At 48.8% G+C, this 70,315-nt stretch overlaps 3 protein-coding genes across 6 annotated transcripts in view; all 3 read left to right on the top strand.

Annotated features, from left to right (window-relative positions):
- The first annotated feature begins 25,503 nt into the window (after positions 1–25,503).
- LOC127052603 (uncharacterized) lies at positions 25,504–41,087 on the top strand. Of its 2 annotated transcripts, XM_050956464.1 has the most exons (7): positions 25,780–26,035; positions 29,368–29,534; positions 33,117–33,236; positions 34,675–34,731; positions 35,945–36,097; positions 37,895–38,014; positions 38,459–41,087. In XM_050956464.1, exons 2-7 carry the CDS (start codon positions 29,379–29,381, stop codon positions 38,465–38,467), a joined length of 615 nt encoding a protein of 204 aa, XP_050812421.1. In that variant the 5' UTR covers positions 25,780–26,035; positions 29,368–29,378; the 3' UTR covers positions 38,468–41,087. The 2 variants fall into 2 exon arrangements, with proteins under 2 accessions (XP_050812422.1, XP_050812421.1); XM_050956465.1 differs by lacking the exon at positions 34,675–34,731 and having other exon boundaries at positions 25,504–26,035.
- A 2,240-nt stretch (positions 41,088–43,327) lies between these two features.
- On the top strand, positions 43,328–55,963 carry CCDC86 (coiled-coil domain containing 86). Of its 3 annotated transcripts, XM_050956525.1 has the most exons (5): positions 43,328–43,414; positions 43,951–44,080; positions 47,947–48,021; positions 48,948–49,083; positions 55,743–55,963. In XM_050956525.1, exons 2-4 carry the CDS (start codon positions 43,961–43,963, stop codon positions 49,065–49,067), a joined length of 315 nt encoding a protein of 104 aa, XP_050812482.1. In that variant the 5' UTR covers positions 43,328–43,414; positions 43,951–43,960; the 3' UTR covers positions 49,068–49,083; positions 55,743–55,963. The 3 variants fall into 3 exon arrangements, with proteins under 3 accessions (XP_050812482.1, XP_050812481.1, XP_050812483.1); XM_050956524.1 differs by lacking the exon at positions 55,743–55,963 and having other exon boundaries at positions 48,948–49,117; XM_050956526.1 differs by lacking the exons at positions 43,328–43,414; positions 55,743–55,963 and adding an exon at positions 43,421–43,577 and having other exon boundaries at positions 48,948–49,117.
- A 13,150-nt stretch (positions 55,964–69,113) lies between these two features.
- BAAT (bile acid-CoA:amino acid N-acyltransferase) overlaps positions 69,114–70,315 on the top strand; it is an 8,233-nt gene continuing 7,031 nt past the window's right edge. The window contains exon 1 of the mRNA XM_050956307.1: positions 69,114–69,608. The gene's annotated coding sequence lies outside the window, so the exon portion shown is untranslated. The remainder of the gene's footprint in view (positions 69,609–70,315) is intronic.

Consider the following 70,315-nt stretch of genomic DNA (forward strand, 5'->3'; position numbering starts at 1 on the left):
CCTGCATCACCGCTCAGGAAGCTGTCGCTGCAAGAAACACCTGCCCCCACCTTAGAAAAGCTAAACTAGGGGATCACAAACTTCATTGCATCTGTCAGTCAAGCTCATTGCCTTTTGGGAACATTTAGCCCAATCCCTCCCCAGCCCCCCCCCCCATCAAAGCAACAGCTAACAATCGTTTCGCACCTTTTTTCAGGGCACACGCCATACCACAGCAAGCATGGGGCCCGCTCAGATCACCGCCGCAATTATGAGCACTGCAAACACCATGTGCATTATCCTGCAGTGTATGCAGCACCAGAACCCACAAAAGAAGGCGAGGAGGTGATGGCAGCGCAGTGACGAAAGTGATGAGGACATGGACACAGACATCTCTCAAAGCACGGGCCCTGGCAATTGGGACATCATGGTGGTAATGAGGCAGGTTCATGCCATGGAATGCCTAATCTGGGCCTGGGAAACAAGCAGAGACTGGTGGTACCGCATAGTGTTGCAGGTTTGGGATGATTCCCAGTGGCTGGGAAACTTTCGCATGGGTAAGGGCACTTTCATGGAACTTTGTAACTTGCTTTCCCCTGCCCTGAAGTGCAAGAATACCAAGATGAGAGAAGCCCTCACAGTTCACAAGCGAGTGGTGATAGCCCTCTGGAAGCTTGCAACGCCAGACAGCTACAGGTCAGTCAGGAATCAATTGTGAGTGGGCAAATCTACTGTAGGGGCTGCTGTGATCCAAGTAGCCAATGCGATCACTGAGCTGCTGCTATCAAGGGTAGTGACTCTGGGAAATGTGCAGGTCATAGTGGATGGCTTTGCTGCAATGGGATTCTCTAACTGTGGTGGGGGCGATAGATGGAACGCCTATCCCTATCTTGGGACCAGGGCACCAAGGAAGCTAGTACATAAACCACAAGGGGTACTTTTCAATAGTGCTGTAAGCGCTGGTGGATCACAAGGGATGTTTCACCAACATCAACGTGGGATGGCCAGGAAAGGTGCATGATGCTCACATCTTTAGGAACTCTGGTCTGTGTGAACGGCTGCAGCAAGGGACTTTCTTTCCAGACCAGAAAATAACCGTTGGGGATGTTGAAATGCCTATAGTTGTCCTTGGGGACCCAGCCCACACCTTAATGCCATGGCTCATAAAGCCATACAAAGGCATCTTGGACAGTAGTCAGGAGCTGTTCAACTATAGGCTGAGCAAGTGCAGAATGCTGGTAGAATGTGCATTTGGACGTTTAAAAGCGCGCTGGCCCAGTTTACTGACTCAGTTAGCCCTCAGCGAAACCAACGTTCCCATTGTTATTACTGCTTCATGTGGGCTCCACGATATCTGTGAGAGTAGAGGGGAGATGTTTATGGTGGGGTGGGAGGTTGAGGCAAATCGCCTGGCCGCTGACTACACGCAGCCAGACATGAGGGCGGTTAGAAGAGCACAGCAGGGCGTGCCGCTCATGAGAGAAGCTTTGAAAACCAGTTTCATGACTGGCCAGGCTATGGTTTGGTGTTTGTTTCTCCTTGATGAAAACCCACCCCCTTGGTTCACTCTACTTCCCAGTAAGCCAACCGCCCTCCCCTCCTCCGTTCGATCACTGCTTGCAAAGACAATAAAGTCATTGTTGTTTCAAATTCATGCACTCTTTATTACTTCATCACACAAATGGAGGGATAACTGCCAAGGTAGCCCAGGAGGGGAGCACCGGGTGGGGTGGTGGAGGAGGGAAGAACAAGGCCACACTGCACTTCAAAACTTATTGAATGCCAGCCTTTTGTTGCTTGGGCGGTCCTTTGGGGTGGAGTGGTTGAGTGCCCAGAGGCCCCCCCACTGCGTTCTTGGGCATCTGGGTGAGGAGGTTATGGAACTTGGGGAGGAGGACAATTTATTACACAGGGGCTGCAGAGGTGGTCTGTGCTCCTGCTGCCTTTCCTGCAGCTCAACAATACACCAGAGAATATCAGTTTGATCTTCTAATAGCCTCAGCATTGCATCCTGCCTCCTCTAATCACGCTGACGCACGCTATCATCTTGATCCTGCCACATGTCCTTGCATTCATTTAGTGCAGTGGTCCCCAGCCTTTTCGGCTGGTGGACACCAGCCGAAGGATCTCTGCGGTGGTGGAGCACCCGCCGAAATGCCGCCGAATTTCGGCGGCATTTCGGGGAGATGCCTCTCAATGACGTCACTTGTCGACGGCAAGCAGCGTCAGTGAGAGGCGTCCACTCCGAAATTCGGGGGTGACACCTCTCGATGACGTCACTTGTTGACGGCAAGCGTCGTCATCGAGAGGCATCACTACTGAAATTCGGGAGTAACACCTCTCGATGACATCACTTGGCGACAAGCGTCATCATTGAGAGGTGTCCCCGCCAAAATGCCGCTGCAGCATTTCGATGGGTGCTCTCCCGGGGGCCAGGATGCAGGTGTATTAAGATGCCCCTGTGGGCGCCATGGCGCCCGCGGACACCACGTTGGGGACCCCTGATTTAGTGCTTTCCTGCACTCTGACAGTGTCTGCCTCCATGCATTCTGCTGGGCTCTTTCAGTGTGGGAGAACTTCAAGAGCTCAGAGAACATTTCATTGTGAGTGAGTTTTTTTCGCCTTCTAATCTTTGCTAGCCTCTGGGACACAGATGATACAGGGAGTGTTGAAACGTTTGCAGCTGCGGGAGGCAAAAAGGGAGAGTAGTATTTAAAAAAACATATTTTAGAGAACAATGGGTAGACTCTTTCACGGTGAACCAAGCTGTTAACATTACATGGTTTCAAACAGCAGCTCCTTCATGTCCCATACAAGCACCCGTTGGGTTGGCCATTTAAAAGGAAGGGCTGTGGTTTTTGGATTAACATGAAGCACAAACCAAACTAACCACCCACACACACACACACACACCCTATTCTCTGGGATAAGCACTTCACCCCTCTCCACACTGCGTGGCACACAGCGGGGATGATTTCTGTTCAGCCACAGGCAAACAGCCCAGCAGGAACGACCACTTCTGAATGTCCCCTTAATAAAATTCCCGTTTCAGTCAGGTGACCATGAATGATATCACTCTCCTGAGGATAACACAGAGAGATAAAGAAAGGATGTTGCTTGAATGCCAGCAAACACCGGGACCATATGATGCCAGCAGGGCCGGTGCAACCATTTAGGTGAACTAGGCGGTTGCCTAGGGAGCCGAGATTTGGGGGCGCCAAAAAGCACTCCCAAATTTTTTTTTAAATGGTTGAGCAACCACTGCTGCTGGGACAGAGAGGGAGTCTGACCTGCCCGCGGCAGCCGGCAGCCCAGGGTGTCCCCTGGGTCAGGGCGCCGCCGCGGCAGTTGGCAGCCCATGGGGTTCCCCGGGTCAGGGCGCCCGCCGCGGCAGCCCGCAGCCCAGGGGGTTGCCCAGGTCAGGGCGCCATTGCCGGCAGCCCAGGGCTTCCTCTGGGTCGGTGCGCCGCCGCGGCAGCCGGCAGCCCACAGTGTCCCCTGGGTCAGTGCACCGCCGCAGCAGCCGGCAGCCCAGGGGGTTCCCTGGGTCAGGGCGCCGCCGCAGCAGCCGGCAGCCCAGGGGGTCCCCCGGGTCAGGGCACCGCCACGGCAGCCAGCAGCTCAGGTGGTCCCCCGGGTCAGGGCACCGCCACGGCAGCCAGCAGCTCAGGGCTTCCTCTGGGTCAGCGCGCCGGCAGGGCCACCCAGAGAGGGGGACAAGAGGGCCAATTTGCCCCAGGCCCCGCAGGGCCCCCACGAGAGTTTTTTGAGGCCCCTGGAGCAGGGTCCTTCACTCGCTCCGGGAGCCCCGGAAAACACTCGTGGGGCCCAGCCCCTGGAGCTTCTTCTGCTCCCGGTCCTCGCTGGTGGGAGGTCCCTCCGCTCCGAGGCAGAAGGACCCCCCGCCAGTGAATTACCGCCGAAGCGGGACCCGCTGCCGACATGCATCCCGGTCTTGGGCAGTAATTCGGCGGCGGAGGGCCCTTCCGCTCTGGGACCAGTCACCGAAGTGCTCCAGAGACCCACAGCAGGGGCCCTCTGCCACAGAATTACCGCTGAAGACCCGGCTGCACTTTGGCAGCTGGTCCCGCTTCGGCGGCAATTCAGCTGTGGGGGGGCCCCGTGGTGGGTCTCTGGGGCACTTCAGCGGCGGGTTCTGGAGCAGAAGGGCCCCCTGCCGCCGAATTACAGCCAAAGTGGGGGCCCCCTACTGCCGACAACCCCAGGCCCCCAGAATCCTCTGGGCTGCCCTGGCGCCCCATTGGCAACCCAGGGAGGTCCCCTGGGTCAGCACACCATTGCCAGCAGCCACCAGCCCAGGGGTTCCACTGTGCAGTCCTGCTTGGAGAGGACACGGAGCAGAGGTGAGCTGGGGTGGGTAGGTACCGCAGGGGTCCTCAGGCCAGGGGGTGGGGAGCTGCCACGGGGACGGGTGGCACACTTTGCGGGGGGGCGTGGAGCTGCTGCAGGGCTGGGGGGAGCGCAAGGTGGAAGTTTCGCATAGGGCGCAAAACTTCCTTGCACCGGCCCTGGATGCCAGGCTTTGTTATGCAATGATTTCACACTAAGTGCTACTGGCCTGGCGTGGTAAAGTGTCCTACTATGGTGGACGGAATAAGGCTGCCCTCCCCAGAAACCTTTTGCAAAGGCTTTGGGAGTAAATCCAGGAGAGCTTCATTGAGATGTCCCTGGAGGATTTACACTCCATCCCCATACACGTTAACAGACTTTTCCAGTAGCTGTACTGGCCGCGAATGCATCCTAAGTCTTCAGGGCAAATTAATCATTAAACACCCTTGCTTTTAAACCATATACAATATTTACAAAGGTACAGTCACCAGAGGTCCCTTCTCTGCCTTCAAGGTCCGTGTGCCTGCCTTGCGTGGGTTGGGAGGGTACTGGGTTCGGGGTGATAAACAGTTCCTGGCTGTCGGGGAAAACATTTTCTCCACTTGCATGCTGTGCGCTATCTTCAATGTCCTCCTCATCATCATCTTCCTCATCCCCAAAATCCTCATCCCTGTTGCATGAGAATCCATTGACGGAGTCCATGCACAGGGTGGGGTGGTTGTAGGGGCACCCCCAAGAATGGCATGCGGCTCATCATAGAAATGGCATGTCTGGGGCTCTGACCCGGAGCGGCCGTTTGCTTCTCTGGTTCTTTGATAGGCTTCCCTGAGCTCCTTAAGTTTCATGCGGCACTGCTGTGGGGCCCTGTTATAGCCTCTGTCCTTCATACCCTTGGAGATTTTTTTCAAATATTTGGGCATTTCATCTTTTGGAATGGAGTTCTGATAGCACAGATTCATCTCTCCAAACAGCGATCAGATTCAGCAATCAGCTGGAGCTCTTTTGCGATTCTGGGACTGCATGGTTACCTGTGCTGATTAACTCTGCATGGTCACCTGTGCTGATCAGCTCACCATGCTGGCAAAACAGGAAATAAAATTCAAAAGTTTGCGGGGCTTTTCCTGTCTGCCTGTCCAGTGCATCTGAGTTGAGAGTGCTCTCCAGAGCGGTCACAATGGAGGACTCTGGGATAGCTCCTGGAGGCCAATACCGTCAAATTGCATCCACGCTACCCCAAATTCGACCCAGCAGGGTCGATTTCAGTGCTAATCCCTTTGTCGAGGAGGAGCACTGAAATCAATTTTAAGATCCTTTTAAGTGGACAAAAATGGCTTCGTCATGTGGATGGGTGCAGGGTTAAATCAATCTAATGCTACTAAATTCAACTTAAACTCGTAGTGTAGACCAAGGCTCAGACTCTGCTGCCTGGTCCTTAGAGGGTTTTAAAAGGGGCAAAGACAGGGGCCCAGGGAGCTGGAGTCCCCTTTTCCCCCCCACGCAGCTGAGCCCAGGCAGGGAGCAGGCCGCCGCTGTCTCCCAACCAGGCTCTCTCAGGCAGATGTGTCTCTGTCCTGCTCCCTTCCTGGCTGCCAGAAAGAGCAGCCAATGGTGGAGGGGGGAGGGTGCAGCACAGGGAGAGAAGGTAGAGCCCCTCTCCCTCCCTGCCCCCAGCAAGCCAATGGGGGGGGCACTTGACCCCACATGCCCCCCCGTCCACACATCACCTCTACTGGGATGATGCAGACTTGAGCTGAGAAATGCTTGGACGATGGACTCAAGAGCCAACCTGGCTGAACCACAACCAGATACAGCAGGGTTAACCCCGAGTGATCAGCTGTGTTAGGGCTGCAGTGTGTACACTGACTCCCTGTAGCAGGGACACTCATACCATCCATGTAAAGAGACACAGGCCGGGAGTGCAGGAACCCCCCATTGTTAGACTGGAGGCTGAAACCAGAGGCAAGACCTACTGGAGAAAATGGGATCTCAGAATTAAACAGGTCCCAGATGCTCAGGGCCGTTCCCTGCAGGAATTAATCAGAATTCCCCCATCCATCCATCCATCCATCCATCGCCAAGTGAGCACTTTCCCTCTGACTCACAGCTTTACACTGCAACCTTAATCATTCTACTTGGGTTTCCGTGGCAGCCACTGCCCACCGCAACATTCAGAAACCCTGGTTCATAGATTCATAGACTCTAGGACTGGAAGGGACCTCGAGAGGTCATTGAGTCCAGTCCCCTGCCCTCATGGCAGGACCAAATATTGTCTAGACCATCCCTAATAGACATTTATCTAACCTACTCTTAAATATCTCCAGAGATGGAGATTCCACAACTTCCCTAGGCAATCTATTCCAGTGTTTAACTACCCTGACAGTTAGAAACTTTTTCCTAATGTCCAACCTAAATCTCCCTTGCTGCAGTTTAAGCCCATTGCTTCTTTTTCTGTCATTGGAGGCTAAGGTGAACAAGTTTTCTCCCTCCTCCTGATGACACCCTAAGGATATAGGGCACTTTTCTTTGTGACTGGCCCCGGTCCGAGGGCCAGGGTATCCCCACTCCACCTTGAGAGGCTTTATGACTGACACAGAGCAAGTGTTTATCCCCTAGCTCCCCACCCCACCCGAAAACACAGCTAGAGACTTTCTGAATATGGGCAGTGGGCAAGAAACCCAGAAGCCCCATGTTCCAAGCACAGTGCTTGGCTCTGGGGACACGTACTGGAAACCTTAATGACTATAACCCACCCTCAAGATGCATGGCTTCAGCCAGGCACCTGAAGGGGTCAGGAAAGATTTTTTCCCCCACTGATGCTCAACTGTAATCTAGGGAATTTTTCCATCTTTCTCTGAAGCATCAGAGATCTGGCCACAGCTAGAGACGGGATCTTGGTTGGGGTGGGCTGGTGGTTGAGGTGGTGCAGAGTATCCTCTCTCTAGATGCCCCCCTATCAGAACCTCCCCCTCCCTACAGTGTCTCCTGCCCGCCGGCAGGCCCTACCAATCAGCGCCTCCCCCTCCCTCCCTGCACCTCCTGCCTGCCGCAATCAGTTGTTTCGCAGCACACAGGAGGCTCTGGTTGAGATGAGGGAGGAGTGAGGACATGGCATGCTCTGGGGAGGGGGCAGAAAGGGGCGGAAAGAGGCAGGGCGGGGATGGGGCCTTGGAGGAGGGATAAAGTGGGGGAGGGGTCTGGAGCAGAGCTGGGGGGCACATTATAATGTCGGCGCCTCTGCAGTGTGTGTCTCCCCTGCCAGCGGGCGGACGCAGGGGAGGCTGGTTGTCTGTGGCGCCGGAGTTTGGCGGTGATGACAGCGGGGCTGGCTGCCCCACTCCCTGCGAGGGGGAATGCCCAGAAACTTCCCCCACATGCCGGGGAGGGAGGCACAGTGCTTTTGGGGGGGGAAGGGGCATTGTGGGGCGAGTCCGGGTGTGATGTAAGAGCTGGCAGTGACTCGGGGCAGGTGGGAGGAGAAGCAGGAGAGGGGCAGAAGGAGGAAAGGGAGAGTCTGACTTGAAGGTGGGGGATTGACTCTGTTGGTGGGGGCAGTAGAAGGGAGGGCATGAAAGTTGGGGGGGCGTAGCAGGGAGATTGAGAAGAGCTTTTGTGTGAAAGTGGAGGTTAGTTGTGTGGGGTGCAGACAGTAGGAGAGATAGGAGGAGAACCCAGATGTGAAGGTTGGGGTAGGGACTTGCGGCTGGATTGTGGTAGCCTTGGTGGTAAAGTGAGTTTGTGTCTCAGTGGCCCTTTAGCCCTGTAAAAGATGGGCACGAGCAATTTTCGTCCCCGCACTCCTCCCCACTTGAAGTCATGAGGGTTGGTGAGGCAAAGGGAGAAATAGGCTAAAGAAACTAATTTTTAAAAAAGTTTTGTAAACATTATTGTACCAAAGTAGAAAATCCAGCTTTCAAAAAATGTATTTATGTAACACAACTGTGGGTGGTGGGGAACTGCAGGTGCAACTCCACTGACTGCTCCATCCTGGCTTAATATGGCTCATAAATGTGCTATTTAAGCACTTGTGTTCAGGGCCCCAAACAGGCCCTGAGTGTTTAAACAAAAAAGACAAAACTAACAACCCCCTCCCACACAAATAAACCACGTTCAGGAGTCTTCTGCATGTATTAATGCTAGTCCAGTTTGTTCTCTATGGGTTGAGTGGAGGGTTTGAGTATTGGCCTGCTAAACCCAGGGTTGTAAATTCAATCCTTGAGAGGGCCACTTAGGGATTTGGGCAAAAATCAGTAGTTGGTCCTGCTAGTGAAGGCAGGGGGCTGGACTCAATGACCTTTCGAGGTCCCTTCCAGTTCTAGGAGATAGGTATATCTCCTATTATTATACATATCTTATTTTGTTTGTGAATAAAGGTTTTTCTCCATCCCAGCAGTACCGGGTATACTATAGCGGTAGCACACCAGGCCCAAACTTGGAAGGGTCCCATAATGCCTACATGGGGGCTCACAAATAGGTTTGGCACTGGGCACACAAAAGTTAATCCGACCCTGAGTGATTTCCCTTTGAAGTCCCACAGCTGGAGCAGCTTTTCCCACTCAGCCCAGCTGCTGTGATGACAAAATCACCCGGCACTGCTCAAGCTGAATTTTACTTTAGGATCCTGAATTGGGAGCTGCTGCCTGAAGCATTTGGAAAAGGGGAAAAGGGCAAGTGAGGAGAGAGGGGAGGAGAGGCAGGTGGGAGAGGTCTGGAGTAAGGGGAAGAGGGAACTTTAAACTGCTCTCTTGTCTTGTGTCTCCTGAGCTTTGGTGGCCCAGGTGCCACTTTCAGCTCTTGTTTCCTATTGAAAAATCTCTCCTCTCTTTCCGTTCCACCTTCTCCTTATTAGGGACTATTTTTCCTGTAGGAAGGACACATTAAATAAAACCTTCCCACAATTGTTTTCTTAATTAAACTATCTTTTTAAATTAATGAGCCATATTCTAGAACCCACAAGCTACACCAAGGGGTAGAAGAGCATGGTCCTACTTCTCAGGTGGTTAAAAACAAAAGACCAATGATGAAGCCAACCAGTAACTTATTATTAGCTCCTTATCTATTAGCTTTTTACATATATATATATTTGTAGGTATAGAGCTCTCTTGCTAACAACCAGGCCAGGTGCCTGCAGGCCACTTTATCAGATATCCTGTGGGGCCAGAACTAGCTTCTACAAGGCTGCAAGTCCTTGTCAGGCCCAGCAGCAAGTACAGCTGGTAAAATAAGAGGTTTTTTCCCCTCCCCCCCAAAGATAATTTTAATTTTCAGCTGAAATTTGAATACCAACACATTTTGTCTGAAAACAGAAAAATAAAACAGCTGAAAAGTCAAAATGTTCAATTTGGAAATGTTGCCCCTGCGCATTGGGGAGTTATGGTTCAGACACCTAATGCTCCCATCCTCCTCCATAGGCCAGGTCTCCCGATTGGTCTACATCTCCCATGTTGCACCATGGTCCCCACTCATCATGAGAGGAGGCAGTGCATCATGGGAGTCTCTGGTCCTGGTGCATCATGGGGGATATACTCCAACCAGGGAGCCCAGTTCATAGAAGACATGAGGCAACAGGACATCCGCTCCCATGAGGCACCTTGGCAGCATTTCTAAATGGCAATATTTCCATTTTAGTCCAAAATATTGTGGTGTCTGAGGGTATTTGTTTTTCCAACCAAAGAAAAAAAATCAGTTTTTTCCACAGAAAACAGCCACTTTTTGTGAACAAATTTCATTTAGTCTAACCCCTAATTTTCCATTGAAAACAGTTTCAATGGAAAATTTCCCACCAACCCTCGCTGTAAGGTGAGGCAGTCAACCTGCGGCAGTTAAGCGCCACAGCCCAGTGGGAGCCGTGCAGAGTGACCTGAGAAATCCTATGATCCAAGCCAATGAAGAGGGAAAAAAATGTTAGAAAATGCAGCAGCATTGGGACTTGCCGCTTCCTTGCTACAGCTTGGGAGAGTCTCTTGGTCACTGCTTTGTTTCTGGGGAGCTTAGTCCAATGCTCAAAAGGCAGCAAGTATGATTATCCAGGTCCCCGGGAGTTTGCTGGAGTGGGCGAGAGAAGGTGAGTAGAGCTTATAAAATTGCTGTCGTTTTAACTGACTGCAGTGAAAAGACCCTATGAAAGCGGCATCAGTTAAGATTTGAAATGGGAGTATGAGACTTTTACATAGATTCATGCTGAGAAGTTTCAGAGAACATTGTTTTCATCAAACAGTTGTGACAACGGAGTTAAAACTTCAGAGATTTTGAAATGTATTTGTTTATAATTATGGTGCTCTTCCCTTCTCTTTTGTGCTCAGCATGGGGAATGTTAGCATGATAGCAGTTTTCAGGTATCTAAAAGGGTGTCATCAGGAGGAGGGAGAAAACTTGTTCACCTTAGCCTCCAATGATAGAAAAAGAAGCAATGGGCTTAAACTGCAGCAAGGGAGATTTAGGTTGGACATTAGGAAAAAGTTCCTAACTGTCAGGGTAGTTAAACACTGGAATAGATTGCCTAGGGAAGTTGTGGAATCTCCATCTCTGGAGATATTTAAGAGTAGGTTAGATAAATGTCTATTAGGGATGGTCTAGACAGTATTTGGTCCTGCCATGAGGGCAGGGGACTGGACTCGATGACCTCTCGAGGTCCCTTCCAGTCCTAGAGTCTATGAGTCTATGAGTCTATGAATGGACCCAGGGGCACTCACTGCATTAAAGGCTAATGAGCTGCCATGGGCATTGATCGAGACAGCAGCTACAACTGGCAATGACTGAAGTTACATAATAGTAAGTTTCCAGACTTAGGAAATGAGTCTCCAGGAGCATTGTTAGGCATCTGGGAGGACTCTGCTGGGGAGAATGCTCAAAACATTGCAATAATGATGTCTGAATTCCTATCCCAGCTCATGCAGTAATATCATTCACCAACACACTCCATTCCTGACCTGCAGTATCCATGCTAATCCACACCTGCCCCTAACCCCCATATGATGACACTGCTGATTCACTTTATTTCTACCCCTCAGCACCCTGTGCTATTCTAACCCTCGGACCCCTCCAAGCCCCATCCCAGCTCTGCCAATAACCCTATCCTGACCCACAGCCCCCTGCTATCCCAGCCGTGGGCTCCCCACACACCCAGCTCTGCTGGTGCCCCTCAATCCTGACCCTGCCCCCTACTCTATCTCAGCCCTGGGCTTTCCTCATACCCAGCTCTGGTGATGCCCCTCAGTCCTGACCTGCAGCCCCACTGCTACTCGAGTCTTGGATCTCTGCGCACAGTCAACTCTGCCGCTACTCTTCAGTCCTGCCCCACAGCCCATTCTCCACACCTGCTCTGGTCCAGTCCTGGGCCTCAACCCATGCATGCAGCTTCCGCTTCCCTTGGGCTTTGTGTGTTGGAGAGAGGGGACATTTGGGTTTGTCTGAGCTATCTTGATCTGCACGAGCTGCTCTGCATTTCCTCAGGTCACTAGGAGCAGGACATGGAGCTGAGTTCAGTGGATAGTGATCTGTGCCGGCCACTCTAAAGAGTCTTCCAACGTGTGTGTTTTGGGGAGAACTAAACCAACTTTGCTTGTAGCACCTAGAGAACAAGCAGCCTGTAGAAAGAAAAGGTGGACTTGGGGTTAACACACTGGCCAAAGACTCAGGGGACCTAGGTTCGCGGGCCTAGGTTTGCCACAGATAATGCAGGATTTGGGTGTGTTGCATCATTTCTTTGTGCCTCACTTCCATTTCTATAAAACAGAAATAGTGAAAAAACATTTCCTTTTACTTCTTTCTTATCTGTTGTGCCTATGTAAGTGTTGTGCCTAGTACACTGGGTGCCCCTAGCTGCTCCTGTGAGGATAATAGCTTTCATTTAGTCAGTCATTGCTTGCACGTGACAGATCCCTGCACTTCATAGCACAGAAGCAGTGGCAGCTGACAGGGCCATTGCCCATTTTCTGCCAAGTGGCTAGTCAAAGTTTGGAGCCCTCTGGGCCTAGAAATTGGTGCTAGCCAGGTGTTTCTTTGATGCAGCTTCGTTTCTTTACAGGGAACGTTTAAAGTCTTGTGTCTCTGAATGCAGAGGGAAGCAAATAGCAGAAAACAGCTTCTTTTGCTGACAGCAGCAAGGGCACTCTTTTAGCCTGCTCCCTGACCCAAAACCTCCTCTTTTCTGGTGTCTGCCAGGGTCAGCCACCACACATTCAGCTGCTCCTTCAGGCTGTCTGCCTTTCTCTCATGGCATGTCTACACTACAGCAGCACAGCTCTGGCACTGCAGCTGTACTGCTGTAGCACCATAACGTAGATGCTTCCTACACTGACGAAAGGGGTTTTTCCATTAATGTAGGCCAGTTTACAACCTTTTTTCATTTGTGAGCCCCTAAAAACTTCCAGATGGAGGTGCCTCCCCCTTTGGAAATCTTAGATGTAGTCTGCGGACACCCAGGAGTTTGAGGACCACAAGTTGATGTAGGTTATCCACCTCTCTGAGAGGGCAGGTCTTCTGCCAACCTAGCTACATCTACACTGGGGGTCCAGTATGCAGGGCATGAAATTTTTCACAGTTCTGAGTGATGTGGTTAGTTCAGCCTAAGATTTAAGTGTAGACCAGGCCTCAGTCTATTCTTGTATGAACTCAGTTTCTGTGTGATCCCTTTCTTGCTTACACACACAAACATGCACAAAACAACACTCAGCCAAAAGCTGCTGAGCGGCTTCATACGCTTTTTTGTCTTGGGTGGGGCTTATACTTAGAGTTATGTTAACTGAAGGGTGAGTTCACAACTACCACTCTCAATGAGGTTTTAACTCTACCCAGCACAAGGTTTCACCCAGCTCATAACAGTATATATTAGCAGATGGAGGAAGACAGATACCAAGGGCATGGGAAATGAGTGGGAAATGAGAATGCAGGTCAGACTCTCAGGAGAAGTAGCCTATACCAACATGAATATGAGGTGTACGAGAAGTTATGCTGAGGTAAATAAGCACCTGCACTGTTATCTCCTCCAGCCCCCTGTCCCTCAGTGCTGCCGAGATTAGCAATGGATAGAAACTGGCTCCCAGTCTCTAGCATTTGGACTCCCTATAGTAGAGGTCAGCAACCTTTCAGAAGTGCTGTGCCGAGTCTTCATTGATTCACTCTAATTTAAGGTTTCGCGTGTCAGTAATACATTTTAACGTTTTTAGAAGGTCTCTTTCTATAAGTCTATAATATATAACTAAACTATTGTTGTATGTAAAGTAAATAAGGTTTTTTAAATGTTTAAGAAGCTTCATTTAAAACTAAATTAAAATGCAGAGCCCCCCGGACCAGTGGCCAGGACCTGGGCAGTGTGAGTGCCACTGAAAATCAGCTCATGTGCTGCCTTCAGCACCCATGCCATAGGTTGCCTACCCCTGCCCTATATCCTATCTCTGTCTAAAATGATCCAGTTCTTAGCAAGAAGGTTGCCCTCAGCAAGTGTCTCAGAAACAATGAGGGTATCCTTCCCATGTCGCCGTGTGGCCTTGTGCCAAATAATTAAAAATTCAGTGCCAAAAAAATTAAAACTTCTGCACACAATATTTTACAATTCTGTAAAATTTTGCATATTTATTTGTCAAAATAACACAATATAATCATGCCAGTTTCAATTACCTGTCAATGAGTATGTCTGTAATAATAATACAGACAACAAACAAGATTCAGGAAATGTTTTTTGGCAAATAGATTTTTGACAAATAGATAAATAGGCATATTAATACAGAATTTCAGGTAATAATTCATTTAAACTACAATACACAAAAGCCATCCCTGAAGGGGATTGGATTCAAGGAGCTAAGGAGGAAGTAACTTTCTGTCCAGACTGAGACTTGATTATGCAAGTCATCTCTTCTCCCCATCCTGCCGGTATTCATCAGTGGTGCAACATCCTGCTAGAGCAGGCCTTGGGGCAAATACATCTCCTCTCTTCCCTGGCTGAGATGTGGTCCTCCCTCCACCACAGTCCTGAGAAGTGAGTTTCAGTGGGAGTCTGAACCAGCTCTCCCCCATGGCACTAAGCAGAGTATGCGTCCAGTGGTCCCCTGCCCCGAGAAACAGAAGTATGAAGATCAAGACCAGGTCTCACTCCAGCCTCCTTAGTGCTCCCTACCACCATCAACCTGGGCAATGATGTGGAGGCAGGAGGTTGGGTTCTGGTCTCTCCTATGGCAACTTCTTACTGCCAAAGTATAAAGCCCTCAGCATGGCATTGATTCGTCTTCTTGTATTTCCTGGAATTGCCAGTGGATAGAACCATGCCCAATCCTCCTGGATTTAACGAGATACTGCAGTGTTTAGTTTGGGCACAGCTCTTAGGGTCTGATCCAGAACCCATTAAAGTCGATGGAAGGACTCCTGTTGACTCCAGGGCTTTTTGGCCAAGATTTTCAAAGATGAGTAGTAATTTGGGATACCCAACTTGAGACATCTGATTTTCATAAGGTGGATCCTCAGCACTTTCTGATCAGGCCCCTTTAAGGCATCACAAACTGGATACTCTAAAACCACTAGTCAGCTTGGCCCAACCTCCTTATTCCCATATTCACACCCTCACCATGGACCCACACGATGGCAGGAGAAGGGTTCCTCTCCAACCATCAATGTTTGTTAATGAGAGAGGGGCTAATAAGCGTTACAGGACAGGGGAATCATAGAATATTGGCATTGGAAGGGACCTCAGGAGGTCATCTAGTCCAACCCCCTGCTCAAAGCAGGACCAATCCCCAAAGTGTGGTTCATAAGGAATCAAAGCACTCTCTCAGTTAAATATTCTTTTGAAGCTACACAAGCCAGCCACAGGATCATGTTGCAGCGCTGACAGGAAGCTGAAAGCCAAGATGTGGTTGTGCTTGACTTTGTTACAGTACATCCCTGACAGCTTTGGCCCATGCAGGTTAACAGTCAGTTCCCATTGCACTTTTTGCAAGCATCAGGGTGTGAAACCCACAGCAACATTTTTGCTTTGTTGCAATTGCAGCTAGAGTCACTCTGTCATGACCTGAGTGGTTCACAAAGGCTTAGTGGACGCACACAGCCAAATGTAAACAAGCCTGTTCTGGTCCAGATGATACCAGGACAAACTCCAATTAGAGCTACACTCTACCCTCTGTGCAAGAAATTATTCTTCACTTCCGCTCCTAAAAGCAGTTGCATGATGTTGTAGTGTGCTGTTAAACAGCTACCATGATCCAGCCCAGAGATGGCTGCATTTCAGTACTGGGTTCTCCATTATGGGGCACAGGGTGCTTGTGAGGATCATCTGGGGATATCTCACTAAAGCAATTCTCTGCCATTGCTGGGGCCTTGGGCATTGGTACACCTCGGTCCTCCTTTCTGTTCTCTGCCCATGTGGCATACAATAGTCTCCTGGAGGCTGTAATGCTTTGGTCTAATTCTGGCTGTTGGGTTGCTGTGGGGCGGGGGTGGTGACGAGTGGTGTTGGTAGCATGTAATATACAGTAAATAAGATTAAATTATCTGGTGGTCCCTTCTAGCCTTCAACTCTGAGGGTATTGCTGCACTTGAAATTTCAAAGCGCTGCCGCGGCAGCGCTTTGAAGTGTGAATGTGGTCGGAGTGCCAGCGCTGGGAGAGACCTCTCCCAGCGCTGCACGTAAACCACATCCCTTACGCGTGTAGCTTGCAGCGCTGGGAGCCACGCTCCCAGCGCTGCGGCACTGATTACACTGAGGCTTTACAGCGCTGTATCTTGCAGCGCTCAGGGGGGTGTTTTTTCACACCCCTGAGCGCGAAAGTTGCAGCATTGTAAAGTGCCAGTGTAGCCATGCCCTGAGTGAAAACTTGGATTTTGTAGTGTGTTTAATGCTGCATAAAAATTACAAGCTCTCACTTTAGATCCTAAGGGGTTTCCTGGTCCTGCTTGCAAGCCAGGGGCCTCTGTAGGGACCTGTGAGAGTCAGTCCACAGAGAGCCAGCCTAGAGTAAGGTGGATGTGTTGTGCTTCACTGCATGGGCAGCAGGTTTAAGAGGTCTGGGAAGGCTAAGCCTCCCAACAAAAAAGCTGGTCATGCAGCAAGGCAAATGCTGCGGCTGTGGTGCCATCTTTGGAGCACTGGAAGCAAAGCTCCCTAGAAGTGAGGTGGCCACCAGCTCCCAGACCATGGCCCTGCTCATGCTCTGTCCAGAGGCCCCACCCTCGCTTGGCCTCTTCCCCTGAGGATCCCCCACCTGCCACTCACTCCTTTCTACTGTGGAAAGGAGCAAGCAGTGGGCAAGTAGGGGCACCTCAGGGGAAGAGGCAGAGAGAAGCAGGCGGTGGGGGGCTCAGGGGAGGAGCAGAGTAGGGGTGGGAAGAGATAGAATGAGGCCTTGGTGGAAGAGGCAGAGTGGGGGCAGGGTCTCCAAGACAGAGCCGTGGTCCAGTGGCCGGTGGCCCCCCACACTTCTAGGGAGCTTTTGGCACTCACATGTAAGCCTACCCAAATGGAGGACTTATGCACTGCCTATGCATCACTGCCTTATGGAGCAGCCTGCTTTATTTCTCTCTGGTTTTGGTTCTTGTGTGTTAGAGTTCTGGAGACTAAGAAATAATAAGTCATGTTACATTCATAGGCACCAAAAAATTAGTGGGTGCTCTGCAATCACTGGCAGCCAAGCTCCCCTCACCCACCTCCTCTTCCTCCACCTCCCCTGAGCACGTCGCATACCCACTCCTCCACCTACCTCCCAGCACTTTCTACCAGCCGCTGCCAAACAGCTGTTTGGTGGCATGCCGGGTGGGCAGGGGAGGAACGAGAAAGTGGTGCACTCAGGGGAAGAGGCAGGGCCAGGATGGGGATTTGGGGAAGGAGTTGGAATAGGGGCTGGGAAGGGGCACCTATGGTTACACTGCAATCTTCCAGCAAGAGTATTTTATGTTTTTAGCTAATTTGCCTGTGTGTATGCTGTGAAACACATCTGGAACAGGCACAGAGGCACAGACAGTGAGGCGGGGCGGTGGGGGAGAGAACAGACAGACACACAGGGTATGGCACCTCTGCAACCATGGGCTGTGATTCCAGTTACTGTAGACATACCTGAGATAGCTTTAGCCTAGCTAGTTTGGGTACTGGAGTAGTGAAGCCATGGCAGCCCCATGTGTTATTACCCAGGGTTCCAAGCAGGCACCGTTGCAGTTTATCAAGCTAGATTAAAGCTAGCTCGGAGATGGCTACTCAGAATATGCATACTCTGCTTGAGGAGCAATTGCACTGCATGACCTCCGTACAAACCAGAAACAGGCTGGTCAAGATGGAGGGTGGGGCACAGACATAAAGGGGAAGAGAATGTCTCCCAGCAGACCTGCAGCCTCCAGCCTGAGTCAGTGGACTGCTGTCATTATCTCCAAGGTCACTGCAGTCCCATCCTCTTCCCAGGTTATTGTTCCACATGAGCCTTGCAGCAAGGTCTTTGCCTGCCCAGCCAAGCGGCCTCCTTCCCCAAGAGAGCCCTGTGCAAGGTGTTCTTCAGGCAGTAGATCGGGGCTTTAGCATGGCGGTCACCACCATGTAGAACACAGAGGCCACTTTGTCGGTGCCCAGCGAGTAGCTGGAAGCAGGGCAAATGTACTTGAAGGCTAGAGTGCTGTACAGCAACTCCACAGCTGTCAGGTGGGCAGCACAGGTAGAGATGGCAGGGTGCAGACCCCCAGCTGAAGGGGGAGATCTTTAGCACAGCAGCAGTAATGGAGCCATAGGAAGCCAGGATGGTGGAGATGGTGGCCACCAGGTTGAAGTCCCTGAAGAATAAGATGTCAGCCTGGTGGGCCGTTGTTACTTGTGAGAGCTGGGCAGGATATTGTTTTTCCACCCTGCCAATATTTTTCAAGCGTTAGAAATTTTCCCCCATCTTGAATCAGGACAAAAAGATGTAATCTTAAAAAAAGTTTGCAAACAGGAAAACTAAAACAGTTCATTGCAATTTTAACATCTTTTCTTTTCTTTTCAGTCCAGTTAGCTTACATTTAAAAAACAAGTCATTTTGAACTGGAAAACAAGGATTGTTGTGCTGAGATCAATGCCTCTCATGCTGACCAATATTTTCTCATTGTTTCCTTGTGCTCCCCTATCTGTCTGCATCCATCTGTTGTCTCTTGTCTTGTCGTATACTCCTACTGTCAGCTCTCTGGGGCAGGAACCATTTGTTGTGTTTTGTACTGCGCCTAGCACAATAGCGTCCTGGTCCACAACTGGGGCCCCTACATGCTATTATAATAAAAATAATTTGTGACTTGTGGGCACCTTTATCTGTGATACTTCTGGAATCACATGATGAGCTACCTGCAGTTCACAGAGTATTTGTTATTACATTGCTACTTGATGTGTTGTGCAACATCTCAATTTTTTTTAATTCAGTCGTTGTCCACTAATAATGGAGGATCATTCCCATTTAATTCAAATAGACCAATTTTAAACCAAAGGCAAACAGAGGTTCTTGTTTCCTCAGCTGACTGCAGATTCCACATTAGGATACCTTATCTTCAAAGGAGCACTCCTGCCTGGCTGCAACATGGCATCTCGGGCTTTGTTCTTACACTTCTCCATACTCAGAAGAGCACTGTGGATAATGCTTAGTATTTGTGATCTCACACTGTGTGGCATCATGACAATGATGTCCTTTGGACAGAATCCCACAAGATGCAGAAATTCCATCACTGTATTCCCAATTGGATTTTGTGTTTGGAAGAACCTGGGTTTTTTACATAGTCCATCCATCTAAAATCACTCTCTCAAGCTGTGATATGATTGGGTCATTTATCTGTGCCTCTAGGCTACTGAGATCTGCCCTTAGTTACTCTGAGTCAGAGCGAGGGCTCTTGAAAGTCTCTTTACGAATCACAGACCCTTCTGTCCCTGAATGAATTTTAAATTTAACAATAGTATTGCAGATTTTGAGATTAACAGCCCAGCCTGTTCATGAGACAAACTCCTACAAGATCTTTATCAAGCATTCTTAAGACTACAATACCCACCTGGGGAAGTGAGGAAACAGATTGACAGAGCGAGACTGGTACCCAAAAATCACCTACTACAGGACAGGCCCAACAAGGAAAATAACAGAACACCACTGGCCATCACGTATAGCCCCCAGCTAAAACCTCTCCAGCACAACATCAACATTCTACAGCCTATCCTGGAACATTATCCCTTACTCTCACAGACCTTGGGAGGCAGGCCAGTCCTTGCTTACAGACAGCCCCCCAACCTGGAGCAAATACTCACCAGCAACTACACACCACACCACAGAAACACTAACCCAGGAACCAATCCCTGTAAGAAACCCTGTTGCCTACTCTGTTCCCATAGCTACTCTAGTGACATCATCAGAGGACCCAGCAACATTAGCCACACCATCAAGGTCGCATTCACCTGCATACCTACTAATGTGATATATATCATCATGTGTCAGCAATGCCCCTCCGCCATGTACATTGGCCAAACGGGACAGTCTCTATGTAAAAGAATAAATGGACACAAATCAGACATCAGGAATGGTAACATACAAAAGTCAGTAGGAGAATGCTTCAATCTCCCTGGACATTCAGTAACAGATTTAAAAGTAGACATCCTTCAACAAAAAAACTTCAAAAACAGACTTCAAAGAGAAACTGCAGAGCTACAATCCATTTTCAAATTTAACACCATTAATTTGGGCTTGAATAGGGACTGGGAGTGGCTGGCTCACTACAAAAGCAATTTTCCCTCTCTTGGTTTTGACACCTCCTCATCAATTATTGGGAGTGGACCACATCCACTCTGACTGAATTGGCCTTGTCATCACTGACTCTCCACTTGTAAGGTAACTCCCTTCTCTTCATGTGCCAATATATTTATGCCCGCATCTGTAATTTTCACTCCATGTACCTGAAAAAGTGGGTTTTTTACCCACAAAAGCTTATGCCCAAATAAATGTTAGTCTTTAAGGTGCCACCAGACTCCATGTTGTTTTTGTGGGTACAGACTAACATGCTACCCCTCTGATACCTGTTCATGATGCCTTCTCTGGACACAGATCTCTGGGGGAAAAAAACAAGGGAAGGTAAGTGAGACCATCTCCTTAATTCCTTTATTGTATAAACATGTCTACATTGTCATTGTTTCTTGGTTTTCTTGCACGTTTCTAGTAGGTGAGCAGACCTCACTTGCTCTGAGTCTACTTTTGCCTCACCTACCCCCTTTTTCCCATGGGAACTCAACGCTCTTAAGATGATGCTTCCCTTTTCCCCATGAGAATGTTTTCTTTCCTTCTTCTCACATGTGCTTTCATTATTTTCTTGCTGGGTGATCTGCATTCATTTATTGTGGCACCACCCTGACTGAGCCATTTCTAGTGGCTATTGAAAGTTCCAGGAGGGCAGAGTTAAGGTTGTGTGGGGAGGGTACCATGTACCATAACTCTTAATTTCTTAGTTTTCAGAGGTTTAAATTTAATCTCTCTCCATGATCTTGAAGGGCACAAGGCACTATTGGGCAACCTGAACACTGCAATAGCGAAGTTTTTGGTAGTTAATTTTCACTAGCTCAAGTTGCTGTGCTGGTTAGATTTGCCTGGTCCAGCGCTAGCTCAGATACATGTTTGTTCTGATAGCTCCTTGCTGAAAACCCAGCTACTAGACAATCTCTGCTGCACAATGTCCTTGATCATGGATACCAAAGCCACAATGCTCTGCTTATTCATGTAGAGCTTGGACAAAGGCTTCCATGTTTTCTCTGCACCCTATTGTGAAAGCTCTTCTATTTGCATACAGTGTTCCTTTTAGAGAATGAAATGCTTGTCACTCTTTTGAAGATGGATGTGACACATATTCTGATTTCCTTCTTTGGCAAAGGCAAATGATTTTCAGTTCCCATTGCATACGCTAAAACTGATCTTAGTGTTACCCTTCTGTGATGCAGGCTAGAAAGGGTTAAACATCCTGCAAAATAAATAACCCTCAAAAGACACTGGGGAGATAATGTTTGTGTATTTACATATGTATGAGTAGGGTCTGACAATGTAATCAATAGTCCCTATCTGTGCTGTATCCTGATAATTCAGAGGTCAAAAGAAGATCCTTGCATTTAAATTAATTGTAAACATGGGATATCTCGGTATTCATCTCTCTTTGAAATGTACTGTGAATGGTGGAGGAAAAAGCAAATAGCCTTATATATAGCTAAGTACTGGTGATGGACCTCCTTCAACGTCATCCTAATTACCTTTTGTTCCCCGAAGAAATCCCAACTTGTCAAAAGACATGAACTTGTATAAAATATCCTTGGATCCTGATTCTGCCATCTCAGATCTGCTTAGACTTCCTCAGGGGAAGTTTGAGTATTAAGACTGAGGTCCCAGTTATGCTGGTATGCCCTGAATATGAGATATGGACACTGGACTATGACCTATGAATTGAATTCTAAAGGAACTCTTTGCAACTACAAAGCTCACCATCTCTGCTGTGAATCTGCATCTCAATGATTTGAACTCGTGTCTGTATGTATATTGATCTTTTAACCACACTATCTCTTTTTTGTTTTTTAATACATTTTAGTTTAGTTAAGAATTGGCTGTAGTGTGTATTTGGGGTAAGATATGAAACATTCATTAACCTGGGAGTTAATGTGTCCAATCTTTTGGGATTGGTAGAACCTTTTCTTTTATATGATGAAATAATATTTACAAAAATTTTCATCATATTTGACATGGGTACCTAGATGGAGGCTGGATCACTTTAAGGGAACTGTGTTGTTTGGACTTCTGAGTAACCAGTAAAGTAATAAAGAATCTGGTTTATGCTAAGTACTGAAATATCCACCAACTTTTGGGGGGTTGGCTGCCTCATTCTTTGCAGTTCACCCTGAGTGACCATAGCTGGCCCCCACTAGGGCCCCAGTCACACCTTCTCTGGGTCGCTGCTCTTTGATGGGGTCTGGAATCCAGGGAAGAGCTCCTTGCACTCATGTCATTCCAGGGACCCATCAAAGTCTGGTGGAAGATTTGCATTTTCATCCACCTCTTCTTTATGTTGCTTTAAAGTGAGTTTGACACCTGGCACCATGTCATGTGATGAGGGGAAAGAATCCTGGAAAGAGTTGCTTGGTTCAAACACTGAACAAGGAATTGTGTTAGACTAAGGGAGGCAATATCTTCCCTACAGCTACCCTGTCCCTCCCATTGCTTCACTGCAATGCATCTAAGTTCCCTAACCTCAACTCTCTTGCTAGGCTTCCTCCTGCAGAGTTAAAGAAATAGTACGCGCATCCTCACCTGTCCACCATGAGCCCAGTCATATGGCAGGAAGAGGGAAACATCCGTAGATCAGAGCCACCCTATCCATCATATTACATGGAAAATCCTCTCATCAGGACACAACTGGATTAGCCTTATGGAGATAACTGAATTATCCCATTCCACATGTCAGGCCCTCCCCCTGGGATTTCCACCATGGCTTGCTGGAGGCAAAGAAATCATCTCTGGCCTCTGTTACAGCCCTGGCTGAGTTCCCTTCTAGTGGCTGATCACTAGTCAGCTCTATTGGACCCAGTGTCAGGATTCCCTGTGCTTTCAAGCCTGCTGGCTCTGAGCAGCCTCCTGATACGGTCTCTAGCTCTGAGCTCTCACGCACACTCCCGGGATGCAGGTGTCCTCTCTGGTGCCCCTTTTGGCCTGTGAGATCCCACAGTCCTACTGCGCTCCACCCCGAGAGCAGTGCTGAGCCCCCACAGACCTCCCATCAGTAGCTTGTGCATGCTGTCCCCAGAGTTCTGCCCCCATGTACACTCAGAAGTTTAACTCTTAGAGGACACATGGCAGATAAAGCAAGGAATACAAGCTTTGCAAGGAACTTCTTAAACACAGACCCTGTAGTCTTAGACAGCACAGGAGAGATTCAGACGTAGACAAAACAATGAACATCTAAATGCAGTTCACCACCTTTACCTCCTTGGAGTTCTCATTCCTCCTGAGAGTCCTTGCGGCGTTGGCCAGTGTCCTAGAGGAACAGCAAGGTGCCTCTTGTCCGGATGCCTCCAGCAATGTCTTGTCTTTCTGGCAGTGAACAGGCTCTCCTTTCTTGAGCATGTCTCCTTTAAAAGCAGACTTTTCCTGACGCCATGTCAGGTGGTCAGCTGGAGAAAAACTGCAGCTCTTTAAAACATGGGCCAAGATTGGGGAGCAGGGAGAGGAAGGAATTCCAGCTTCCCCTCTTCTTTCCATTCAAAACCCCATTGTTCAAACAGGGAAAGCCACTCATTGCTGACGGGGCCAGAGCAGCCTTGATTTCCCCATTTCCCAAACATAGCTTCCTCCTCACACACCAGATGGATGATCTAATTCACAAGGACAATTACAGTCACAAATCGTGGCCATAACACCAAGCGAAAGGTAACTAGACACAGACATATTCCCTATAGCTAGCTGGAAAATGGAAATCCCTTTCCGTGGACAATGTCGCATTTTTGAAAAATTTCCAAATGAGGAGGAAAAGACAAACATGTGCCATTGTTCACAGGGAGGGATCTCAAGTAAAATTCCTTTGGAGTTTTTCAGCTGCCCACCTGGAAAACAGTGGTTAGTTTCTGAAAGTGAAACTGACAAAATCCTTCCCCCAGCTGCAACAGATAAAGAGCCCCACCACTCACCTTGGCCCCTAGCTCTAGCAGCCAGAAAGGGATTGAGCCTAGCCACTCAACCTTCCTGATTCCCCCATTTCCGGAGAAGCAGAGAGCCAGCCAGGGCATTCAGCCTCTTAGGCTCCACAGCTGGGGAGGAGGTGGGGAGGCTGAGAGCTGGGGCAGCACTACAATTGGGTAGCCCCTCTGGGATGGCTTTTGTCAATTTCACATTCTGAAATTCAGATGAAATTCAGGCAGTGAAACTGACATGAGTCTTCAAGGCCGGCCAGCCTGGGAGCCATCCTGCTGAAAACTCCAGACTATGCAAAAAGGGCATTTTCCCAAGGAAAGTTCCTGAGCAGCTTTCCCAAAACCCCACAGCTTCTGCTGGAGATTCCGACCATTGTCAGCCATAGGCCACTGGTGCCATGGTGCTATGAGGAGATGAGGCTGAGGACAAGGGCATGCAGGGGTCCTGCTCACCCCCAGAGGCAGCCATGCCTTCCAAGGCAGGGCTGAGGCATGTTGCCAGGGCTGTGTGAAGGAAGTGTGCCTGTCACCCAGGGCTGAAAGCATCTTGTTACCACCTGCCCTTAGCATGAGGGAGCCTTGTCTGTGCCTGGTGGGGGTCAGCTCCTCAACTCCATTAGCCACAAGCAACACAATCACTCCCCTCTAGGCCTTCCAGGCCCTACAGTCTCTCTACAGGCTAGCAACAGGCATCCTCCAAGCATCCCACTGGAGTGCCCACCCCCTGGCCCTCTAGACACTCACAGACTTCACCAATCTGCTACTTCCAAAGAAGACATATGGCCCAGCTTACCAGTTCCACCTCAGATCACCACTCTGTTCAATTCACACCACTTCAATTTGTTTATAGTGAAATGAAATACAAGTTTATTTACCAAAGCAGAGAGATCCCAATAGTAGCAAGTGGAAGTACTGGAAACAAATGGCTACATATAAAACAAAATCATAACATGCATTCTAGAACCTAGACTTAATTCACAAGATACTCTCATGTCTTGTAGAATGTTGCTCGCCCAAAATCCTTGCAGAGTTTTACAGCTGGGCTGGCTGGGACTCTCCTTTCATGAGAAGAATGTAGTCAGCTGGCCTCTTTGGTGAAGAATTCACTGTGTCTTTTGCACACCAAGATACACCAGGCCAATCCTTTATCTTTATTCCTCAACAGGCCACCCCCACCCCTGCTGCTTGTTTTTCCCTGTAGATTTCCTCTCTTGTAGATTTCACAGCCTCTCAATTCACATCTGGATTAGTTTGCAAATAGACATCCATTGAGAGGCATACAACACACAAATGGCCAGACAGGGAAATAGGCGTCTATTACCTCCTGTCTGAAAGGAACGTCTCTGAGGTATGTCACTGCCTGGTGACCAGCTTTAACTCCAAGACCTTAAGAACATCGTTTTTATTATAGATAGGTGACTCTTTAAATATTACCTGTACATACATTACACAATGACCGTGATGACCAGTAGGCTACTGGCTCTTGCTGGAGACTTCACAGGCCACCCTTCGATGAGCTATTATGCAGGTAACCAACCTAGGGGATCCCTGCAAAATCCTATGCTCCCCTGTGCCCTCTACCAGCTGGCATCAAGGGCTCCCTGGGTCACAGGGCCCATGCTGTATATAAAAGATATACTGGGGATACAGAGGGGCCTTAAAGTGCCCAGGGCTGTGCTGTGGGCACCACAGATGCATATTTCATGAAGATACAAAGTAATTCACATTATTTTCTCCCTGCACATGGTCTCTGTCTCCGGTCCATGTTGTCTCTCTTACAGGCACCCAGATCCAAAGAGGTGGACTGATCCTCCCTCTCGCCACCCCACTCTTCCCTCCCCGGCTCTGGGAAACAGGCCAGAATGGGAGACTTAGGAAAGAGGAACCCTCACAAATGTCCACAAACAAACTTCCTGTCCCTGCAGAGCTGCCAGAATGGCAATGAGTTCCTCTGACAGGCTCTCTGCATTCCCGCCCAGCACTGGACTCTAGCCAACGAGTTGGGGAAAGCTGCCAAGGCAGAGAGAACCCTGAGGCTTGCACAACAGAACACACGGCATCCCAGCAGCCAGGCAGCTAGGCAGAGTAAGTGAAGGCAGCGGGTCAGCCCCCTGACAAACACTCGCTGAGCCAGGGAGACTCTGGGGGTGGGGGGCTGTGGGGAGTGGGAGATCCCCAAGGGGCTGGGGGGAGATTGCTAGATTGATAGGGGGGAGTGGGAGATCCCCAAGGAACTGGGGGGTGATTGTTAGATTGGTGGGGGGGGCTGTGGGGAGTGGGAGATCCCCAAGAAACTGGGGGGTGATTGTTAGGTTGGTGAGGGGGTAGGGGAGTGAGAGATCCAGGACCATCCATAGGCATAGGCAGAATACATGGCTGCGTAGGGCACCTAAAAATTTTGGCCACCACTGGGTCTTAGTGTCCACCTCGTCCCCCTTCCTATCCCTGTTCTGACCCTTCCCGCAGGCTCCCCCAGCTGGCTGCTGCAGCCTGGTGACTCTTCCTCCGGAGGGGATCTAGTAACTTAAAAGTGAAAAAGCCTCCAGCGTGCCAGACCCATTAGCACCAACACTGAAACTGTTAAAGAGCCATTCAAGCCATTTAACAGGCATTTGCCAACCCCCAGGTATATACTGTCAGTTTCTGAATTTACTGACAAAAACAGTTGTGCGTTACTGTAATATTACTCAGAACATGTCAGTTAGTTTAAAATTTTCTTTAAAAATATTTCATTCGTGAGTTGGTGAAGATTATAAAACCACATCTCTAAAAAATCCTTGCACAGACTTTTAGATGCACAATCATCTTTAGCCTTAAATGCATGGATCTTCAGATACATAGTTTTTTAAATAAATCCTTCAAAACACCACCCTTATCTAAAATATACATTTTAATTACTATAGTAAAAAAAACCTTGCTTCCAAAGTCTTCCTGTCCTTGCCTTTATCCCTCTCCCCTCCACCTCCATCTTGAAGAGAGCCCTTAAAGAGACAACATCCCTTTCCTTCCAGATAGCAGGCTTCCCTTTCTTTACTTCTAACTATCTGATGAACTAGTTTTAAGAGAACCCTCCAGCAAAATCAGTACCTTAGTAAGACATAAAAATCCTTTGTTATGCCTAAAATCTTTGGAAACATATTTTTTAAAGTTGGTAAAATTTCATAAACATGTATTGTTATGGAGATCACGCAAAGTAAATTAGTGTTCCCTTTTTCTAAAAGCAATGAACATTGTTATGAACACACAAAACCTCTGTGACTGATTATTTTAAAATAATGTCTTTGTTTCAGTGAGTTAACTATATAGTAGTCTGGAATGATGACTTTATGAAGGTTTAAGAGTACATTTAAAATATGAAATCAGCTTAGAAATACTGATTAAGAAACTGTAAAACAGAGAAGAGCGGCATCATGTATTCCCTAATATTTAATGTTGTATTCAGCAGGACAGCTGACTTGCCCTTACTACAAAGTTTTTGCAAATATATGTCTGACAAACTTCAAGGCATATAAAAAAAAAACTGTGACTCTCATTTTTTATTCCCAAGTTTAGTGCTTTTAATTAGGTACCTTCTGCATGTCCATTCTGTGTGAGGGAGAGGGTGTGGGGGTCTCTGTGGGGAACTGTGACTCTCTGCCACCGTGAGGCAGGTCGGGCATCTTGCTATCCTTTGCTGCCTCGTTCCTCTCCCCGCACCCTCCCACCCCCTGGCTGAGAGCCCGGGCTGCCATCGGGCATACGGGCACCAGTTTAATAATACTGTGTAGGGCCCCATAAATCCTAAGGATGGCCCTAGGGAGATCCCTAAGGAACTAGGGGGTGATTGTTAGGTTGGGGGGCAAGGGGGACTTGCATCGTAGTAGTTTTGAATCCATCAAGAGTCCTGAACAGCAGGAGTCAAAATGTGTCTCTGCCGATTTCCCTCTCTCTGTGTCTCTCTCAGTCCACCACTTCATTTCTCCCTCCATCCTCCTTATTCCCCTACATGCTTCTCTCTTTCCCTCTCCTCTTTCTCTCTTATCTTTCCTCCTCCTCCTCTGCATCTCTCACTCTATCCCTCCCTCCCTAGGAAGCTTGCCCTGAGATCCCCATGAAGAGCACAGCCTTGGGATCTGGTCTCCCAAATACTTTGTCCCTCCTCCTCACTTTTTGTCCTTCCCTTTGTTTCCGTCTCCCTCCCTATAGCTTTTCTACTCTATCTTCCCCTCCAAACCCATTCTGTTTTTCCCTCTCACTTTCTCTCTTCCTGTTGTTTCATTTCTCACCCCCTCCCCTGCCCCCTCATCTCTGTTTGGTTCTGTTGTTCCCCAGGCCCTGCTTTCTCCCAGCAAATGGAGGGTATCCTCCTTCCCTGCTTTGGCCTCCTCTCTCTAACCCCCGCCCACTCCCTTATCTATGTCCCCTGGAATTTCTTCTCCCTTTGCCAGGGCGGGGAGAATGACGGGAAGTAACCCACGTGCTTGGCATGAAGCAATCTTTGAGTGTGTCTGTGCTCCTCTCAGAGGCCTGACTGCAGCGCTGTGGCATACCCGCACTAGCTTTCACTGAGCTAGCATGGAAAAAAATTGCAGTGAAGATGTGGCAGGTTTCAATGTGAGCTGTCCAAGCCTGCCCTGGATCCTAGGAACCTACTCGTATTACTAGTCCACCAGTCTTCACGGCAGTCTACCCAGGGTGGGGTTACCTGCCCTATGATTCCTTCCCCACTCCCCGAAGCCGGTAGCCTCATAACTTCCAGGTGCCTGGGACGTGACAAGGGCCAGGATCTGACCTGCTGTCCCCACAGAATGCAGCCACAGGACTGGCCTCATTAGCCCCTGCACTGCCTTTCAGTGGAGCCTGGGAGTCACCCCTCCCCCGACTCCTTCTGGAAACCCTAAGGGGTAAACCATTGGGATCATTGTACATCAAATATCCGTGGGACTTCTCCCTGGGGATCCCATAGCAAGCAGGCCACTAGGATCTTCCCTGGGATCCCCCTAGTGAGCTCACCCTTGGGATCTCTTCCCTGGGATCTACTTGGCCAACAGGCCCCCGGAGACTCTCCTCTGGGATCCCCTTAGAGAGCGGACCCCTGGGACATTTCCTCTGGGATCCCCTTAACAAGCAGGCCCCTGGGGTCTCTCCTGTGAGATCCCCTTAGCCAGCAGGCCCCTGGGATCTCTTCTCTGGATACCCTTAGCCAGCAGGCCCTGGGGTCTCTCCTCTGGATCTCCTTAGCGAGCAGGCCTGGGATGCCCATAGCAAGCTCATCCTTCCCCTATAGGCTATTTGTCTGAAGAGATTCCCCAGCTGTCCCATTCCATTGGCAGGAGGCAGAGGATTCCCCTCTGCCTGACTGCCACAGTGGGGAGCTGCCATTCCCCTGCCCCAGCCTTGTCCTGCTGCTGACTCCAACTTCCCTGTTCTCTCCACAGCTGGCACCAAAATGGCAGCAACGGTGACAGAATCCGGGGGAGTGAAGGTCGTCACAGAGGTCATCCCACAGACTGACCCCCGGGCTGCACAGCTGCACTCAGTGGCACCACATCCCAGCTCAGCCCAGGTCAAAGGCTTCAGGAAGGCACAGCCCAAGGCACTGGGGGTGAGGATCTGATGTCTGACATCTCTGCTGGACAAACGAAGGGGAACTGAGAGTGACCCCCCACACACACACACAGTGCACTTAGCGAGGGGGAGCTGGGCCCTTCCCCTCAGCTCTCTGGGAGACTAATGGACTCTCCTTCCCTTCACTTGCAAGGATGCTGTGGGTGAGGTCTAGACAAGCAGGAATTAACCCTTCACTGGGGGGTGGGGTGGCTCAGAACTGGAACCTGCACCCTGCACATTCAGCCCTTGCCTGGCTGCTAAGATGGCCCAACAAGGGGCCCAGCTAGCGCCAGCTGAACTGTAATGTCACCCCCTCACTGCATGGTCACATAGCCCCTTGCAGCCCTAAAAGTTCCACACTGCAGCTCCTCCAGCCACTGAAAGGCAGACACCTCTGGGGTGACGCACAGCAACTGTGCTGCAGCCATATGCAAGTGAAACAGCAGGAGGGAAATTTGGGGAAGGCAGTGCGTAATTACATGAGCCAGGATGCCAGGTCTAGCCTCCCCCTTTGGCATCTTAAAAGACCAGGAGTGACCTTGGTTTTATCTCTGCTCCAAAAGGCAACTGCCCCACTTTCCCAAGGGAGCAGTTCTGGAGCTCACCCCAAGTGAAGAACACCCCTATTGCATCACCAACCTTCCATGGTGCTATTAACACAGCCTGAACCCCATTTAGCTGATGAGAGCTGGCAAGAGCACACCAGGAAGTGCTACAGCTGCAAGGTTTCCTAGCTTAACAGCTCCCTGGCATCCAAAGGCATAAACAGCTCCCCGTGTGCCCAGAAAAATGCTGGCCAGCCAGGCGATGTAAGGCAGAGAATTTATCTCCATGGGATAATTTTGGTGCCTCAACCCCGTTGATTTCCCCCATCTGCTCTCATTCTGCTGATACGTTTAGGGTCTGGGGCTGACCTAAGGACTGCAGCTTAGCGTGTGTGTCTCAGACACTGTGGGTCACTAGGAGATGAGCTCCTCCAGGAATGGAGGTCTGAAGTGGCGATGTGATGGGAAGTCGCAATTTATTCCCCAGGCCGTGGAGGGGAGGGGATAAAACAGAAAATAATGACAGTGGCAGCAGTGGGGATGCTGCTGCTGCTGCTGTTCATAACGGTACTGGGATGGTAAAGACGATGGTTAGCATTGATGCTGGGGGTGATGGCGGTGATGATGCTGGCAGAGTGATGGGGCGATGGTGATAATGTTGGTGGAGATGGTGGGAGTGATGATGATAATTGCAAAGTAATGGGGTTGGCCGGGATGATAGTGATGGATGATGGGGCTGATGATGTTGGCAGTGTGATGGGGTGATGATATTGGCAGGGTGATGAGATTGGTGGGGCTGATGGTGGTGCTGATGGCAGGGGTGATGAGGTTGGTGGGGGTGATGGCAGTGATGATGTTGGCAGGGTGATGGGGTTCATAGGGGTGAGGAGGTTGGTGGGGATGATGGCGGTGATGGGGTTGGCGGCAGTGATGACATTGGTGGGGTGATGGGGTTGGTAGGTCTAATGACATTGTCATGGTGATGATGTTGGCAAGGTGATAGCGTTGGTGGGGCTGATGGTGGTGATGATGGTGGCGGTGATGGAATTCACAGGGTTATCTTTGAAAACTCATGGCGAATGGGGGAGGTCCCGGATGACTGGAAAAAGGCTAATGTAGTGCCCATCTTTAAAAAAGGGAAGAAGCGGGGTCCAGGGAACTACAGGTCAGTCAGCCTCACCTCAGTCCCTGGAAAAATCATGGAGCAGGTCCTCAAGGAATCAATTCTGAAGCACTTAGAGGAGAGGAAAGTGATCAGGAACAGTCAGCATGGATTCACCAAGGGCAAGTCCTGCATGACTAACCTAATTGCCTTCTATGAGGAGATAACTAGGTCTGTGGATGAGGGGAAAGCAGTGGATGTGTTATTCCTTGACTTTAGCAAAGCTTTTGATACGGTCTCCCACAGTATTCTTGCCGGCAAGTTAAAGAAGTATGGGCTGGATGAATGGACTATAAGGTAGAGAGAAAGCTGGCTAGATCGTCGAGCTCAACGGGTAATGATCAATGGCTCCATGTCTAGTTGGCAGGTGGTTTCAAGCGAAGTGCCCCAAGGGTCGGTCCTAGGGCCGGTTTTGTTCAATATCTTCATTAATGATCTAGAGGATGGCATGGACTGCACTTTCAGCAAGTTTGCAGATGACACTAAACTGGGAGGAGTGGTAGGTATGCTGGAGGGTAGGGATAGGATTCAAAGGGACCTGGACAAATTAGAGGATTGGGCCAAAAGAAACCTGATGAGGTTCAACAAGGACAAGTGCAGAGTCCTGCACTTAGGACAGAAGAATGCCATTCACTCTTACAGACTAGGGACCAAATGGCAGTTCTGCAGAAAAGGACCTAGGGGTTACAGTGGACAAGAAGTTGGATATGAGTCAACAGTGTAAGTTTGTTGCCAAGAAGGCTAATGGCATTTTGGGATGTATAAGTAGGGGCATTGCCAACAGATTGAGGGACGTGATCATTCCCCTCTATTCGACATTAGTGAGGCCTCATCTGGAGTACTGTGTCCAGTTTTGGGCCCCACACTACAAGAAGGATGTGGAAAAATTGGAAAGAGTCCAGCGGAGGGCAACAAAAATGATTAGGGGGCTGGAGCACATGCCTTATGAGGAGAGGCTGAGGGAACTGGGATTGTTTAGTCTGCAGAAGAGAAGAATGATGGGGGATTTAATAGTTGCTTTCAACTATCTGAAAGGGGGTTCCAAAGAGGATGGCTCTAGACTGTTCTCAGCGGTAGTAGATGACAGAACAAGGAGCAATGGTCTCAAGTTGCAGTGGGGGAGATTTAGGTTGGATATTAGGAAAAACTTTTTCACTAGGAGGGTGGTGAGGCACTGGAATGGGTTACCTAGGAAGGTGATGGAATCTCCTTCCTTAGAGGTTTTTAAGGTCAGGCTTGACAAAGCCCTGGCTGAGATGATTTAGTTGGGAATTGGTCCTGCTTTGAGCAGGGGGTTGGACTAGATGACTTCCTGAGGTCCCTTCCAACCCTGATATTCTATGATTCTATGAAGGGGCTGGTTGGGTTGATGGGGGTGATAATGTTGACAGGGTGATGGGGTTGGTTGGGCTGATGGCAGTGATGATGTTGGCAGGGTGATGAGGATGATGGTGGAGGTGATGATGTTGGCAGCGTGATGGGGTTGGTGGGGATGATGGCGGTGATGATGGTGAGAGTGATGGAGTTGTCAGGGTGATGGGTTTTGTGGCAGTGATGACATTGGCAGGGTGATGAGGTTGGTGAGGCTGATGGTGGTGATGATGTTGACAGAGTGATGGGCTTTGCAGGGTGATGGGGTTGGTTGGGTTGATGATGGTGGGGGTGATGAGGTTGGCAGGGTGATGGGGTTAGTGGGATGATGATGGTGGGCGTGATGATGCTGACAAGGTGATGGGTTGATGGCAGGTGATGGAGGTAATGATGTCAGTGGTAGTGACTATGGTGATAACAGTGATGCCATAGATCATGGTAATGCTGCCGCACATGTTGTGTATAAGTGACACCAGCTCCATCTCCTCTTCCCCTCTAGGCCATACAGATCATATCTGGTTTCACGCAGATCTCCTTTGGGATTGCCTTGATGATAACTGAATCCTCAGCCCCAGCCCTCACCGTAGCCAGCGGAGTCTACTTCTGGATCGGCTTGCTGGTAGGCACAGCCAGCTCCGATAGTGAGGAGCTCAGCTCTTCGATCCAGTTTCGGGGGAAGCAGGGGCATATCTCAACAAATCTGCTCTGGGATATGCCCTAGACTCCGGCACAGAAGACAATGAGCATAGCCAGGCAGGCTATCAGAATAAAAGGGAGTGTGCTATGCACTGAGCCCTTGGGAAGGGAGGAGAAGATGGTGATGACCCTGCAAATGCTTTCAAGGTGGACTCACTCCCCCTAGGATGGGTCCGTTTGCTCAACCTGTGGCAACTTCATCAGGCCCCCCATGGTGCAGGGTCACAGCGTGCAGATGTGCACCATCCTGGGCCAGCATGCCGTCATCAGCACTCACAAATATTTTGGGTTGCAGGCCTGCAAACGAGGCTCATGGAAACATGGGAGAGACCCCTGAATGCTGCGGCAGACTGGCAACTCTACCCCTATGACATTGCTCTGCCCCAATTGTGCCCCTGATCAGATCCATCCCCCAGGCTGGTGTGAGGAAGGGGTTCAGTCTGCTAGATTTCACCCCCCAATCACTGCTGCGACAGAGATGCCCCAGCTCTGGCAGGGAAGAACTCCTCTGGGATACGATGGAAATTCACCCCTACATTCAATCAGGCTCCACTGTATACACACCCTAGTCTGGGAGATGGTAGATCTTTGCCCCCTCTCTAGTGGCAGCGCCCCATAAGACTACTTAAACTGATGCAACCATCAGCAGGGGACTAAATTGGCCCTTATTCTTAGATCAAGAGGCTCATGTGATTCTCTCTCTGAGTCCCAAGCTCAGGGTCGGTTACTTGTGCATATAGGCTGTAAGGTCCTGTCCATCTGTCATGGAAGTGATGGATCCAGATGGTGACATGGAGGAAAATCAAATCCCATCTGGAAAATTTCACAGCCACCTTGCCATGTGGAAATGCCCAGCAGATTGCACTGTGGTGCCAGACAATGAGCCTTTGGCTTCTGAGAACTTGGGAAAATCCCAGCTCCTCTGGGTTGCTTTGCAGTGGGAGTCCTATGAGATGGGACTTGAGAGCCTGTGAGACCTCAATCCCACCCTTAATCTCCTGAAACTGGGTCTCTTTACACCTTGATCCTAGTGACAATCATAGAATATCAGGGTTGGAAGAGACCTCAGGAGGCTATCTAGTCCAACCTCCTGCTCAAAGCAGGACTAATCCCCAGATGGATTTTTGCCCCAGATCCCTAAATGGCCATCTCAAGGATTGAACTCATAACCCTCAATTTAGCAGGCCAATGCTCAAACCACTGAGCTATCTCTCCCCCCAATCTTGTATCATCTTTTGGGACAGAACTTCTGTGGCCCATAATCCTGTGGGGTTCATTCCACCCAGTTCCAACGTGCTTGTGATTTTGAGTGGGATGGGAACCTGCCGATGACTCTTCCCCATTTGCTGTTCCCTGGGCAGCTCGTGTCCTCAGGATCCATGCTGGTGGAGACTGAGAGAAGAGAAAGCGTCCGGCTGGTAAATATCCTCCAAGCATTTTCGTTCATGGGAGTGGGATTAGTGCGTGGCGGCACTCCAGCTAGCCACAGCGGCTGATGGCACCTAGGAGGCCCTATGTAGCCTGGACGCAAATTTCCAAAGCCTTAAGCCTGCTTTAATTCAGGCCATTTCTACACTGCAGCTAGGAGGTGGGATTCCCAGCTCAGGCAGACGAACATGCACTTGCTCTGCAGCGTGGCCATGGCAGCACGGGTGGTGGCCCCGAGTACAACCCTGTCCAGGATCCTAGGTACATACTCAGGTTACCTGGCTTGCGCTGCTTTGGCCATCACTGCTAGTTTTAGGTGCCAGCCCGAGCAGAGCTAGCATGCGCACGTCTACCCGAGTTGGGAGTCACACCTCCCAGCTGCTGTGTAGATGGACCCTTACACTAGGGGCTGGGATGTGCAAGGGTGGCTTTAACCACATTTGCCTAACCTCTCCATTCCTGCATCCGCCAGAATGAAGATTTGAGCCCATGGACTTTGCTGGGAGTTGATGGGGCTCTGAGCCTCACAAAATGGGGCCTAGGACTTTAATATCACAACTGCATAACAATATAGCCCCATCGCCCCCTGCTGGAACAGATACGCTGCGTCCTCCAAGTCAATGTGCTCAGACTCTGTAGACCAGCATGGGGAGTCCACTCCAGACCCCAGAGCTCCCCCATGTAGATCACGCAGCCCCAGCTGTTTCAGCACATGGACTGTCGGCTCAGGTGCCTCAGCTGATTGGTCCGGATGTGATAGAGTCGCTCATCGTCCAAACTGTTACTTGTGTTGTGTGAGAGGAACTGGACACAAACTGGTCACCTGCCTCTGCAGACAGCAGAGCCTTTAGAGATTACACCCTTATTATAAACGTGCCATGAGGATGGCTTTGTAGTTAAGGCTTTGGCCTGGGGATCTGGAAAGATGGCTTCTTTTCCCAGTTCTGACACAGATTTGACCTCAGGCAAGGCACCTAACATCTCTGTTTCCCAGTTCCACACCTGTAGAGCGGGAGGCAGGGGATGGGAGTTATAACAGCTCTTTCTACCTAGTCTGTTTGGATGGTAAGACCTTTGAGGCAGAGATTGTCTCTTGCTGTGCCTGCAGGGCCACCATCGCACTGGGGTGCTAATCTCGGTGAGTGCTGTAATGATGATAGATGTTGTGCCCTGCTCTCCTCTAATTGGTTGTGATTGATCCAGGTGAAAGTCTGCTACATTATCAGCGGCCTGGTCATCCTGGCCACCCTGACAGCCATGATCATTCACAGCGTGGAGATCGGCCAAGACATCCCGTGGTGCAGCATGCATGAGGACGGCAAAATGACCCCGCTGAACTGCTCCCAAAATGTCTACGTGGGTACCTCTTCCATGCCCCTCACTCCTGCAGCAATCCACAGCCTCTTTTCAGGGGCTTGACTGGGTCTAGCACACCAAGGGACCTGGGATCACCCTCTCAGGACCCACTGGCTCCGCAACATGAGAAAAGAAACTCAGCACCTGATTGGGGGTGGGGGTGGGGGTTTCAATCAAACAAGAGGACCAGAAAGCTGTAATAGTTATTCACTAGAACAGGGTGGGTCAGGAGACCTCAGCTCTGTCACTGACTTGCTCTGCAACCCCACTCTGTGCCTCAGTTTCCCCATCTAGGAAATGGGGCTAATAGTGCCTTTCTCAGGTGGGTTGGCTGTCATAATGTTTGTGAAACCCTTTGAGAGGCTCAGATGCAAGTGGTGCTGCCAACTCTTGCAGATTTATTTGAGTTGCACAATATTTGGTGTTTTTCTTAAAGCCCCAGCTCCTGGATTAGGTTGATTAGTTGGGACTCTCAGCTGCCGTTTAAAACAACAAAACAAAAAAGAAAGGTTCCTCCAGGTTTCTGGCTGTGAGGAACTGAAAGGCAAATACAATGAACCCCATATTTGTGTGTTGGGGGGTTAAAGCTCATGATTTTTACACCAAACTTGTAATTCTTTGAGGCCTGACTCATGATTTTTGCTTGCTTGCAATTGTCAATAAGTAGGGAGAGGTTAGGAACGGGCTCTTTCTTTAACGGGGTGCCTCCACAACAGCAGCATTGCCCCAGGGCTAGATGGGGCCCACACTGAGAACTGCTTCAACTCAGCACCCTGAGATTTAAAGAAACCAGTTTTTCCTTGGCCAGCCAGTATAATTATACCATCAGTATGTAGCCCGGAATGGGGACTGGGTCACTCAGCTGTACAGCCTTATGGGAGGAAGCTCAGGAGTGGGTGTAGGGTCAATGTGTGGTTGTTATGGGACCACATAGCACCTGGTGCACAGCAGCCACTTGAGAGCCTGGTTCTTTAGCTCAACCTGTAAAGACTCCATAGTTTGGTTCTCAGGGGTCCCCCGTTCGGGTCCCCCAGGGGCTAGCTAAGATGGTGGCTGATCCCCGACAATATAAAGTGAGCGCTTGTAATTTTAACACCATTTCCAATACACCACACTCCAGAGGCTCCAAGCTTAGTTCCTGGTATGGCAGCCATCACAATGGCCGTAGTGAGGGGAACAGTACAGAAACTATGCTTTAATGCAGGGCCCATATTGTGCCATGAGAAGCTGCAGCCCCCTTGGCCTGCCCCAATCCAACACAACTCCCCCTGCTTCCTGCCCTCCACCCTGTTGCCAAACCCTCCTCCCTCAAACATGCTAGGTGGGTCACTGAAATCTACCTGGGACCCCATGGGTGTGACCTGGCCCAGGGTCCTGCCAAAGCAATGAGCGTCTCTGGTGAGCTTCACAGAGTGAGTGAGAACAAGGGGCAGGAGAAGAGCCAGAGACGAAGGAGGGGCAGGGAAACAAGACAGGCTCTGCCCAGCTCAGCCCTAGGAGAAGGGATTCCCTTTGGTTGTACTGGGAGAGTCACTGCCTAATGCAGTCAATTTTGAGTCCTAGTCAATGCCAAGCAGGACCCAACACATAGTATGTCTGGCCACTGGATGGCTGGGCCACATTGCCATGACTTGCCCCCTATCAGGGCATATGGCAGAGAGGAGAGCTCAGGCAGCCCCTACCCCCTCGCTGTGTAGTAATGACACCTCTCAACTGGGGCACAGGCCTCCCCCTGGGTGAGGTGGCTCTGTGCACTGGGGTTGCCGGATGACTTCCCCTGGGCTTTCTTCCCCACAGATTCTGAGTCACGGGATTAACTCAACATTCATCCTGCTTTGCTTCTTGGAGCTGTGCACGGCCATCGCCGCCCTGGTGTATGGATACAAGGCCTTGAAACAGCAGGACTACACGCAGATGGTGAGGCTGGAGCCCAGACACACTCCCTGCCCTCCAACCCTGGAGCAACCACGCACACACAGTGCTCATCTCAGGCCTGATCCATAGCCCATTGACATCAGCAGAAAGACTCCCCTTCCCTTAGCCCTGGAGAGACCTCCTGCCCAATCGCTCTGACAATGGAGCCACCAGCTGAACCCCGTTGACGTCAAGGAGGGTTTGTCCAGGGATTTCAGTGGGAGCAAAATCAGATCCCCTTGACTCCTTTCCTTGGGGAAAGGGGAATTCATTGCCCATGTTGGATCAGTCCAGCGCTTTACCTCTATGTTGATCCACCAATGGATTCTAACCCTCCCTTGGATAAACTAGTCAGAAAAGGTGGAGGTGGGGAGGGGCCAAATGCTGGTTTTCGGTGTGATCCTGATGAGATGGGAAGGTGAATTCTGTTCTCTGATTATTCCCCAGGTGCTGTGATGGAGCAGAGGCCAGCTCTGCTCCTCCCACCCCCGAGGTGTACTGAGAACACGATGGAGATTTCCCGCACTGGAGCCACAGCGACATGGACCCTTGGCCACTCCTTCACCTTCCCAGGCAGGACGGCAGAGGGAGCAACTCTGAGCCTCATCTCATGCAGCCCACCTTACCCCCACAACTCTTCTGTGTCTAGGGGATAGGGGCAAATGCTGAGCCAGACACCACTATTCCTGAGTCCCCCAACTGAGAGATGAGAGCTGCTTTAATGCTCAAAGTATCCCTTGATTTTCCCCGCAAACTCTTCTGTTTGTAACCTACTGCAGCCCATGACCTGTCTCAGGACCCTCCTCACAGAATCCCCTCATGGACTCTTACCCCTGAACTTCCTCCCTTCCCCCAAAACTAGAAGGCAGGAGTTAACTCTTTCTGTACCCCAAAACCCTCCCCTGATTCCCAAACACTCCAGCCTGTATAAGGACGGTGAAAACAAATTGACCCACACACGCCTTCCCTGGCCCGTCAAACTCACCAGTCAGTAAAAGGGGAGGAGCCGGAATGAGACTGAACCCAGCTCCCCCCCACTCAAATTCTCCTGTGATCCCTGGAACTCTCTGCAACCGGAGCACAAGACAGCAAGCTCCAAAGCCATCCTTCTGTCCTGCTCACACCTCTCCTCGAGTTCCACAAACCCTCCCATCTGCACAGGCAAACAAGACAGATGGGGAAGACAGTGGGAGTCAACAGGATTATAGAGTAGAAGCTGATCCATCCCTTTTTCTTGGTCTTTGCCCCCTGGTCTCCTCACACAACTTAACTGCACCAAGGCAGAGAGTTGGGGGTCTGTTTAATATTTTTTTTAATTTGTGTTGCAGTAAAGGAGAGCAGTAAGCAATTGGCTGTGGATAGAAGGTAACAGATTCTGTAGCCAGATATAAACACATCTATTACGTGATGGAACATACAGGGCACCATGTGATATTAAAAAAAACCCACTAGAGATATGATATCCTGATTGTCCCAGAACAGAGCAGCGATGCCATGATCTCCATGTAAATGCAACATTCAGCCCTCAGTAACCCCTGATGTCTTGGGCTTCCACCAAGAACTTGGCCCCTCTGTGTCCTGAAAAAACTCACTTGTTCTCCTTTCATGTTGTATTATCCCATCCAGATCACATGTTTTATGGACCAGCCCTTAGCACTTGACTTCTTTGCTGATTTCCAGGTCCTTAGAATGATTTCTTCAGCCACTGCTGATGCTCTCAAACAACATATTTCTGAGGGAAAGTCAAATCCTTAGCAGCCTTCAGGACTTGCAGAATAAAGAGCTTAGGACCACCAGGGTTACTGCTGTTTAGAATCGCAACTTTTTTCAAATCTTCTTTGGTTTTATGGCAGTGGTCATCCAGCTCTTTCATTCTGAGGATCATGTCATAAAAGAAAGATCTCACTGATCTCCCTTCCCTTTCAGTATCCCAATTGTCTTCCGGTACCCCACCGCTTCCATTGCTTGGATCTTAAAATGTCTCATTCTGTAACCCACCAGGAAGGATTCAGGGTGCCACAACGGGAAAGCCACACCTCTAGGACAATATAAATGTAACAGATTTCCTTGTTCCCTTCACAGCTCCAGCAAGAATCCACCTCTCATGTGTGTTGCCAGGTTCATTCTACTGCATACCGTGCAAATGCTAAAGATGCATTTTTATTTTATTTTATTTTTTTGCTATATTAACCTGAGCTTACAGTATTATTATAACAAATGTTTCCACAGAATGTTATGTCTAGCTACATCCCTATCTGTTCATTCAAAACCAAGCTTACCTCTCAAATTTGAGAAGTGTTCCTTACCAGTCTGGATTCTGAGTGGTACTGACTAGAGCTAGTCAGGAATTTTTCAGCAAAAAAAAAAAATTTTTTTGGTGTGGAAATGCCAATTCACTGAAACCAAAACGGTTTGTGAGAAAAGGGTGGTTTTGAGGAACTTCTTGTTTTGAAAAATTTTGGGACAAAAGAGTTAGAATTTTATTTTTCAAACAAAAAAAAATCTATTTTTTCAGTGCAAAACTACTTTTCATTTATAAATTTAAGCTAATAATAGCAAAAAGATGTTAATTTAAAAAGGTAAAAATCAAAATGAAATGTTTTGATCGACCCAAATGAAAAATAATTAAAATTTTTCAGTTTGCAAAATGTTTTGAGATTTTGACATTTCATCCCAATTTGGGCCAAGAAAAATTTCAAAATTTCAAAAATTTTATCCAGATGGGAACCGTTTTCTACCCAGTTTTACTACTGAGTACTCAGAGTTCTAGTTCACTGCATTGGGCATTGCAGATATTCAGTGCTGCTTAAGGTCAGCTGTTAGATAACGACAGCAGAAAGTGTTATATAGACTGGATCAGAATACCAGAATTTGTCCCCTGGATCTTTCCACAGGAAAAATTCAGTTTTTAAATTTTCTGATTGGAAAACGTTGGTTTTCTGTGGGGCATTTCAAAACTAAAGCAAAAAAACAAACAAAAAACCACTTGTTTTGTTTTGAAATGCCACTTTGAAACAAAACAAGAGATTTATTGTTGCATTTCAAAATGTAATTTGAAATTAAAAATTTAAATGTATTTCAATTTATATTCTTTCATTTCAGCTTTTGAAAACTGAAGACATTGGGATGGTTACCCCCCCAATTCCCTTTTTTCACTTTTTCCAGTGAAGAAAAATGAGGAACAAGTTGAGAAAAGTAAAAATAAAATGAAACACTTGTTCACAGTTTTCTTCAGTTGTAAAAGAAATTAAAAATTAATGAAAGTAGCACTTTTAATAACTTTTTAAAAAAAAAAACTTTTTTTCACATCTTTTCAGTTCAAAAGAACTTTTCACTCAACTCTTCTGAGTTGGAAGAAGTTAAAAAAAGAGGACGGGGGGGGGGGATTTCAACCACTTTTTTGCTTCCTCTATTGAAAAAAACAAAGAGGAGAAAGTCACCAAAAGAGGAATTTCCAAAACATCACCAAAGGAAAACTGAACTTTTTCAGTATCCAAAACAAAACAACATTTTAAGTCAAATGTTATGGAATGTCAACAAAAAGGCTTGTTGCAAAATGTCAGTTTAAAATACCCTGGAGGTTGATTCCTTAGAAAGGAATTGTTTACATAAGGAAACTGACCAGAATAACTATTTCACAATAGCTCCCCATCTGGACATTCTATTCCAGAATAAAAAAGTTACTTTACTCCAGAATGTGCTTCCAAAGTGGAGTACCTATTCTGAAATGAAATCACTTTTATTCTGGAATAGTGCCTCTCAATAGTCAATATAACATTGCCCATGAACTGTAACATAAGAGAATCAAGAAAGTGCTGACAGTGTGACCTGCTTAAACAGTTTTACATACACCAATACAGAGGTAACTGGGTGAACTTATCTGGCATATGTTATGTAGAAGTTCAGACCAAAATGGTCTAATGGCTCCTTCTGGCCTTAAAAACTATTAATCTAAATCTTTGGAAAATGCGGTCCATGGGACACACTGCCTTGTTTAAGCTGGTAAACAGGCAAGCATCAGGATTCTGCTTAGAGCTCACACCTTTTATTATGTCAATCACACAATTAATGTCTTTTCTGCATATAACAGGGATGGCCAACCTGTGGTTTCAGAGCCACATGCAGCTCTTCAGAAGTTAATATGCGGCTCCTGTATAAGCACCAACTCCAAGGCTGGAACTACAGATGCAAACTTTCCAATGGGCCAGAGGGTACTCACTGCTCAACCCTTGTCTCTGCCACAGGCCATACCCCCACTCCACTCCCTCCCCTTAGCCTGCCATTCCCTCGTTCCTCCCTCTGCTCCCCCCAGAGCCTCCTGCATGCCACAAAACAGCTGATTGGGAGATGTGGGGAAGGAGGGGAAAGGTGCCAAATCACGGGGCTGCCAGTGGGTGGGAGCTGATGTAGGGCTGCTGATGTATTACTGTGGCCCTTTGTCAATGTACATTGGTAAATTCTGGCTCCTTCTCAGGCTCAGACTGGCCACCCGGCATATAACCAACACATGGCGATATTAGCATTCGCGCTGAAGAGAATAACCGTATAACGCTGTCGTTCTGAACAACTGTGTTATCATTTCAGTAAATACCAGCCTCTTCCCATGCAATCACCTTTTCAGATTAAAAGTGCTCTCATTTGATGAAATGTTTTGTTCCTCATTTTCCTCCCTGATCCCTGGAGCCTGCACCCCTGATCTCCTCCAGCACCCCAACACCAGCCCTGAGTTCCTCCCACACCTAAACTCCCTCCTGGAGCCTGTACCCCAACCTCTTGCCCCACCCTCGACCCCCTCCCACCCTCCAAAGCCCTTAGCTCCAGCCCAAAGCCCCATCCTGCACCCCAACTCCCTCACCCCACCCCAGAGCCCTCACCCCCACCCTGAGCCCTCACCCCCATGCTCCAACCCCCTGCCTCAGCTGAACCCCCTCCTGCACCCCAACCCTCACCCCATCCCCACTCAGAGCCCTCACCCTCCCCCGTGAAAATGGGAAAGTGAGCAAGTTTGGGGAAGAGCGAGGGAGGGGGAGGGGGAGGGGCCGGGGTGTTCAGGTTTCTGCCGTTAGAAAGTTGGCCCTACCTTGCCCCCAGATGCCCCTCACAAACATGGCGGACAGGGGGGGTGGGTTCTGCAATGGTTCCCCTCACAAGCATGGCACCTGACGTCGGTCTGGTTTGATTCTGAGCATGCGCAGAGTCGGGAACGGTTCCTGTCGCGCGCGCCAATGACGTTGCTGGCAGGTGCTCCACGCTGAGAGGGACGGGAGTCTGCAGCTGGACACGTGGGGATGGAGCCAGCTCGGGGCGCCAGGCGGCTGCAGGCGCAGGGGCTAGAGCCGGCGCCCGAGCGACCCCGGGAGGAGTCCATGGCTCCGCCGCTCAGCCCCGAGGACGGGCAAGCGGGTGCCCCCGGGGAGCCCTGCCGCGGCGAGAGCCTGGGGGTGGCCCCGGCCCCGTTTCCTGCCCCGCAGCGGCGGAATCCGGCCAAGAAGGGCAAGGAGGCGCCGGCGATTCCCAAGGGGAAGCCTAAATCCGGGCGGGTGTGGAAGGATCCTGGCAAGAAGCGGTGAGGGGGGAGGCTGGGCGAGAAGGTGGGGTACGGGAGGGGGGCGCCTGGGGTGAGGGGAGCCAGGAGTAAGACCATGGAGTGTGAGGCTGGGAGCGGGGGGAGACTAAGGTAGGGTAGGGTGGTGGCATAAGGAGGCTGGGATCTAGGAAGGCTTGTGATTTTCCCCATGATGTTTTACAAACAGACAGAATTGGAGATGGGCGCTAATGCTAAATAGGCACCCCTGCGAACACCTCCCCCCCCTTGTAAAAGTGCTCTAAAACCTGTTCCTGACTCTGGCCTGTTGCTGTGTGAAGCTGTCTTAGTGTAAATGCTCCCCTCTGTGTGTTGGTGGCTGATGGGAATTCTCTCTCTCCCCCGTCTTCTTTAGGTTTTCCCATATGATTCAGGACAAGCCACTCCGCACCTCCTGGGAGCGAAAGATGAAAGAGCGCCAGGAGAAGAAAATAGTCAAGGATTTTGCCCGGCATCTTCAGGAGGAAAAACAGAGGGAGCGTGAGGTAAAGGGAGGGGATGGTGTAGCACAGCTCACTGCCCAATTATCCCAACCGTGTGTGTGTGTGTGTGTGTGTGTGTGTGTGTCCGTGTCCCCTCCCCTGCACCCACATGTTATCACAGCAGTAAACTAGGCTCCAAGAGGAGGCCTGCAATGGTTAATGAACCCCAAGATTTGATGGTATCCTGACCTTGGAATTGCCACCCCTGTGCCTGTCATGATCAAGTAACTTGCTGTTCTGTCTCAGTTCCTTCAGCTCTAAGTCTCCAGTGCAGAAATGTGCCTCTCAGGCTATAGAAGCCTCCCTCATATCCCCCAGCTCTAGTTCCCACCTCAACTCGCCTCTTGTTTGCCTCTAACTTAAGTGTCATTCTTGAGCCTGACCTCTCCTTTCCACCTCACTCTTGTCCAGTGTCTGGGACCTTACTTGTTGCCTCCATTGCAGCATTGCTTGTGCATGCTGCTTCTTCAGCTCCACCCTGATCTTCGGCTCTCCTTCCTAAGAGTTCCCTGTGCTTCATCTCTCCACAGGCCCCCATGTGCGATAATGATAAATATGAAGGGATAAATATCTGAGTAGCAGAGCCTGCTGTGTCAGGATATAAGATGACCACTAAGAACACGCTGGGCTCCAGGAGAAACTTCTGTTTGGGGAGGTTGTTCCATATGTGGCGTGTGGGTTGTTTGCTCCTTCCTCTGCAGCATCTGGTGCGGGCTGCTGTCAGAGACAGGATATTGGGCTGGATGGATCTCACCTCTGATCTGTGGTGGCAGTTCGCATGTGCAGACACCTACTGCCGTCTGCTAATCCCCTCATTTCTGTCCTGAAACAATTCCACTGGTTTTCTTTTCTGTTCTTGATCCAGTTTTGTTTAAAAGCCTGGAGCTAGGATGTGGCAGGTTATCTCATGGACTGTCTCCTCTTTGCTCTAGCCACCTTCTCTCTTCCTTCACACCATGCAACTTAATTGTATTGCCACCTCTTCTGACACCCTCTGTTGGATGGTATCAAATGTTTGGGGCCTTGCCGGTTATTTTTCCAGTAGAGGAGAAATCAGTGACACAGTCTGGGTATAATCTAAGTGTGACTTTGATGTATTTATACTATACATAAGTTTGGCAGAATTCAATTTTTTAAAATGATTTTGATGGATAATAGCAATATTTATTTTTAAACTTCTTTTTTTTTTTAATTTACATTTTCACAATTGTATGAAATTATGAGGGGGGTCAGACAATTATTTAGTGAGGGTCAAACACTGGGATTCAAAGAGCTAAAGCTTTGTGGCTGTGTAGAAGGGTGGGACCGGGGCTCAACCCTCCCTGAAGGTGGAGGGGAGCCACACCGGCTCACCACATTCTGTCAGCCTGGGTCCTGCCCTTTGCTTCCTGGCTGAGTGACAATGCCCAGTCACTTGGGGGCTCCGGCCTTCTGCAGCAAGGCGGAGCAACCACACACAGTTAGCTGGGAGCTCAAGCCCTCTGCTGCAGGGCTGAGCAACAGTACACAGTCAATTCGGGGCTCAGGCCCTCTGCTGCAGGGCTGAGCAACAACATACAGTTAGGGGCCCAGCCCTAGGTTTGGGCAGGGCACCAAACGCAGTGGCAAAGCTCAGGCCCTTTTGGCTCAGGGCTGAGCGAACAGGCAGTCTAGAAGCCCAGGCCCTGGGGCAGAGCAGGGTAACAAGCAGTTCAGGTGTATAAAGCCCAGGCCCTGGCTCAGGGTGGGGCAGCAAGCAACTCAGGGCTCAGGCCCTTCAGGAGGGGCTGAGCAAACAACCAGTCTGAATGGCCTCCTCAGGCCAGGGGGGGTGGAGGGGGGAGTCTGCCACCCTTGGAAGGGTGGCAGGGGGAACGCAGGCCCTCTCACTCCACTGCGTCCCAGTCCGGGGCCCTAGTAGCGGCTATCACCACTGATGGTCAGTGGGGATCCTGACCGCAACACACTGACATAGGCTCAGGTGAATCTGAAGCCTGACTGGGGTCAGCTGCCCCCCGGCCACTTCTAATCTCCTTCTCACTGGGTACCTGCCATCCGCTGGGCCGTCCAGTGGGTCCCAGACCATGGGCTCCTCAGGATACCAGGTGTCAGGAACTCCAGGCCATTCCTCTGTGTACCAGGTGTGGGGTGGCTCAGGCAGCTCCTCTAGATGCCAGGCATCAGGAAGCTCAGGCAGCTCCTCCGGGTACCGAGCACAGGGCAGGTCAGGCCAGCGCTCCTCCGGGTACCGAGCACAGGGCAGGCTGGGCCCAGCGGGAGCTCAGGCACCAGCATCTGTCCTCTCCAGCAGCCTCCTCCAAACTGAGCGCTGGGGCCGGGCCTTTATACTTCCTGTCCCACCCTTGACTTCTGGGGAGCGGGGACAGGTGAGGGTGACTCCGCCCACTGCCACGCCTGTTCTGGCTTGTCCCTCTCAGGCGCGGCGGGGAGTGAGGCCTCCTCACTACAGGCTGTTATCACAAATTATCAACATGATGTCAAAATATGCAAAGTAAATAGCTTTAAATCAAACCCTAATAAGTTCTCCAGCAGCACTTTTCTTACTTTGCCCATCTATACTTTTCAATTACTATTGCTAGAAATATTTTTTCATCAATTTCAGAGTGTATGGTGAAATAAACATTTATTGATAAATATCTAATACTTCCAAGCTTACCCATACACCAGTCCTGGAACAGAGATGGTCAAACAGCATACAGGGCAAATTTATTCTTCTGGGAATTTCTGAACAGCACTAGAGCCTGGTTCCCAGAAAGCAACTTTGCCTCCAGAATTGACTGATCAGAGCAGTGAGCAAACTCCCCCACCGTTGATGTAGTTTCCTCCTTCCCAGGATCACTGCTCCCAGAGCCCTGCATAACCCAAAACTAAGTGACCCAGCATATCTGTCTAAGAGTCACACTGTTTAAAGGGATGCTCTCCAATTCCAATATTCTATACTTCAAGCCACTCCTTGATCTTCTCTTTATCAGTCAGTAGGTAACTGCATAAGGAACAGAAATTTGATAATAGAGGGCTCTTTAATCTAGCAGACAAAGGCATAACAAGATCCAATGACGAAACTGAAGCTAGATAAATGCAGACTAGAAATAAAGTGCAAATTTAAGCTCAGACTAGATGATCACAATGGTCTTGTCTGGCTTTTAAATCTATAAGACTTGTGCACTAAGAGAAAGAACTTGCGAGAGTATAGAACAGTGCCACCTGCTGGGACCACTCCAAGAAATTAAGCCCCACAGCGGTACATAAGCTGCCTCTGGTACATAATGCAGTAGCCCAACTGCTCAGTGGCACAGGTCCCCACAAACTCATCACCCCAGTTTCCTGATGTTTGCTGTCTTTTCTGGCCCCCCATTGGATACAGAGTGCAAAGCGAGGGGTGTGTCCCGCTATTCAAAGCCCTGTGTGGGACTCTCTGGCCACCTGAGATCGCCTCTCCTTCCTGCAACTCTGATCCCAGCATTCCACTGAAGCAGTGAACGCACCCCCCTGCCCCCATCCCGTGGGAGAGGCTTATGAAAGGAGTCGAACTTCCATAGCAGAGGTCTCTAGATTATGGAGCTCTCACACACTCGTTGCATTGACTCCCCTGTCCCCTAGGAAGGATCTCTACGCACAGGCACACAACTAATTGTTAAAGTACCTAGAGAGAGCCTCACTGGGCCTGGTGCAAGAGCTTTCTCCTCTGCAGCTTTTGCCCTCTCTCCTCTCTTGCCTCGCTGATTCTATCTCTCTTATGATCTTTGCTGTGGACCTCTCTCACCTTTTCTGCCTCTTCCCCCTCTGCTTCCGTTCTTGGGCATGACCCTAGAGTGCAGTTTCCATGAATGGCAGGATATAAAATAAAGTTCACTCTGCTGTTTCTGCAGGAGAAGAAGCAGCGCCGAAAAGAGAACTTGAAACGACGCCTGGAGAATGAGCGGAAGGCGGAGATCGTACAAGTGGTGAGTGTCCTGGCTTTTTAGCCTCTCCTGCAGGGAGACCCAGAACCCACCTTTCCAACATGGGACAGATTCATTTGAGGGGCTCCTCCCCCTGTACTCACTGTGTCCCGGTTGCTGTTCAGGAAACTATATTTGTGTTGAGGCCTGACACATGTGTCATGTCAGATTTTTGTGAGTTGCTGGGGTCAACCGAGTTTTTCCTCCCTGCAGAGACTGGTTCTTGTAGAGTGCCCACGGCAGGGACAAGAGGGTGAAAATGAACAGAGAGAGAAATCCAGATGGATAGTGGGAAAACCAGCCTCATACTGGAATCTGTGAGCCTCTGGAATAGTCTTTTGTTGCGTGGGGAGCCTGTCACTAAAACTATTCAGAGCTAGACTAGGCAGAGCCCTGCTTTAGCAAACAGCCCTGCTTTGGCTCCAATATGTGTGACTTGCCCCAGTGCTATGGGTGTCTGAAAACTTTCCACTGAAACCGTTTTTGACTGAAAATTGGAGGATTAACTTTTGGGGGTGGGCAGGGGTGAGAACTCTTTTTTCTTTCTTTTTCATTTGAAAAACTGAAATGTTTCCATTTGGAAAAGCTGCCAGGGTGCCTTCTAAGAGTTGTAGTTGAGTTACCTCATGCTCCCATTCTTCTCTATGGGCTGGAGTTCCCAGCCAGACCACATTTCCCATGATGCATCACAGGCAGGACTGCCCCATTCTGTACAGCTTCATGAAGGGACAGTGTGATGCATCATGGGAGATGTAGTCTGACTAGGCAGCCCAGCCTATAGAGGAGAAGTGGGATTATGAGGCACTTGAACTACAACTCTCATGAGATACCACAGCAGCATTTTTTTCTGACTAGCTGTCTCCAAGAGTTGTTTTGTCCTTGGTCTGTGTTGCTCCATGGCTGAGGTCTCTCTTGCTCCACCCCTGCAGATCCGGAATCCGCTCAAGTTGAAGCGTGCCAAGAAGAAGCAGCTGCGCCGAATCGAGAAGCGGGATACGCTGGCACTATTGCAGAAACACCAGGTGCAGCGCAAAGAGGCCAAGGAGTGAGGCTGCAGCGGGGAAGGATAATAAAGCCTCAGGGCAGCTGATTCTCTGGGTTCCGTCTGTCCTGACACTGCTTTCCCAGCTATCCTGCCCACCGCCTCCTTATGCCTTCATAGGGGACTCATCACCTCTCCTCCCTGCTGTGGGCTGATCAGTCGCGCTGAGTACACACTGCTGGCTCAGACGCAAGAGCAGGGGGTTATACAAAGCCATGGTCTGCACGGCTGCTCTTAAATGGAAACCTGCATTGTATTCTCTTGCACCAGCAAGGCAGGATGCTGCAGTCCACGGCGCTGGGAGGTGTCATAAGCCCCGATGGGACAGGGATGAGATATCCTCATATTGCCTGACTTGGGGCAAATAAACCAAAGACTGAGCCAATGTGTGAACTGGAGCCCCTGGTGTTAAGGCCTGAATCCTCTTAAGCAGCACACGCTCACTTGCTTGTGGAGCTGGTGGGAGCAGGGAGCTGCTTCTGGTGTCTGTCTTGGCCTGTGCCTTGATAATTTGATCTTCTGTTAGAAGGAACCACGTGGAAAAAGATTTGGGTTTGTAGGGACCTGGGTTGTGGGCTGGGTGCTGTGTCTGTTGCTGTCTTATATTTTTAGTGGGCTGTCACCTTGGTCTGCGGTAAAGGACAGAAGTCCCAGCTGCCCAGAGTAGGCCAAGCTTCTCTCCCATCAATCTGCCTCTTCCCCAGGTTTGAGATGGGTGTTCGTCCTTCTTGCCTTAGCCAATTGTTGGCCTTTCTGCTGAGACTGACAACAGGAGGGTGGGTTTTTATTTTGCTGGACTCCCGTTGGAAATCAGCCTGAGGTGACCCACTACTCGTTGAAGAGGTTCCTGGCAACAGCTAGTAGAGGATGATGAGAGTGAATTGCTCCCAACCACGTCAGGGCTGTATATGAGAAGGGATTTGTTGATCCATGCAGAAATAGTGCTCTGGCCAAAGAAATGAAACAGAAAATACCAGCCAAGCCTGTGTCCTGTTCTCTCCTTTTCATCCAGAGGAATGTAAAGCGCAGGGTGTGTCCACAACAAACTGTGGTGGGGCTGGCGGGAGGGAGCCAGACATGCTGTCCAGGAGCCATTCAGCATGGGGAGAAGGCTTGCAGCCCCAGAAGGAGCAGCGGGTATCCGTGCGCTGCCCGCGCCCACTAGTGCTACCCATGCAGCTCCCATTGGTTTCAGTTCCTGGACAATGGGAGCTGTGGAGTCAGTGCAGAGGAGCAGGGGCAACGCGCAGAGCTGCTTGCTTGTTTGCTCCCCTGCTCCAGGAGCTGCAGAGACATACCAGCTGCCTCCAGGAGCAACATGGGGCCAGAGCAGGCAGAGAGCCTGCCATAGCCCTGCTGCACTGCTAACCAGGAGCCACCTGTGGCAAGCGCCTTCTGGCCAGAGCCTACACCTCACACCCACTCCTGCATCCCAAACCCCAGTCCAGAGCCCACACTCAAACTCCCAGAGCTTGCATTCCTCACCCCCTCTTGCACCCAAGCCCCCTGCCCCAGGCCCATCCCAGAGACCCCTCCCACATGCCGAACCCCTCAGGCCAGAGCTTTCACCTCTACCCTAGCCTGGTAAAATTGAGTGTGGGGGGATGGAGTGAGAGGGGCGGGGTAGGTCCTGAGTTGATCTTAAATTCAGAAAGTGATCTTGTGCGTAAAAAGATTGGGCACCATTACTGTAGATAAATTCTAAGGGGGCACAAGGAAGCAGAGGGGCTAGAGAGGAATGGGGGAGCCTGTGTGTGAAGAGTGAATTGCTGGGAGGGGACAGCATGGAGATGGGTGAGGGGTAGATCTGTAAAAAGAAAGAAACAGAGTGGTGAGGTAGGCCTGAAGTGAAAGGAAAGGGGTGGTAGTGAGGATTAAGGCTGGGCATGAGGGACACTTAGAGGGTTGGCCAGACACGTATCAGATAACAGGGCCTTTGATTGATCCCTCCTGCCAGGCCGATGCCTGTAGCAATAGATCACCCTGTCACCTGCAGTTGGCAGCTCTCAGCTGCTGGACTTCTGCCTCCAGCCCTGCCGGGCACATCCTGTCATCTTGCTGCACCAGCAGGCCTAGCAACCTACTGAGCTGTGGTGAGTCTTGCAGCTGCCACAATAACAGGCCCGTGGAAGAGCCTGCCTGCCCAGGTTCACTATGGTAAATGGTGGAGCCCATAGCAGAGTGGCAGGATTCCCACTGAGGCTGAGCTGCTCCTTCTCCAGTGGGCAGAGGGTGGATGTGGCAGCAGCTGCGGAGTTCTACCCAGCCATGCCAGTAACCAGGGTTTGCGTCAGTCCCTCTCTTACCAGGCATTTACGTGATAGCAGGGTGTGTTTAGCAATTGCGTGGGTGCCTCTGTCCCCAGTAGATGCTGCACTGCCAGGGATCTGACTCCCCTGCCCTGAATGGACGGGCAGGAGCATTGGGGTGCTCTCTGGGAATTAATATAGGGCAGGAAGCACCAGAGCTAGGTTTTATTCCGAGTCCTGCCACTGGACCTCATTATCTCCCTATGGCTGGAAGGTCTGTAAAACCTCCAAGGCCCAGGAGGGGTTAATGAAGTGATGCTCTGACAGTCTTGAAGAGCTGAGTGGGAGTGATACAGGAGACAACCCCGAGAGTTCCCTCATGGATCTTGCTCCATGGAACAAATTACGGTATTTGGCAAGTCCACAGGTCCTCTAACTAGGAATACAATATCCAGGTGGTTGGCTAAAATGTCTGATATACCTGGGACAACAGGAACAGATGTCTCAACCATAGTTGCAAAAGAACTAAATAACGCTTCCATGTTTGAGTTAGAGGAATCTAAAAGGTTAGAAGATTCCTGAGACCAGGTTCAGCCGTTGCTCCAGTAGCAACTGGAATTTTGATTTAAGGGGGAGGCTCAGCTTGAGAACTCCACATTACAAGAGAAAGGTTTAAAGGATGAGCTGAAGATTAAAAAGGTGTGATGCACTTGTGATAAGCAATGGCTTGAAATATTAAGGGAGCAAGATTGCTGTTTAAGGAAAATGGCCACAAAAGCAGCAAGCAGTAAATGTGGTTCTGAACTCTCAGAACCAGCAGACTCTGGCTAACCATGCATATTGCCAACAGGAGGCAGCTTGCTTATAGGAAGAGCTGCAGGCGATGAAGGTAGTAAACAGTGCAGCTCAGGGAAGCAGTGCTGTAGTGAGCATTAAGAAAGTCGGGTTCAGAAAATTGGAGGAAAAGAACAGGGTTAGCTCTCGTTCAAGTTCAGCAAACTTTTCTGGACTTCCCTATGGAAGTAATATCAATAACCTGAAAAGAAGTGAAGTTTTTCTTCCTGGGAGGGGATTCTGATTCTGTGGAGAAACAATGGGTGAAATTAGTGCATGGAAATCCTGAGTTGACTCAGGATGGGAAGGTACCATAGAATGTGATGTAACACGGTCTGAAGGAACGTTATTGTCACAATTTGGCTTAACAATGAAAACAGCAGTAATATTTAATAATTCATATATTGCTTTGAAAAGTAGGTAAAATACAGAAAGGGCCACCCTCAAAGAAAAAACCTCAAGGTGCACTGCTGATACCAACAATGGGCCACCAGTTAAAAAGGAACCAGCAAAGCAAACAAAATAAAGGGAGACCAAGGAAAAAAGGGGGCAAAGATAAAAATCTTGCCCCCTATGAAAATAAGAGAATTTCTGACCCGAGTAGAAATTGGCTTTGGAGAAAAATCGCTACAGTATTAGCCTAGGGATCAGATTGATAGGCTACCCAGTGAAGAATTGCTTCCAAGATTGGCAAGTCATGGGAAGAACATACCTATGGCTTCCCCATGCTCCCAAGACCAAGTATGGGCGACGCTCAGCCTCCCTACCTCCCCAGTGTCAGCAAACAAACACGCTGACCTTGTGGCACATTTAAAACATGATAAATGGGGAAGACCCACAGTATATGTGGTGATTAATGGCAGAGCATTCAAACAAAATATGTTAGTAGACAAAAGTGCCCCATTTGGTACTGGTAAAAATAATTTATTTGGACTACCAGTAGCAATAAAAAGATTGCAAAGATTTAATGAAACAAAGCCAAGTGCCATTTAGCTAGCCAATGTTTTTGGTTAGGAACAAATCAAGGAATAGGACAATTCAGCCTGATAAATTTGGATGGCAATGGAGTAATAGGAAAAGATATGTTGCATAATAGTAGCCAACTAGTCATAGGCGCCAACTTTCTCCTCTTTCCCGTGGGTACTTGACACCCCCCCACTTCTGCCCCTGGCCCCGCCCCCACTCCCTCCCTGCCATGAGGTCCTGCCCCTGCCCTGCCTCTTCCCAACCCTGCCATGCCCCTATTCCAACTCCTTCCCCAAATCCCCGGCCTGCCTCCTCCCCTGAGCATGCCATAGTCCCACTCCTCCCCTCCCTCCCAGAGCATGCTGTTTGGCAGCGGCTGGGTGAGAAGCGCTGGGAGGTAGGCAGAGGAGCGAGGGACATGGCATGCTCGGGGGGGAGGATGTGGGGCAGGGGAGTGAGGGGAGCTTGGCTGCCGGTGGGTGCAGAGCACCCACTAATTCTTCCCTGTGAGTGCTCTAGCCCTGGAGCACCCACGAAGTCAGTGCCTATGCAGCTAGTATTAATGGCAAAGTGAACGCTCATAGGAGGAACATTGAAAGAGCTCAGTAGAATAGCAAAGCAGATGAACAGTCTAAGAAAGGAACTAAGGAGGGGATTGTATGGCAGCCACAATTCCGATAGTAGTACTACAGAAAAGGGACTCCGAAATAAATAAATTAGTAACAAAAGAAAAACATCAGGGATGAAAGATTTGGCGGAATGAAACAGGATTAGTGTTAGATACCAAAACAGATGATGACATGTTTGTATAGGTTGTTCCAACAGAAGTTAGATCTGAAATTATAGCCTTAGTTCATAATAATGGACATTTAGGGATAGATAAAACTCTTAGTAGGCCAAGTATCAGAACAGATGTGGAAGAATATGTAAACTGCCTACCTTGTGCTGCCAATAATGCAGATACCAAGATAGTAAAAGGTCCATTGGGACATTAAAGAATAGAAGGCCCATCGGTCACGTTACAGATTAATTATATTGGTCCACTTGCGAAAACTGCAAGAGGAAAACAGTATTGCCTGGTAATATTAGATCCTTTTATAAAATAGGTAGAGGCAATCCCAATGAGAAATAAGTCTTAACTACAGCTAAAGACTTGGTAGATTATGTATTCACTAGGTGGGGTATCACTAAGGAAATTGATTCAGATCAAGGGTCACACTTTATAGGAGACATTATGAAGAGGCTGTGTCAAGCTTTTGGTATTAAAGACTGCATATAGCTGGACACCCTCAGAGTTTAGTACAAATAGAAAGAACAAACAATGCTAAAGTAGTGAATCATCAGGGTAAGGCTTGGGACCAAAAGCTTCCTTTAATATTAATGGCCATCAGAGGAAAAGTAGCTTCACATGGAGTAACTCTGTTTAAAGCCAGGACTGGGCAAAATAGGAGATTGAACAATGATGGATGGTTGGAATGCCTCCAGTCGAATTACAACCTAGGGTATTAACAGATCAGTGGATGCAACAGTTATTAAAATACATTGCTAAAACGCATAAACAGGTAACAGTCGCACTTAAGGCAAATATCGAACAAATGGATAAGAAGATGGGACCAGTCCTGCACCCACAGAAATAGCAAATATATGATACGGTTATGTATAGGCATACTATAGAAAAGGGCCATGTATTTAATCCAATATGGATGGGACCAGTAAGAATTGTGGACAAGGCCAGTCCTACAGTATACCAACTAGATAATCGTCAAGGAAAGAGAAAACTACCAAAGTGGTCCCATTCATCTCAACTAAAGAAATGAAGGGGAGAGGCAGTAAAATCAAGTTAAAATTACAGTATAATTAGTCATTTGTTTTACTTTGTTTAATATAGGGAGAGAAAAGATCTAGTTTATAAATTATAATTAAAATGCAGCCAGTGCAGCAAGAAAGAGAATGGTACAAATTTCTGCCAGAACTAAAGGCACAGGATGTAGTCAAAGTTTTGAGTCATTAGCAGCAGTACAGGTGGAGGATCCATTTCAGCCAGTGGACCAGAACCCACAGATTATAGAAAGACTATTAAAAAACAACCATGAGAGACCCCAACTGATGTCAGTATAGACAGGGAAAGAATTTGACAGGTTGGTTATGTGGATACTTGATCCACATGTTCCATCTTGAATACCAATGGAAATCCCATAGACTTGATACCATATGTTTCATCTGACAAAAACGTGATTCGAGGCATTCACAGAATAGAGGGCTCAGTCCCATTAAGCATCCCTTTAATGGTGGAAATAGGAAACAGAAGAATGGCAGGAATTAGATTAGTCCTACTTCCATGATTACCAATCAGTTTTGGAATAATAGGAAGAGATATTCTTACACAAGTGGAATGCAGTTGATTTTGTCAGTGGAGTTTGTATGGGCCATAAATTGAAAAATAATTGTTGCAAATAGTTAAAAATGATCATAGTATAGAAAACATTTATAATTGTTAGTGTTTATTGTATGTAGTTAACGATTACATTGTTTTTAAATTATATATATAATTTTTCAAAAATATTTTATAAAGATTGTTATAATTAAAAACATGCCTCAGGGAGAAAAACAGTCTTTTGTTATCATGTTTTGCAGAAAGAAAGAGTCCAGATGGTGAATGATGCAGTTCTATTCATCTTGGCTCTTGTGGGTATCCGTGGTTACTGGTTTCTGCTGCAGTGGTGTGAATTCAGAAATTGTGAAAACAGCAAAGCTCCAGTGGAGTAACCCTAACCGAACTGCTGTCGCTAACAGTAACGTGAGCTGCCCCTTTACGTTTCCAAAACCAAACAATAAAAATGTTGAGAATTGGGTAGTTGGGATCACCATGGGACCTGTAAGGATGCAAAGCTCACACATATGGCTTATTTCATTTGCCCACGTTGATGGTCAGGGTATTGTGGGTCCCCACCCTGTCCCCTTGCCAGGACCAGCAGGATGTAAATGGAAGCTGAGGAAAGGAATAATATGGGGAAGGACGGTTAAAGTTGGACAATGGTAATGCACTATAGTAAATGGATCAGGAGTATTTGTATGATCCAACAGTCTCCTAGTCTCATCTTACGCTCGGGTTATCTTCCGCTGTCAGCGCATAAAGCAAAAAATGTGTATAGTCCAAATTACATTGAGTGTAATGGCGGGCAGAATCGCCCACACTACAGGAGCAGTATTTAAATTGTTATTTTTCTCTTTGTTTTGTTTTTGCCAACCACGCAAAGCTGAATTTGCGCATGTTAAGTGCGCATAAGATAGAACTTGCCTGTATCTCTGAATATCCCAAACACCCCTCCTGTAATTGCAACACCAATCAGTAGTATCCAGGCAACAGAAGAAAAGAATAATATCACAATGATATGTAAATAGTCCATTGGCATGAATAAGGGAGGATGGTATGTAATCCACCAAACTGAGGTAATAAATACAAAAGGTAGCCAGAGATAAGACACTTCATGGGTAACTCCACCCAACCCATGGGATGAAGGAGAGAGCATACAGATCTCTAATCTTAAGTAGGCAAAAATGTAAATGAGTCTGGATACAAAGGGAAGAAAGATGGGCACACGTAACTGACATAACATCACCAGAGTGAAATATGATGATTATAAATAATGGCCCTGGAAAAGATAAGCCTATGTTATGATTTAGAGGAGGTGGGGGTCTGCATCTGGAAATACAGTGGATTAAGTAATTGTACATACATTCCAAATCTGATGAGGTTCAACAAGGACAAGTGCAGAGTCCTGCACTTAGGATGGAAGAATCCCATTCACTTACACACTAGGGACCGAATGGCTAGGAAGAAGTGCTGCAGAAAAGGACCTAGGGGTTACTGTGGATGAGAAGCTGGATACGAGTCAACAGTGTGGCCTTGTTGCCAAGAAGGCTAATGGCATTTTGGGCTGTGTAAGTAGGGGCATTGCCAGCAGATCGAGGGACGTGATCATTCCCCTCTGTTCGACATTGGTGAGGCCTCAGCTGGAGTACTGTGTCCAGTTTTGGGCCCCACACTACAAGAAGGATGTGGAAAAATTGGAAAGAGTCCAACAGAGGGCAACAGAAATTATTAGGGGGCTAGAGCACATGACTTCTGAGGAGAGTCTGAGGGAACTGGGATTGTTTAGTCTGCAGAAGAGAAGAATGGGGGGGGATTTGATAGCTGCTTTCAGCTACCTGAAAGGGGGTTCCAAAGAGGATGGCTCTAGACTGTTTTCAGTGGTACCTTATGACAGAACAAGGAGCAATGGTCTCAAGCTGCAGTGGGGGAGGTTGGTTGGATATTAGGAAAACCTTTTTCACTAGGAGGGTGGTGAGGCACTGGAATGGGTTCTCTAGGGAGGTGGTGGAATCTCCTTCCTGAGTGGTTTTTAAGGTCAGGCTTGACAAAGCCCTGGCTGGGATGATTTAGTTGGGGATTGGTCCTGCTTTGCGCAGGGGGTTGGACTAGGTGACCTCCTGAGGTCCCTTGCAACCCTGATATTCTATGATTCAAAGAGAAAACCCTCATGTGCTTTTATAGCATGATATCCCCTAACTAGGAAAAGAAGAAAGGGAAACCATAGTGTTAAAATGGGCCAATAACAACATTGAAATGAACTGCTTATTTAATATTGATCCATAAGAAGGGCACAATAGAATAATGATTCATTATGTGCCTCCACAGGAAATCATATCAAGAGATCAGTTAAGTTTGCAAACACCCTAGTACGAACATAATAGAGCAGAATAATGGATGTAGAAAGGTTAAGAGTCAAGTCCTGTTTTCCTATTGGTGTAAAAGTAGCAGAAATATAAACAAGAAAACATGAAAGTGGAACATGGAGGATTGTTGGCCCTAACAATTTCAGTGACATCTTCACCATATTATGGGATCCAAGCCTGAGCAAGTTAGAATTGGTCCTTACATGATAAAAGAGGATGTTAGAAGGCAATTGATCATAAACCCCCTACTTAAAAACAGTGGTAGTAATGTTACCTTAAATTGGACCAGCTAGTAAGCTTAGGGAGGACTAATGACCCACCAGAGTTTGACAGAAAGCAGCATGTTTATTATACTGATAGCTACGCTCAAAAGAAGGGGGGAGGGGTGTCACACTTGCCTACCCACATTCCCAGCACAGGCACAGGACTGGAGATGTCAGGATCCTTCAAGGTAAGTGTCCCACAGCGCAGTGATGAATGGTGCAATGAAGGTAAGTCTTCCCAACGCATGATGGAATGCAATGCAGAGAACAACTGGCCAGGCTGTCCAGGTGAAGGGCCTTCATGGGAGGTACAAACTTGTGAGTGCACTCTTGAACACATTGCCCCTTCCTCTTTTAAGGACCTGCTCCTCATGGCCTTGACTAGAGATGACTTGGTTGGTCACACTCCACCTCTGGCAGTGTTCATGCATTGGGGGTGTGATCGCTGCCTAATCAGAGTAACACGGCCTGCGACGAGATGACATGGCGACATCTGGTTGGTCACACTCCACCTCGGGCAGAGTCCGTGCATTGGGGGTGTGATCACTGCCCAATCAGAGTAACACAGCCTGTGATTAGAGATGACGTGGCAACATCTGGTTGGTCACACTCCACCTCGGGCAGAGTCCATGCATTGGGGGTGTGATTGCTGCCCAATCAGAGTGCCAGACACCTTGTCTACCTGGGAGCTCTTCCGATCTTCCAGCTGTTCAAGAAGTCCATTCCAAGGAGGAGGGGGAAAGCCACTTCACAGGTATTCAAAGAGGGAGAGGAGACAAAGGGTGGGGTGGCGGGAGTGTAACAGATCTTTTGAGCATACAGGTTATACAGAGCATACAGATCATTACTGCTCCTACAACACTCCGCCCCTTGCTCTATGATCATTACAATATTTGTTGTAGTTATAGGGCACTGGTGATCTGTTGCAAATAAACCAAACAATCATAACCAGGTGAATGTAACTAAACAGTTACAAGTGACTAAACACCAGATATAATATAAACACAAATTCAAACAATCACAATCATCATAACTGGGAATACAATAAAACCATCACCATTACAATAATTGGGTACATTGACAAACGAAATGAGGCCCAAGTTTGATGCTGCAATAGCCAACAAACAATATATAAGTCGCTGAGGTCAGAACCTCCTTAGGTACATACAACAAATAAGATTTATAGGAGTACCATAGTTGTGATGCAAGGTTTAACTGATTTGGAAGATACATAGTAACAGAGAACTTAGTGAAATTGCTGATACTTAAACTAACATTTAGTTGCTAAAATGTTGCAGAATCCCCTATTACTAACAGCTGTTCTCAAGGAGTCTCTGTGGGGGGAACAAATCCAAGACCTGAAAGACAGGGCCTATGAACTACCCTTCAGGGCGTGGGGAAGTAGAACCAGGGTGCATAGAGGAAAGTGTGGAATTAACAATACCAGAAAATGTAAATAACAATACAAATGTATCAATAACAAAAACCAACAACAAAATGATTATTAGAGAACCTAACAAAAAATACACCCGATGCATTGGGGACCAAAGTCTTTTGGACAGAGGTGGATGTGATTGATAATTTGGTTGGAGATGGGGGAAGTAGAGAGAGGAAAAGGCATTTATTCTCTGTGGACCCAATGCTAGCACAGGACACCCACTGGAGATAGACACATGGAACACAGAACACTGACCACAGACTTTGCTGTGACACTATAACCATGGTATTTCTGTAACTCTTCAGCTGGTACCAGCTCTCCTGATGTTCCAGTTCGGAGGCTGAAAGATAGAAGCTGGGAAACATATTAGCACAGTGCTCCCACTGTGGCAGACCCTGCTCGTTTGAGTTGTCTGTGGTGTAGCCATTTCCCCTCCTGGGTTTTATCTATGCCACCCAGGGTTTTTGCTAACTCTATTGCTTGCACGGGAGTCAACTCAGTCTCTGCCACAGTGTGTCCGGTACTTGGGGCTGCCACACCCCCTGCGGGCGCAGGCCCATCTTTCTGGGCTACCCTCCGGAATGCTGCAACACGGTGTCTGGGGTCCGGCCATCCAGGGATAGGTCTGGATCCAGATCATATCAAATATCCCCGTCCCAATCATCATATGGTCCCACACCCCTTGGGCTTTCACCCCAGTGGCAGCAACCCGGGCTGAATAAGCCCCCAGGGCTCTGTTGTCCCAGGCAGACCCCTCCAGGACCAGGTCCTTCAGGCAGGTAACTGCCTGGCTCAGAGCAACTTTCTTATTTAACATGAGCTCTAGTTCAAGAATTGTACTCCCAGGTGGAACTGCTCCTGGCATCCCAGGGTCTGCCCCTTTCTTTTGGAGCCATTCTAGCAACACCCCAGGTGGCAGTGCCGCTCCCCAAGGGGGAGTGTCTTCTTGCTTGGGCTGCTTCGCATTTGTCTTCCCCTTGTCCTATTCTGGCATACTTAGCGGCATCCTTTTCTCCCTGCAGTGGGTTGCCAGCCTACCACTTTTTCAAGCAGGCCTGAGCCGGACCCACTAAAGAAGCTAGTAAGGGGCACCAGGGAATTTACACCTAATTCTCGCTCTTGCCCTACGCTGGCATACAACAGCAGTGTCCTTTTCTCCTTTCAGTGGGTTGCTAGCCTACCACTTTTTCACACAGGTTTAAGCCAGACTTACCCAAGAGACCACTGGGGAGCACCAGGGGACCCCTATTCTTGGGTCAAATCCTCCACTAAGCTGCCCGCATTCTCCACTAGTAATGTTACCTGAAATTGGACCAGCTAGTAAGCTGGTATATTTTTGATATTAAAATACTCTCTGGGAGCCCTTTTCATAAGCCCCCCATCAGAATTAATATATTTTCAAAAATGAAAACATTTAACATTTTTTTTTAGTTGAAATGCTGATGCAGCTGTTAGTTCAGTGTTTTCTTCGGGATCTTAAATATCATGTCAATATAGTGTCATTGATCTGTTCAACAGAATCAGCCTGGCTGGCCAGCTTCTTCAGAGATCTCCTGCAGCTCTCATTCAGCAGCTCCAGACTGGCAGTATCTAGGATCTTGAGGACAGACTGAAGCACTTCCTCACCCTCTCTCATCTTCAGGAGGTTAACTATGGAGGACTAATGACCCACCAGAGTCTGGCAGAAAGCAGCATGTTTATTATACCGATAGCTGAGCTCAAAAGAAGGTGGGAGCGGGTCACACTCACACTCACATACTCATGCTCCCAGCACAGTCACAGCACTGGAGATGTCAGGATCCTTCAAGGTAAGTGTCCCACAGTGCAGCAATGGATGGTGAGACAAAGGTAAATCTTCCCGAGGCACGATGGAATGTAACGCAGCAAACCACTGGCCAGGTGGTCCAGGCGAAGGGCCTTCACAGGAGGTACAAGCTTGTGAGTGCACTCGTGAGCACATGGCCCCTTCCCCTTTTAAGGACCTGCTCCTCATGGCCTGTAACTAGAGATGACTTGGCTGCATCTGGTTGGTCACAGTCCACCTCGGACACTGTCCATGCAGTGTCCATGCACTGGGTGTTTGATCGCTGCCTAATTAGAGTCTTGTCTATCTAGGAGCTCTTCTGATCTTCCAGCTGCTTAAGCAGCCCATTCATCCCACAAGCATTCCAGGAGGGACAGGGAAGGGGAAAGCCACTTCACAGGTATTGAAAGAGGCCAGAGGAGACAAAATGGCGGCTGGGGGGAGGGAGTGTAACAGACCTTTTGAGCATACAGGTTATACAGAGCATACAGCTCACTGCTGCTCCTACAACAGTTGGCCCTAACAATTTCAGTACCATCTTCACCATATTATGGGATCCAAGTCTGAGCAAGTTAGAATTGGTCCTTACATAATAAAAAAGGATTTTAGAAGGTGACTGATCATAAATCACCCGTACTCCTTAAAAACAGTGGTAGTAGATTTAACCCCCATGAATATCTCATTTATAGAACCACAGTGTACTAGATACATAGAAGCCCTGTTTATAGGATGGAAGAGATGGGTAGGAACCAGGGCCGGCACTTCCATTTAGGAGACCTAGGCAATCGCCTAGGGTGCCAGGATTATTGGAGGGCGGCATTTTGCCGGGGGGGGGGGGGTGCGGCAGGCGGCTCCAGTGGACCTGCTACAGGCGTGCCTGTAGAGGGTCCGCTGGTCCCGCGGCTCCGGTGGACCTCCCGCAGGCACGCCTGCGGCAGCTCCACCAGAGCCACAGGACCAGCGGACCCTCTGCAGGAATGCCTGCGGCAGGTCCACTGGAGCCGCAGGAGCAGCACGCGGGGCGGCGAAATGGCCGTGCGCCTAGGGCGCCAGAAACACTGACGCCGGTCCTGATAGGAACCCAACTTTTAACAGGATCCCTGCTAACAAAATAAAAAGAGATCTGCTAGACAGAGCTCTATGAGAGGCAGGAACAGGTCTTGGAGGGTTAAATAGCATAGATGTAGAAGCGCTGGCTAATAAATTAAATGCAGCAGGAGAGCACGTAAGAGCTTTGTCTAAACTCCTTAAAATAACTTTAAATGAGATAAGCACTAGCCATCAGCTGATCACTGGTTTTCTCCCTTGATGGGAGAAGCTACAAGAAGTGGATCACTTAGCAGTATTACAAACAGTGGAGGTATTACAGAGCAATGTATCTCTGGCATTAGCTTGTATACAAGCACAAACATGGACTAATGATGTGGTAAAGGACATCATAAGGGATGGAATGAGTGGAATTTTGCCTTTGGAAATAAGGAGCATTATGTGGAAATATGCTATTATCTCTGAACAACAATTGTATTCTTGGTGGGAAATGATAACTTTTACACATGATGTACAATTAAATCAAATTACCACCTATATAGGGATGATGTCTGATGCTCAGATAAAATGGATTGTGGAATTAGGATTAAGTGTTAATGACAGTGTAATGCAGCCAGTGGAACATAAATTGTAGGGCATGAAACAAACTGTGGAATTTGAAGCCTGCATGGAAAAGTGTAGTATTGGATATGTTTGCAGTTATGATGCTATATAACCATATGATATATGTTTAAATTCAGAAAAGAGAAGATGCCATTACCAACTAGATCCTTTTCCACTTAATGGTGTGAAAGTAAAGCAAGAACTGACAGGGATTTCAATGCATATGTATAAACAAAATGCAGCTGTTGCTCATTATTGTAGGTAACAAAAAGTATAAATGCTGCTGTAATTGTTTACTGAAGAGAGAGACCTGCCTGGGACTGGGGCAACCCTGTGTCGTAGGGCACTCCCTCCCTCTATACAATTGTAAAAAAAAAATTAAGTATCTGACTCTGCTGCACCCAACCAAAAAAATAAGAACTAAGTTTTTCTCTGACAATGGATCTGTGGTTGTGTTTATAGGAAATAAATGTGTATGTACTGGAAGTTGGTGTAACTGGTTTGAAGTTAATCATTTGTTTATCATAACATGTGATCCTCAGGAAAACCAACGCCTATGTAATATAACTACTATAATAGGATGTGATTTTAATTTTTCATTGCCTGAAATAAAAAGTGAAGAAGTTAAGGATAAGTTTCAGATATATAGCAAGATTAACCCAATACCATTGGGAATGAACATAAGTTTAGTTAGGCAGCTATTAAGGCATCCTGACTTACAGAAACAATTACAGAAAGCTCAGGAAAGTACACAAAAAGTCATGATCATTGTACACCACTCTAATGATGAAAATGAACAAGTTATGGAATGAATGTAAAAAGATACTAAACATAAGTGGTGGAGGATATATTTGGAATGGTCTCCCACAGCAACAAGATTCTTAATGCTATTCTACACCCTTTAGTAATAATTTTAGAGTTTCATGTTTTGGTGGCAATTACACTTATTGTTTTGGTGTGCTTGCCCAAGCAGAAATTTAAGCAGCTGAAGCATGTACAGTCCACAAGTATTAAAAGAGCTATAATGGTGCACAAGGTGTGCAGTCTTAGTGAGGCAGAGTCAGGGATGATGAGATATTTTATCAGCAAGAAGAAATATCTGCTTGGTCTCAAGGAGAGCCTTGAGCCCATGCTGAACAAAACTGAACATCCAGTGAACTCACTAATAGGTGTTGGGTTGATAAACAAGTATATCACACAACAAGGAGGAGACTGATACAAGAGATTTTTCTGGCTTCTCTATTCTGTGTGGAAATACAGCACCAGAAGCAGTTTCCAGCACTAAAGGAGCTGATCTGTCACCGTTAGTTGAAGCAGGGAGAGATCATGATTTGGGCTTATTTGAGTTAGTGAAATTGGAGTGGTGACACTGAAACATAATGTTAAGGTACATATAAGTATATTATATGTTTAATAATCATAAGGGTGTAAATAGTTAACAGAGATAGTTTTAAGCGGTTATGATTAGGGAAAAGAAGATGGCGGCCACAAGAAATCAAAGCTGGGAAAACCAGATTGAAGGCCTTAGAATGATCTGGCCAAGGACAAGCGAGCAGGTTCGGGGTGAAATAAAGGTCATTCCAAAAACCCAAAGAGAGGAGTCAGTTAGGTAGAACGCAGGTCTTTAAAGAGGTCCAGCATTAATAACACAGGTTTTCAATCAGTCCAGCTTTGATTGAGAGATGAAGGCCTTGAAACTGATTGGCTGATTGTTGTTAGAGGTGTGTTGTTGTCAGATGCTACTGGTGTGGTGCTCTGCTCTCTCTCTGTTGGTATCACTCGGCTGTGTGCGTGTGTTCCCTCTGTGTGCTGCCCCAGCTCTATGCAGATAGCTGACACAGGAGACCCAAAGAGAACCCCCAATGACCACAGAGTCTAGTAAGGTACGAAGGCACGTCGGCCAGGTTTATTGCGCTCGGACACAATTGCAGTTCCCTCTAGATTGTTACTCTACAGGGCATACTACGAGAAAGTGCCTCTTGGCAATGGACTCAGCTCAGTCAGTGGCGGGACTTTCCACTGCCCCCTCGGCCGGACAAAGACATCGCCCCAGGGATACATTTTTATACACAGGTACAAACAAGTTACACATCACTCCTGACGTTTTGAGGTGCAACCCCTCTACGCAGTAAGGTACAACCCCTCTACGTAGTAAAGTGCCGCCTCTCACCTTGTACATGTTGGTTCGATCAAAACAACTCTGTCCATCATATTACCCTTTTACCCCTGTCATTGGGATGGGTCAGTCTGTTCCTTGTTATCTGTGTGGAATGTGCAAGTATGTGAATGTTCTGATCTTTACTGTTCAGTACTTTTTAGGTACGTATCTTCTTGCAGCATCAGCCCTTTCCTTGCCAGCTTCTGTGAGCAGGGCCTGCCTCTGGCTCACAGCTTCACTCTGCTTTATGTTAGCAAAGTCTTGACCATTACTTTAGTTCAGGCCTCAGGCTTCATACTGGGCCTTCATTTACTACACTGATAATGATAGGGATTGAAAAGAGAACCAGTCAGGATAAGCTAAAATCTTATATAAGGCAGAGAGCGGACAGGTTTTAGTTAGTCTACCTCAATGTGAGTGGAAGGAGCTGGAATGAGTCGGAGAAGCAAAAGAAGAAGAAAAGCTCCTCAACGAGATGAAATCATAAGAAGAAAGAGGGCAGAAGCAAAGAAGCAGTAGCAGTGACAACATTAGGTCTGACAGATCAGCAGGACCTAGAGCAGAAGGAAGGAAGCTAACAGGAAAGTAAGTCAATAATAAGAAATAAACTCAGTGAGTGGTGTGTATGGGATAATAAAGCTGAATATTTGTGTATATATGTTTATTATGTTTTAATGTTTAAGAACTTGCTGTCCACATCCTATATGTGATTAGCCATTGCATATAGAGTGTAACCCCTTACAGCTATCTTCCAATTGTAGGATATTGCAATTTTGAGTACTTTAGTGTGCATCTGTGCTAATAGAATTGTATGCCTTTGTTAAGAAAATGTCATTTTATTTCTTTCAATATATTTTAGATTTGCTGTTTTCTTAATATTATGGTTTTTAGATTTACTGTATTAGGAAACATTGTGTTAAATAAAGATTATTTTTTTGTTGAAGGATTACTGCTTGAGTGTCAATCCTTTGAGCAGAAGGCTGTATCCATATACTCCCAAGAGTTAACAGATTTAGTCTCTTCTCCACTGGTTGGAGGGAAGCTCCTTGGTAAAACCCTATGTAGCGAGGCGGTGTGGCTCCCCTCCCCCTCAGGGAGGGTCGAGCCCCGTCAGTCATCCACGGGGGCGGGGCTGCTGAGCGGAAGTCCCACCCCTCAAAGGGTCAGGCGGCGACCCGGAAGAATAAAAGCCGGGCCCCAGGCTTCAGTTGCAAGTCTGCCACCGGCAGGAGCAGACGTGTCTGCTGACGCCTGTAACTGGGAGGCTGCCCAAGCCAGAGGCCGAGATCAGGAGCTGCCAAAGCTGCCTCGCCCCTACTACGACGAGGAGCTGCCGGAGCTGCCTCTCCCCTACTACGACGAGGAGCTGCCGGAGCATTCTCAAGGCCGCTACGACGAGGAGCTGCCAGAGCTGCCTCGCCCCTACTACGGCCCCGAGGAGCCCCCAGACCAGGCTTGGCCCACCTTCCCCAAAACATTACCAGACCTGCCTCCCAGCCCAGACTGGGAGGAACCGGTGGTCCTGGACGTCCCCGGAACGGAGGCCCGGACCAGGTAGGAGTAGAGGGGGAGGTAGGAAGTAGCCCGGGGGCAGCTGACTCCAGTCAGGCTGCAGAGCTAACCGTGCCAATGTCAGTGTGTTTCGGTCAGGATCCCCATTGACCACCGGTAGCGGTGATAGCTGCTGCCAGGGCCCCGGCTGGAACGCAGAGGAGTGGGTGGGCCTGCGTTCCCCCTGCCACCCGTAACCGGGTGGCAGACTCCCCCTCTCTCTGGCCTAAGGCCACTGCTCTGCCCTGCCCCAAAGGGCCAGAGCTAATTGTAACTGTGTTTGGTGCTCTGCCCTGCTCCAAAGGCCAGAGCTAATTGTAACTGTGTTTGATGCTCTGCCCTGCTCCAAAGGCCAGAGCTGATTGTAACTGTGTTTGGTGCCCTGCCCGAACCAAGGGCTGGGCCCCTTTTGACTTTGCCACTGCTCTGACCTGCTGAAAGGGCCAGAGCTGATTGTGACTGCAGGCATGACAGCGAGGCTGGTGTGGCTCCCCTCCCCCTCAGGGAGGGTCGAGCCCCGGCAGAACCTGTCTACACCCTGGCAGTTCCTCTAGGGTGCGCCACCCCCTTTCACTTGCCAAAACCAGACAAATTGAGGATTAAGTTGTGAATATAGGCAGGCCCTTATAGGGGTGCCTGGAGTCCTATTTTAGGGGTAATAGGAGCAGTTGGCTGACAAATAAGGATTCTGTGCGCTCCAGGACAATTGCCTACCATCTAGGTGTAGAAAACAACATAATTTTTAAAATAAAAAGCCAATTTCTCTCTGTTTTCCCGCTGAGCCCGAGAGGCAGAAATCCAGTGTCAGTTTCTCTGCAAAAGTAATTTTCACATATCTGGGAATTCAGATCGGTTCCTTGTCTCCCCATCCCTGCTTCCTCATCAGGCTGAGCAATGCAGCTATCATACCCTGTTCCCTGCTGGGGCCAACTCAGGGGCCTTTAACCCTTCCTGTACTGCCACTGTCCAGACAGGCAAAAAGCATAGGCCAGAGGAGGTGGGGCATCCATTGTGCAGACTCTAGGGCAGCTCCTGTGGCTTATCAGGAACAGGCCGTGGAACCACCAGTGATTTATTATGGATTTATGTGGATGTAGATGTATGGATTGTGGAAGAAAAGGCCCCCTGGTAGGCAGTAGCACAGTTTGGGGGAGGAAGGGGAGTGGCCGCTCCCACTGAGCAGAAAAGTGGCTCCTTTTTAATTTTCACTCACCCAGCAGTGCTCTGGGTCTTCGGTGCTTTTACTCACCCTGTGGCGCTCCGGCAGCCACTTTGGCAGCGGGAGAGTCAGGGTTTTTCTTTTTAGTTTTTTCTTGTCATACAGCTCCAGATGCAGTGTCAGCACAGTAGCCTATAGAGATCTTGCCTGAGATCAGGGTACACACAAGAGACCGTCCCTACTGTGAAAAGCTAGTGTGGCCAAGTCAATAGCTCACTAGACTAGGACTCGAGACCTGAAGTCCATTCTTGGCTCTACCACTGGCCTGTTGCGTGACCTTGGGTAAGTCACTTAACTGCCTTATGCCTCACTTTCCCCAGCTGTAAAATGGGCATGATGATACTCACCACCTTTGTGTGTGATATAAAGCGCTAAGTATTATTACACAGACAAAAGGTAGGAGGGGGAACTGGGGAACAAGGCAAGGGCCTTGACCGAAATCACACCACAGGTCATTGCAGCGGTGAATAGAAGCATGAGTCTTGGTCTGATGCCCAGTCCTGTGCTCTGTCTGCTAGGCCACACTACCTTACAACACAGCACCTTCTCCTCTGCCCTTGCTTTCCCTCAGTAAGGAAACTCTTGCCTACTAATGAGGCCTAGGAACCAGGACAGGCAGGGCCCTGTGACAGTGAACCAGACTTTATTGCCTTCCGATGGTGCTCAGATCCCATGGAGATAAGCACAGTATAAAGTACCTGGATGGACAGAGAGGTTAGATAGAGGAGCGCTGGGTTATAAACGCTTCAGGCTAGGCTGGGGCGGGGGAGAGCGGCAGGCTCTGAAGTAGACAGGTCCTTCCACCATTAGGGCCTTGAACTTCACCTTGAAGTTGTCTGGCTGCAGAGCACAGGTATGAATGCTCTCAGCCTAACCTCTTCGTAGTGGGCTCAAGCAGTTAGGTGGGGCAAGCGGCTTTTGCCAATCCCACTAAATGCCTGGCTGCAATTGTAAGCACCTAAGACCTTGGAAAATGCCTCATTCATCTTTATTTTTAGTTGAGGGTAGCCGTTAAATGCTACAACATGCTGGGTGCTGGATACGCACCTAGTGGGAGACAGAACCTGCCCTGAACAGCCAGAGAAAGGATGAGACTGGAATGGCAGGGGGCACTGAGGGGCTGTGAGTTGGGCATGAGAGGCATTGATGGCCAAGCCCAGGGGCAGCAGGGGATTGGGGGGTGGGAGGTAACCCCACATTAAGATAGCAGGTAGTTGTGAGTCAGGATTGAGGGGCACTGGCAGTGCTGAGTGTGGGCAGTCCAGGGCCGGGACAGCAGCAGGGGCTATAGGGTGGGATTAAGGGGTGTTGGCAGAGCTGGGTGGAACATAGGGCTGGGATAGGAGGAGGCCAGGAGAGGCAAATTTGAGGTTCATTGGCCCCTCAGTCAGCTGCAGTGCCCTCTGAGTCAGCGAATTATCTCCAGCTTTGATTGTCCCTCCGGGTTAATGATTATCTCCACTATTGAGCACAAAGGGCATCCCAGGAGAGTGGGGAGATATAAAGCAAGAACAATAGGTTTGTGGGTTCAGATGAAGACCAACGCCTGGATATCTCACCTACAACTCTGGCCCATTGCAGACACACCAGGGAGGAACCCTGAAAACCGCTCCATCTGTGTGGGAGCCCTGGAGATTTCCAGCAGACTTAAGGAGCTCACCTTCCTTCCTTCCTGTCTGGTAAAAAGACCTTGATTTTTCTCCTGGGCTCAGGAAATACTCTTACCCAGGGGCTAGCTTCTGGAGCCCATCACAGTGGTATCTGAGCTGTCTAGTGGCTGGAGTTCTCAAGCAGTGGGGAGCATCTATTCCCTTGAGTTGGGCTGGGAAGGGAACAGGCTGAATTTGGATGGGATCATGGGCCTCCCACCGCAGATTTCCCTCCCTACTGCCCCAGAGGTGCCCAAACAATTTGTATAGTGAGGGTGCTGAGAGCCATTGAACCAAACTAAAACCTGTATATGATGGAAACCACTTCCAGCCACGGACAGCAGTAGTACCCCTAATTCCAGCACCTATGTACTGCCCTGTCTTCTGAGTTCAGACTCTGAGGAAGTGGTGGGGGTGGGTATGAGAGAGAGAGAGCTGAAGAAGATGGGAGTCACGGGGAGCAGGGGGACGTGCTGGCTTAGCACAGGGAATAGGGTCTCCTTTAGCAGCTGTGATAGCCGATTGCTTAGTGACAATCTACAGAGTTGGTCCTTTGGCTCAGGTGGGGTGTGTACGAGGCTTTTGGTAGGGATGGTGGCAGGTTTGATCTCTGGTGGTGGTATCAGCATGGGTTGGATACACATGAAGGTGCTTCATCAGTGACCGCACGGGCCCAGATCCAGACTCAATTCAGTCCCAATGTACTGGCCTGACAAGCGCCAGTGTGAAGCAGACAC

This window comes from Gopherus flavomarginatus, chromosome 5 (assembly GCF_025201925.1).
Source record: "Gopherus flavomarginatus isolate rGopFla2 chromosome 5, rGopFla2.mat.asm, whole genome shotgun sequence".
Taxonomy (NCBI): Eukaryota; Metazoa; Chordata; order Testudines; family Testudinidae; genus Gopherus; species Gopherus flavomarginatus.

Excerpts from the sequence above, each read along its gene's own strand:
- LOC127052603 (XM_050956464.1), top strand. The coding sequence starts at position 29,379 with ATGGCAGCAACGGTGACAGAATCCGGGGGAGTGAAGGTCGTCACAGAG. Across the intron at positions 33,237-34,674 it reads ACTTCTGGATCGGCTTGCTG|CTCGTGTCCTCAGGATCCAT; the intron begins GTAGGCACAGCC and ends TTCCCTGGGCAG. Across the intron at positions 34,732-35,944 it reads GAAGAGAAAGCGTCCGGCTG|GTGAAAGTCTGCTACATTAT; the intron begins GTAAATATCCTC and ends TGATTGATCCAG.
- CCDC86 (XM_050956525.1), top strand. The coding sequence starts at position 43,961 with ATGATTCAGGACAAGCCACTCCGCACCTCCTGGGAGCGAAAGATGAAA. Across the intron at positions 44,081-47,946 it reads AAAAACAGAGGGAGCGTGAG|GAGAAGAAGCAGCGCCGAAA; the intron begins GTAAAGGGAGGG and ends CTGTTTCTGCAG. Across the intron at positions 48,022-48,947 it reads AGGCGGAGATCGTACAAGTG|ATCCGGAATCCGCTCAAGTT; the intron begins GTGAGTGTCCTG and ends CCACCCCTGCAG.